This window comes from Leuresthes tenuis, unplaced genomic scaffold (assembly GCF_036924035.1).
Source record: "Leuresthes tenuis unplaced genomic scaffold, fLeuTen1.0.hap1 SCAF_21, whole genome shotgun sequence".
Taxonomy (NCBI): Eukaryota; Metazoa; Chordata; class Actinopteri; order Atheriniformes; family Atherinopsidae; genus Leuresthes; species Leuresthes tenuis.
In genome coordinates, this window is record NW_027325375.1 from 14,009,304 (window position 1) to 14,081,392 (window position 72,089).

Genomic DNA, 72,089 nt, shown 5'->3' on the forward strand with positions numbered 1-72,089 from the left:
TAGAACACTAAAAGGTGGAGCGGAAGTGTTCGGCTGCAAGAAGGTGTGAATGTCCGACTATATTTGGTGAAAAGCAGGTGAAGCAAGGTCTGAATGCCAAACCTTACATCATCAAATGCGAGATCAGAGGTGTTTGGCTGCAAGAAGGCCATAGTTTGCCAAAAGCGGGTAAGGTGCGAATGTCCGACTAAATATCAAAAAAATTTGGGGCAGAGGTCTTCGGATGCAAGTGGGTGTGAATATCCAACCATACAAGTATGGTGGAGAGGAAGCTGTGAATAGCCGACCATAGTTTGGAAAAAGCGGGTAAGAAAAGGTTTGAATACCCGAACATACACCATCAAAAGAGGGAGCGGAGGTGTTCCGCTGTACGAAGGTGTGAATGTCCGACCATAGTTGGTAAAAAGCGGGTAAGAAAAGGTTAAAATACCCGACTGTACACAATCAATAGCGGGAGCGGATGTGTTCGGCTACAAGAAGGTGTGAAAGTCCGACCATGGTTTGTAAAATGCGGGTAAGAAAAGGTGCGAATGTCCGACAATGTATGATCAAAAGAGAGAGCGGAGGTTTTCGGATAAAAGAAGGTTTGAATGTCCCACCATAGTTTGTAAAAAGCGGGTAAGAAAAGGTTCGAATGCCCGACTATACACCATCAAAAGCGGGAGAGGAGGTGTTCCGCTGTAAGACGGTGTGAATGTCCGACCATAGTTGGTAAAAAGCGGGTAAGAAAAGGTTAAAATACCCGACTGTACACAATCAATAGCGGGAGCGGAGTTGTTCGGCTACTAAAAGGTGTGAAAGTCCGACTCTGGTTTATAAAAAGCGGGTAAGAAAAGGTTCGAATGCCCGAACATACACCATCAAAAGAGGGAGCGGAGGTGTTCCGCTGTAAGACGGTGTGAATGTCCGATCATAGTTGGTAAAAAGCGGGTAAGAAAAGGTTAAAATACCCGACTGTACACAATCAAAAGAGGGAGCGGAGTTGTTCGGCTACAAGAAGGTGTGAAAGTCCGACCATGGTTTGTAAAAACCGGGAAGAAAAGGCTCGAAAGCCCGACTATACACCATCAAAAAGAAGGTTTGAATGTCCATCAATAATTGCTTTAAAACAAGAAAGTAAATTTTCGAATATCAAACCGTACATGATCATAAGCGGGAGAGGAGGTGTTCCGCTGTAAGACGGTGTGAATGTCCGACCATAGTTGGTAAAAAGCGGGTAAGAAAAGGTTAAAATACCCGACTGTACACAATCAATAGCGGGAGCGGAGTTGTTCGGCTACTAAAAGGTGTGAAAGTCCGACCATGGTTTGTAAAAAGCGGGTAAGAAAAGGTTCGTATGCCCGAATATACACTATCAAAACCGGAAGTGTAGGTGTTCGGCTGCAAGAAGGTGTGAACGTCCGACCAAAGTTTGTAAAAAAGCAGTTAAGAAAAGGTTCGAATATCTAACCAAACATAATCAAAAGCGGGAGCAGAGCTGTTCGACTGCAAGTAGGTTTGAATGTCAGAGAATAATTTGCAAAAAGCTGATGAGAAAGGGTGAGAAATCCCGACTATACACACTCAAATGCGGTAGCGAAGTTGTTCGGCTGTGAGTAGGTGTGATTCTCCAACCATAATTGCTGAAAAATGTGTTAGAAAAGGTAAGAATGCCGGTCCATACATCATCAAAAGCGGGAGAGGTGGTGTTCGGCTGCAATTAGGTGTGAATGTCCATTAATAATTGCTTTAAAACATGAAAGAAAATTTTCGAATATCAAACCTTACATGATCATTAGCGGGAGAGGAGGTGTTCAGCTGCAAGAAGATGTGAATATCCACCTATAATTACTGAAAAATGGGTAGGAAAAGATGCGAATGTCCAACCATAAATCATCAAAAGCAGGAGTGGAGTTGTTCAGCTACAAGAAGGTATGAAAGTCCAACCATGGTTTGTAAAAAGCGGGTAAGAGAAGGTTCAAATACCCGAATATATACCATCAAAAGCGGAAGCGGGGGTGTTCGGCTGCAAGAAGGTGTGAACGTCCGACCAAAGTTTTTAAAATGCAGTTAAGAAAAGGTTTGAATATCCAACCGAACATAATCAAAAGCGGGAGCAGAGCTGTTCGACTGCAAGTAGGTGTGAATGTCAGATCATAATTGCTGAAAAATGTGATAGAAAAGACTAGAATGCCGGACAATACATCATCAAAAGCGGGAGAGGTGGTTTTTCGGCTGCAAGTAGGTGTGAATGTCCAGCCATAATTACTCACAAACGGGGGAAGAAAAGGTAGTATTTCCAGACCACACATGATCAAAACAGGGAATGGAGGTGGTTCAGCTGCAAGGTGTGAATGTCTGACTAAAGTTTGTAAAAACCGTGTAAGACAAGGGGCGAATGCCCGACAATGTATGATCAAAAGAGGGAGCGGAGGTTTTCGGCTGCAAGGTCTGAATGTCCAACCATAATTTGTAAAAATCGGGGAAGAAAAGGCTCGAAAGCCCGACTATACACCATCAAAAGCGGGAGCAGAGGTGTTCAGGTGCAAGAAGGTCTGAATGTCCGACCAATAATTACTGAAAAATGGGTAAGAAAAGATGCGAATGCCAAATCATACATCATCAAAAGCAGGAGCGGATGTGTTCGGCTACAAGAAGGTTTGAATGTCCAACCATAGTAAGTAATAGGTGGGTAAGAAAAGGCTCGAATGCCCGACTATACACCATCAAAAGCGGAAGCGGAGGTGTTCGGCTGCAAGACGGTGTGAACGTCCGACCAAAGTTTGTAAAAAGCATTAAGAAAATGTTCGAATATCCAACCAAACATAATCAAAAGCGGGAGCAGAGCTGTTCGACTTCAAGTAGGTGTGAATATCAGATCATAATTTGCAAAAAGCTGATGAGAAAGGGTGAGAATGCCCGACTATACACTATCAAATGTGGGAGCGGAGGTGTTCGTCTGTGAGTAGGTGTGAATGTCCGACCATAATTGCTGAAAAATGTGTTAGAAAAGGTAAGAAGGCCGGACCATATATCATCAAAAGCGGGAGAGGTTGTGTTCGGCTGCAAGAAGGTGTGAATGACCAGCCATAATTACTCACAGACGGGTAAGAAAAGGTACTATTGCCAGACCATATATGATCAAAACAGGGAGCGGAGGTGGTTCAGCTGCAAGAAGGTTTGAATGTCCGACTAAAGTTTGTAAAAAGCGGGTAAGACAAGGTGTGAATGCCCGACAATGTATCATCAAAAGAGGAGCGGAGGTTTTCGGCTGCAAGAAGGTCTGAATGTCCACCCATAATTACTGAAAAATGGGTAAGAAAAGGTGCGAAAGCCCAACCGCACATGATCATAAGTGGATGAGAAGGTGTTCGACTGCAAGTAGGTGTGAATGTAATCAATGTCTAGATAGATTTCAACAAAAAACAACGTTGTACTTTGCAGTAAAAGAAAGTGCAAATCAAAAGTTTTAGGAATCCGAGAATAAGCTTATTTTCATGAGTTCTGCACGATTTCGGATTTTATGTATAAAATGAATTAATTCACTCAAACCAAGTTAAAACTGCTTTTTCCTTCATATTTATCAATGTCTAGATCGACTTCAACAAAGAACAACATTGTATTTTTCAGTAGAAGAAAGAGCAAAACTGAAGGATCAGGAATCCGAGAATAAGCTTCTTTTCATACGTTCTGCATGATTTGGGATTTTATGTATAAAATGAATTCCTTCACTCAAACTAAGTTAACACTGCTTTGTCCTTCATATGTACCAATTTCTACATATATTTCAAGCATAAACTTCCTCATACTACCCTGAATGAGAAAGAACCACACTTGTGATTAAGCCATACGCCCCTTTTGAGGAGTTCTGCATGATTTGGGATTTTATCTATAAAATCAATTCTTTCACTCAAACTATGTTAAAACGGCTTTTACCTTCATATTTATCAATGTCTCGATATATTTAAACAAAAAAAAAAACGTTGTACTTTGCAGTAAAAGAAAGAGCCAATCAAAAGTTTTAGGAATCCGAGAATAAGCTTATTTTCATGAGTTCTGCACGATTTCGGATTTTATGTATAAAATGAATTAATTCACTCAAACCAAGTTAAAACTGCTTTTTCCTTCATATTTATCAATGTCTAGATCGACTTCAACAAAGAACAACATTGTATTTTGCAGTACAAGAAAGAGCAACACTGAAGGATCAGGAATCCGAGAATAAGCTTATTTTCTTATGGGCAAGTGGGAACTGCTTTGTCCTTCATATTTATCAATGTGTAGATGGATTTCAACTTCTTCTACTGCAAAGTCCAATGTTTTTCTTTGTTGAAGTCGATCTAGACATTGATGAATATGGAAGGACAAAGCAGTTTTAACTTGGTTTGAGCAAAGCAATTCATTTTATAGCAAAATCCGAAATCGTGCAGAACTCATGAAAGCAGGCTTATACTCGGATTCCTGAAACTTTAGATTTGCTCTTTCTTTTACTGCAAAGTACAACGTTGTTTTTTTGTTTAAATATTTCTAGACATGGTAAATATGAAGGACAAATCAGTTTTAACATAGTTTGAGTGAAGTAATGCATTTTATAAGCAAAATCCCAAATCATGCAGAACTCACGAAATGCTTTTTCTCACTTTTCACTGCTTTTTACAAACTTTGGTCGGACGTTCACACCTTCTTGCATCCGAACACCTCCGCTTCCGCTTTTGATGATGTATATTCGGGCATTTGAACCTTTTTTTACCCGCTTTTTACAAACCATTGTCGGACTTTCACACCTTCTTGCAGCCGAACACCACCTCTCCCGCGGTCCAGTATTCTTACCTTTTCTAACACATTTTTCAGCAATTATGGTCGGACATTCACACCTACTCACAGCTGGACACCTCCGCTCTCTCTTTTGATCATACATTGTTGGGCATTCGCACCTTGTCTTACCCGCTTTTTACAAACTATAGTCAGACATTAACACCTTGCAGCTGAACCTCCGCTCCCTGTTTTGATCATGTATGGTCTGGCAATACTACCTTTTCTTCCCCCGTTTGTGAGTAATTATGGCTGGACATTCACACTTACTTGTCGAACAGCTCTGCTCCCGCTTTTGATTATGTTTGGTTGGATATTCGAACCTTTTCTTAACTGCTTTTTACAAACCATGGTCGGACTTTCACACCTTCTTGTAGCCGAACAACTCCGCTCCCGCTATTGATTGTGTACAGTCGGGTATTTTAACCTTTTCTTACCCGCTTTTTACCAACTATGGTCGGACATTCACACCGTCTTACAGCGGAACACCTCCGCTCCCGCTTTTTATGGTGTATAGTCGGGCATTCGAACCTTTTCTTACCCGCATTTTACAAACTTTGGTAGGACATTCAAACCTTCGTGTATCCGAAAACCTCCGCTCTCTCTTTTGATCATACATTGTCGGACATTCGCACCTTTTCTTACCCGCTTTTTACAAACCATGGTCGGACTGTCACACCTTCTTGTAGCCGAACACATCCGCTCCCGCTATTGATTGTGTACAGTCGGGTATTTTAACCTTTTCTTACCCGCTTTTTACCAAGTATGGTCGGACACACACCTTCGTACAGCGGAACACCTCCGCTCCCTCTTTTGATGGTGTATGTTCGGGCATTCAAACCTTTTCTTACCCGCTTTTTCCAAACTATGGTCGGCTATTCACAGCTTCCTCTCCACCATACTTGTATGGTGGGATATTCACACCCACTTGCATCCGAAAACCTCCGCCCCAAATTTTGTTGATATTTAGTCGGACATTCGCACCTCCTCTCCAGCTTATGATGATGTGCGGTTTGATATTCGAAAATTTTCTTTCATTTTTTCTAGCAATTATTGATGGACATTCAGACCTTCTTACAGCTGAACACCTCCGCTCCCGCTTTTGATGATGTATAGTTGGGCTTTCGAGCCTTTTCTTCCCCGGTTTTTACAAAATTATTGTTGGACATTCAGACCTTCTTGCAGCCGAAAACCTCCGCTCCCTCTTTTGATCATACATTGTCGGGCATTCGCACCTTCTCTTACCCGCTTTTTACAAACCAGGGTCGGACTTTCACACCTTTTAGTAGCCGAACAACTCCGCTCCCGCTATTGATTGTGTACAGTCGGGTATTTTCACCTTTTCTTACCCGCTTTTTACCAACTATGGTCAGACATTCACACCTTCTTACAGCGGAACACCTCCGCTCCCTCCTTTGATGGTGTATGTTCGGGCATTCGAACCTTTTCTTACCCGCTTTTTACAAACTATGGTCAGACATTCAAACCTTCTTGTAGCCGAACACATCCACTCCTGCTTTTGATGATGGGTATTCAAACCTACTTGTTGCCCGCTTTTCATTAATTATGAAGCCCAAACATGTAACATTCAACAGGACACTTACACAACACATTCAAATCAAACAGTCAGACAACATACAAGAACATATACCCCAGCCGGCATTGCTCCCTGCCTATTTTCCTACAGCTCACTATGTGTGCGCACACCTTTATTCACAAACTCTTCAACTTATACTCTTTTACCGAAGCTGCTACAGCTCGATTGGCCGAATACCCTTTGATCCTATTTCGGTGAATTTGACATCTGCCTTACATATAACAGATTAGCGGTTTAGCAGTTTTAATTTAGTTTGAGTGAAGGAATTCATTTTATAGCAAAATCCGAAATCGTGAAGAACTCATGAAAGTAAGCTTATTCTCGGATTCCTGAAACTTTAGATTTGCTCTTTCTTTTACTGCAAAGTACAACGTTGTTTTTTTTGTTTAAATCTTTCTAGACATGGTAAATATTAAGGACAAAGCAGTTTTCACATAGTTTGAGTGAAGGAATTCATTTTATAGATAAAATCCCAAGAGTCTGCTGAGAAAAGAGAGTGAATGCGAGGTAGACTTTAACACGGCTCTGGGAGCGAGCCGAGTGCGGGCTAACCGGGACAATTGCTTGAAAGAAACGCGACACCGAATGAGCAGTCAGAACAAAGCCTCAATACGGTGTTCCTGTGTTGTTTGTGGCTGCCTTGTCTTTTGCACAGAGTAAAAGACAAGGCAGCCATCGAATAGGGCCCGATTGTTCCTACTTGGTCAGCCGAGGAGCAAGGGGGGGAGCAAGCGTCTCAACCAAGCAAAGCTCACCATGGGGAAGGTGGCTATGCCAACTAGCCTGATGCCCTGCTCCCGCAGTGATGGATAATCGTACACTGGTTTCTCTTCATAATGTACAAGTCTTTCGCCTTTTACTAAAGACTTCCGTGGAGAGCAGCACTAATGAATTGTTTCTATTTTTGGCAGGCTTTACCTTTGCGGGTGAAGCCCTTTCTGTCTGTGCAAAAGAAATCTTGTTACTGTGCAGAGTGACTTCTCTGAGTAGAGTCGCCTTACTTGTTGCGATTGTGCCGATATTCGAAGCTGGAGTGCAAAGTTGTTGCTTGAATGGTGCTTGCTGGAGCACGCAGGAGTGCAAAGTTATACCATTTAAAAGGGCTGAAGAGTGCTCAGTGCAGCGGGTGGGCGGAGGTGCAACGTGACACTCTGGCCACCTATGGCCATAAAAAGAACACTATTACAAGTGCGCATTGTGCCAGCAAGGGCCCTCGGACCTGAAACAGTGGACAGTTATCGCTTCTCGGCCTTTTGGCTAAGATCAAGTGTAGTATCTGTTCTTATCAGTTTAATATGTCCTCTATACGAGGACTACATATTAAATGGATTTTTAAGAATAGGAGTTGAAAAAGAAGCTTGCTCCGTTCACTCCAAGCATCGACCCAGTACTGCAGTGCCGCTGGGAACGGTGCGCTCTTCTCTGCTCTTGTGAAAAAGCAAACAGCGGTGCAGGATGGAAGTTTCAGGGAGCCCAAGATGAAACTTTCTTTTAATCTGCTGAGAAAAGAGAGTGAATGCGAAGTAGACTTTAACACAGCTCTGGGAGCGAGCCGAGTGTGGGCTAACCGGGAGAATTGCTTGAAAGAAACGCGACACCGAATGAGTGGTCAGAACAAAGCCTCAATACGGTGTTCCCGTGGTGTTTGTGGCTGCCTTGTCTTTTGCACAGAGTAAAAGACAAGGCAGCCATCGAATAGGGCCCGATTGTTCCTACTTGGTCAGCCGAGGAGCAAGGGGGGGGAGCAAGCGTCTCAACCAAGCAAATCTCACCAAGTAGGAACAATCGGGCCCTATTCGATGGCTGCAACACCTGAAAGAGATATTGATGCGAGACCCGATCAAAAGCTTTTTCAAAGTCTAAATTTAAGATGACAAGCCGGGTGTTTCTGTCTCTAGCGTAATCAATGATGTCTCGAATCAGTACGAGGCTGTCGGTGAGTTGTCTCTCTGCACAAGCCTGGTCTGGGTGAATTACCTCCTCTAAAACAGAGGACATCCGTGTCGTTAAAACCTTGCTAAAAAGTTTACAGTCAAAGTTTAAAAGTGTGATGGGCCTCCAATTCTTTAGGTCAGTCTTATCATTTTTATCAGAAGTGAAGAAATAAATGAATGCCTATCAACAAATGTGGGATCTAAACTCTAGTGCTTCCTCTAAAATAATTTCCTTTCTCAATTTAGAAATGTGTGTGTGTAAGTCACAACACCCGTGACACCAAAACGGCTTTCTTTTCTCTACACTCTGCACTATGAGCACACACACCAAATCAGAAAGGCTTTTTTCTCTCTTTTCTACATTATGGACTGTGGGGACACAAAACCGCTCTCTCTTTTTTTTTTTATCGTGTGCCAGGGCGTTGTCTCACGTATTAGATTGTGCTTAAGATACGAATGGGTTTATCAGTCACATCAAAATCCATACATACTGATCCTCCCGTAATGAAATGGTCGGATCTTATCAAACACACTTTGTTTCTTGTGACAATCAAGTCAGCGAAACAGCGTATACACGTCAAGACACTGAATCAAGTTTGCCACAAGAACTCATAAGTTTGGCAGTATTGCTCTGCCGTCAGCAATCATACATCCATTTTATTTTCGTGAGACATGTGCAGGCACCTGTTCATCTACTGTTCTATCACTATGAATTAGTTTATCTATTATCAATAAGGATACTTCTACAACTACTCTATCAAAGTATGTCCGGACTTCTTACGTTGTCAGTTGCTATATATGAATAAGTGGGTAGCTACTGACAAGCATTAAGCATGTCACACAGCCCAAACATATAACATTTCAGGACACCCCACACAGTTAACAACCACAGTGAAGCGTGTCAAAGCCCAAACATGTAACATTCAACAGGACACTTACACAACACATTCAAATCAAACAGTCAGACAACATACAAGAACATATACCCCAGCCGGCATTGCTCCCTGCCTATTTTCCTACAGCTCACTATGTGTGCGCACACCTTTATTCACAAACTCTTCAACTTATACTCTTTTACCGAAGCTGCTACAGCTCGATTGGCCGAATACCGAATAATCCTAATTCGGTGAATTTGACATCTGCCTTACATGTAACAGATTAGCGGTTTAGCAGTTTTAATTTAGTTTGAGTGAAGGAATTCATTTTATAGCAAAATCCGAAATCGTGAAGAACTCATGAAAGTAAGCTTATTCTCGGATTCCTGAAACTTTAGATTTGCTCTTTCTTTTACTGCAAAGTACAACGTTGGTTTTTTTGTTTAAATCTTTCAAGACATGGTAAATATGAAGGACAAAGCAGTTTTAACATAGTTTGAGTGAAGGAATTCATTTTATTGATAAAATCCCAAGAGTCTGCTGAGAAAAGAGAGTGAATGCGAAGTAGACTTTAACACGGCTCTGGGAGCGAGCCGAGTGCGGGCTAACCGGGAGAATTGCTTGAAAGAAACGCGACACCGAATGAGCGGTCAGAACAAAGCCTCAATACGGTTTTCCCGTGGTGTTTTTGTTGCTGCCTTGTCTTTTGCACAGAGTAAAAGACAAGGCAGCCATCGAATAGGGCCCGATTGTTCCTACTTGGTTAGCCGAGGAGCAAGGGGGGGGGGGGGGGGGGGGGGGGGGGAGCAAGCGTCTCAACCAAGCAAAGCTCACCATTGGGAAGGTGGCTATGCCAACTAGCCTGATGCCCTGCTCCCGCAGTGACGGATAATCGTACTCTGGTTTCTCTTCATAACGTACAAGTCTTTCGCCTTTTACTAAAGACTTCATTACGGTGAAAAAAAATATGTGAATGCCTCATAGAACACTAAAAGTGGAAATGTTATAGTTTGAGAAAAAACAACTTAATCTTAAGCAATCAGTAGGGTAAGAAAGGGTAAGAAAAGGTGCAAATGCCAACCATACATCACTAAAAGGTGGAGCGGAAGTATTCGGCTGCAAGTAGGTGCGAATGCCTGACAATGTATGATCAAAAGAGGGAGCGGAGGTTTTCGGCTGCAAGGTCTGAATGTCCAACCATAATTTCTAAAAATCGGGGAAGAAAAGGCTCGAAAGCCCGACTATACACCATCAACAGCTGGAGCGGAGGTGTTCAGCTGCAAGGTCTGAATGTCCATCAATAATTGCTAGAAAACATGGAAGAGAATTTTCGAATATCAAACCGCACATGATCATAAGCAGGAGAGGAGGTGTTAAAATGCAAAAAGGTGTGAATGTCCACCAATTATTACTGCAAAATGGGTAAGAAAAGGTACGAATGCCCAATGGATGTGTTCGGCTACAAGAAGGTTTTAATGTCCGACCATAGTTTGTAAAAAGCGGGTAAGAAAAGGTTCGAATGCCCGAACATACACCATCAAAAGAGGGAGCGGAGGTGTTCCGCTGTAAGACGGTGTGAATGTCCAACAATAGTTGGTAAAAAGCGGGTAAGAAAAGGTTAAAATACCCGACTGTACACAATCAATAGCGGGAGCGGAGTTGTTCGGCTACAAGAAGGTGTGAAAGTCCGACCATGGTTTGTAAAAAGCGGGTAAGAAAAGGTTCGAATGCCCGAATATATACCATCAAAAGCGGAAGCGGAGGTGTTCGGCTGCAAGAAGGTGTGAACGTCCGACCAAAGTTTGTAAAAAGCAGTGAAGAAAAGTTTCGAATATCCAACCAAACATAATCAAAAGCGGGAGCAGAGCTGTTCGACTGCAAGTAGGTGTGAATGTCAGATCATAATTTGCAAAAAGCTGATGAGAAAGGGTGAGAATGCCCGACTATACACCATCAAATGCGGGAGCGGAAGTGTTCGGCTGTGAGTAGGTGTGAATGTCAAACCATAATTGCTGAAAAATGTGTTAGAAAAGACTAGAATGCCGGACCATACATCATCAAAAGCGGGAAAAGTGGTGTTCGGCTGCAAGTAGGTGTGAATGTCCAGCCATAATTACTCACAAACCGGTAAGAAAAGGTAGTATTGCCAGACCATACATTATCAAAACAGGGAGCGGAGGTGGTTCAGCTGCAAGGTGTGAATGTCTGACTAAAGTTTATAAAAAGCGGGTAAGACAAGGTGCGAATGCCTGACAATGTATGATCAAATGAGGGAGCGGAGGTTTTCGGCTGCAAGGTCTGAATGTACAACCATAATTTGTAAAAACCGGGGAAGAAAAGGCTCGAAAGCCCGACTATACACCATCAAAAGCGGGAGCGGAGGTGTTCGGCTGCAAGTAGGTGTGAATGTTCGACCATAATTTGTAAAAAGCGGGTAAGAAAAGGTTTGAATGCCCGACTATATATTGACAAAAGCAGGAGGAGAGGTCTTCGGATAAGAGTGGGTGAGAATTTCCAACCATAATCAATAAAATGCGGTGAAAAAAAAGGTGTGAATACCCCATAGAACACTAAAAGGTGGAGCAGAAGTGTTCGGCTGCAAGAAGGTGTGACTGTTCGACTATATTTGGTGAAAAGCAGGTGAAGCAAGGTCTGAATGCCCAACCTTACATCATCAAAAATGAGATCAGAGGTGTTTGGCTGCAAGAAGGCCATAGTTTGCCAAAAGCGGGTAAGCTGCGAATGACCGACTAAATATCAACAAAAGTGGGGGCGGAGGTCTTCGGATGCAAGTGGGTGTGAATATCCCACCATACAAGTATGGTGGAGAGGAAGCTGTGAATGGCCGACCATAGTAAAAAGCGGGTGAGAAAAGGTGCGAATGTCCAATCATACATGATCAAAACAGGGAGCGGAGGTGTTTGGCTGCGACAAGGTGTGTATGTCCATCCATAATTCATGAAAAGCGGGCAACAAGTAGGTTTGAATACCCATCATCAAAAGCAGGAGTGGATGTGTTCGGCTACAAGAAGGTTTGAATGTCTGACCATAGTTTGTAAAAAGCGGGTAAGAAAAGGTTCGAGTGCCCGAACATACACCATCAAAAGAGGGAGCGGAGGTGTTCCGCTGTAAGACGGTGTGAATGTCCAACAATAGTTGGTAAAAAGCGGGTAAGAAAAGGTTAAAATACCCGACTGTACACAATCAATAGCGGGAGCGGAGTTGTTCGGCTACAAGAAGGTGTGAAAGTCCGACCATGGTTTGTAAAAAGCGGGTAAGAAAAGGTGCGAATGCCCGACAATGTATGATCAAAAGAGGGAGTGGAGGTTTTCGGCTGCAAGAAGGTCTGAATGTCCAACCATAATTTGTAAAAACCGGGGAAGAAAAGGCTCGAAAGCCCGACTATACACCATCAAAAGTGGGAGCGGAGGTGTTCAGCTTCAAGACGGTCTGAATGTCCATCAATAATTGCTAGAAAACATGAAAGAAAATTTTTGAATATCAAACTGCACATGATCATAAGCAGGAGAGGAGGTGTTCAGCTGCAAGAAGGTGTGAATGTCTACCCATAATTACTGAAAAATGGGTAAGAAAAGGTGCGAATGCCTAACCATACATCATCAAAAGAGGGAGCGGAGGTGTTCCGCTGTAAGACGGTGTGAATGTCCGACCATAGATGGTAAAAAGCGGGTAAGAAAAGGTTAAATTACCCGACTGTACACAATCAAAAGAGGGAGCGGAGTTGTTCAGCTAAGAGAAGGTGTGACAGTCCGACCATGGTTTGTAAAAAGCGGGTAAGAAAAGGTGCGAATGTCCGACAATGTATGATCAAAAGAGAGAGCGGAGGTTTTCGGATACACGAAGGTTTGAATGTCCTACCATAGTTTGTAAATAGCGGGTAAGAAAAGGTTCAAATGCCCGACTATACACCATAAAAAGCGGGTGCGGAGGTGGTCCGCTGTAAGACGGTGTGAATGTCGGACCATAGTTGGTAAAAAGCGGGTAAGAAAAGGTTAAAATACCCGACTGTACACAATCAATAGCGGGAGCGGAGTTGTTCGGCTACAAGAAGGTGTGAAAGTCCGACCATGGTTTGTAAAAAGCAGTTAAGAAAAGGTTCGAATATCCAACCAAACATAATCAAAAGCGGGAGCAGAGCTGTTTGACTGCAAGTAGGTGTGAATGTCCAGCCATAATTACTCACAAACGGGGGAAGAAAAGGTAGTATTGCCAGACCATACATGATCAAAACAGGGAGCGGAGGTTCAGCTGCAAGGTGTGAATGTCTGACTATAGTTTGTAAAAAGCGGGTAAGACAAGGTGCGAATGCCCAACAATGTATGATCAAAAGAGAGAGCGGAGGTGTTCGGCTGCAAGGTCTGAATGTCCAACCATAATTTGTAAAAACCGGGTAAGAAAAGGCTATACTATACATCATCAAAAGCGGGAGCGGAGGTTTTCAGCTGCAAGAAGGTGTGAATGTTCGACTAAAGTTTGTAAAAAGCTGGTAAGACAAGGAGCGATGTCCCGACATTGTATGATCAAAAGCGGGAGCGGAGGTGTCCAGCTGTGAGTAGGTGTGAATGTCCGACCATAATTGCTGAAAAATGTGTTAGAAAAGGTAAGAATACTGGACCATACATCATCAAAAGCGGGAGAGGTGGTGTTCGGCTGCAAGAAGGTGTGAAAGTCCGACAATGGTTTGTAAAAAGCGGGTAATAAAAGGTTCGAATGCCCGAATATACATCATCAAAAGCGGAAGCGGAGGTGTTCGGATGCAAGAAGGTGTGAACGTCCGACCAAAGTTTGTAAAAAGCAGTGAAAAGCGAGAAAAAGCTTTTCGTGAGTTCTGCATGATTTGGGATTTTGCTTATAAAATGCATTACTTCACTCAAACTATGTTAAAACTGATTTGTCCTTCATATTTACCATGTGTAGAAATATTTAAACAAAAAAACAACGTTGTACTTTGCAGTAAAAGAAAGAGCAAATCTAAAGTTTCAGGAATCCGAGTATAAGCCTGCTTTCATGAGTTCTGCACGATTTCGGATTTTGCTATAAAATGAATTGCTTTGCTCAAACCAAGTTAAAACTGCTTTGTCCTTCCATATTCATCAATGTCTAGATCGACTTCAACAAAGAAAAACATTGGACTTTGCAGTAGAAGAAGTTGAAATCCATCCATTGATAAATATGAAGGACAAAGCAGTTCCCACTTGCCCATAAGAAAATAAGCTTATTCTCGGATTCCTGATCCTTCAGTGTTGCTCTTTCTTCTACTGCAAAATACAATGTTGTTCTTTGTTGAAGTCGATCTAGACATTGATAAATATGAAGGAAAAAGCAGTTTTAACTTGGTTTGAGTGAATGAATTAATTTTATACATAAAATCCGAAATCGGGCAGAACTCATGAAAATAAGCTTATTCTCGGATTCCTAAAACTTTTGATTTGCTCTTTCTTTTATTGCAAAGTACAACGTTGTTTTTTTGTTTAAATCTATCGAGACATTGATAAATATGAAGGTAAAAGCCGTTTTAACATAGTTTGAGTGAAGGAATTAATTTTATAGATAAAATCCCAAATCATGCAGAACTCCTCAAAAGGGAGGTATGGCTTAATCACAAGTGTGGCTCTTTCTCATTCAGGGTAATATGAGGAAGTTTATGCTTGAAATATATGTAGAAATGGGTACATATGAAGGACAAAGCAGTGTTAACTTATTTTGCGTGAAGAAATTAATTTTATACATAAAATCCGAAATCGTGCAGAACTCATGAAAATAAGCTTATTCTCGGATTCCTAAAACTTTTGATTTGCACTTTCTTTTACTGCAAAGTACAACGTTGTTTTTTGTTGAAATCCATCTAGACATTGATAAATACCAGCCGAAACTCTGCTGCCGCTTTTGATAATTTATGGTTGGGCATTCTTACCTTTTCTTACCCACTTTTTACAAATTATGATCTTACATTCACACCTACTTGCAGTCGAACACCTTCTCATCCACTTATGATCATGTGCGGTTGGGCTTTCGCACCTTTTCTTACCCATTTTTCAGTAATTATTGGTGGACATTCAGACCTTCTTGCAGCCGAAAACCTCCGCTCCTCTTTTGATCATACATTGTCGGGCAATAGTACCTTTTCTTACCCGTTTGTGAGTAATTATGGCTGGACATTCACACCTTCTTGCAGCCGAACACAACCTCTCCCGCTTTTGATGATATATGGTCCGGCATTCTTACCTTTTCTAACACATTTTTCAGCAATTATGGTCGGACATTCACACCTACTCACAGACGAACAACTCCGCTCCCACATTTGATAGTGTATAGTCGGGCATTCTCACCCTTTCTCATCAGCTTTTTGCAAATTATGATCTGATATTCACACCTACTTGCAGTCGAACAGCTCTGCTCCCGCTTTTGATTATGTTTGGTTGGATATTCGAACATTTTCTTAATGCTTTTTACAAACTTTGGTCGGACGTTCACACCGTCTTGCAGCCGAACACCTCCGCTTCCGCTTTTGATGGTGTATAGTCGGGCATTCGAGCCTTTTCTTACCCACCTATTACTTACTATGGTTGGACATTCAAACCTTCTTGTAGCCGAACACATCCGCTCCTGCTTTTGATGATGTATGATTTGGCATTCGCACTTTTTCTTACCCATTTTTCAGTAATTATTGGTCGGACATTCAGACCTTCTTGCACCTGAACACCTCTGCTCCCGCTTTTGATGGTGTATAGTCGGGCTTTCGAGCCTTTTCTTCCCCAATTTTTACAAATTATGGTTGGACATTCACACCTTGCAGCCGAAAACCTCCACTCCCTCTTTTGATCATACATTGTCGGGCATTCGCCCCTTGTCTTACACGGTTTTTACAAACTTTAGTCAGACATTCACACCTTGCAGCTGAACCACCTACATTCCCTGTTTTGATCATGTGTGGTCTGGAAATACTACCTTTTCTTCCCCCGTTTGTGAGTAATTATGGCTGGACATTCACACCTACTTGCAGCCGAAAAACCACCTCTCCCGCTTTTGATGATGTATTGTCCGGCATTCTAGTCTTTTCTATCACATTTTTCAGCAATTATGATCTGACATTCACACCTACTTGCAGTCGAACAGCTCTGCTCCCGCTTTTGATTATGTTCGGTTGGAGATTCAAACCTTTTCTTAACTGCTTTTTACAAACTTTGGTCGGACGTTCACACCTTCTTGTAGCCGAACACCCCCGCTTCCGCTTTTGATGGTATATATTCGGGTATTCGAACCTTCTCTTACCCGCTTTTTACAAACCATGGTTGGACTTTCATACCTTCTTGTAGCTGAACAACTCCACTCCTGCTTTTGATGATTTATGGTTGGACATTCGCATGTTTTCCTGCCCATTTTTCAGTAATTATGGGTGGATATTCACATCTTCTTGCAGCTGAACACCTCCTCTCCCGCTAATGATCATGTAAGGTTTGATATTCGAAAATTTTCTTTCATGTTTTAAAGCAATTATTAATGGACATTCACACCTACTTGCAGCCGAACACCACCTCTCCCACTTTTGATGATGTATGGACCGGCATTTTTACCTTTTCTAACACATTTTTCAGCAATTATGGTTGGAGAATCACACCTACTCACAGCCGAACAACTCCGCTACCGCATTTGATGGTGTATAGTCGGGATTTCTCACCCTTTCTCATCAGCTTTTTGCAAATTATTCTCTGACATTCACACCTACTTGCAGTCGAACAGCTCTGCTCCCGCTTTTGATTATGTATGGTTGGATATTCGAACCTTTTCTTAACTGCTTTTTACAAACTTTGGTTGGACGTTCACACCTTCTTGTAGCCGAACACATGCACTCCTGCTTTTGATGATGTATGGTTGGGCATTCGCACCTTTTTTTTACCCATTTTTCAGGTATTATGGGTGGACATTCACACCTTCTTGCAGCTGAACACCTCCTCTCCCACTTATGATCATGTGTGGTTTGATTATCGAAAATTTTCTGTCATGTTTTCTAGCAATTATTGATGGACATTTAGACCTTCTTGCAACTGAACACCACCTCTCCCGATTTTGATGATGTATGGACCGGCATTTTTACCTTTTCTAACACATTTTTCAGCAATTATGGTTGGAGATTCACACCTACTCACAGCCGAACAACTCCGCTACCGCATTTGATGGTGTATAGTCGGGCATTCTCACCCTTTCTCATCAGCTTTTTGCAAATTATGATCTGACATTCACACCTACTTCCAATCGAACAGCTCTGCTCCCGCTTTTGATTATGTTTGGTTAGATATTCGAAACTTTTCTTAACTGCTTTTTACAAACTTTGGTCGGACGTTCACAATATCTTGCAGCCGAACACCTCCGCTTCCGCTTTTGATGGTGTATATTCGGGCATACGAACCTTTTCTTACCCGCTTTTTACAAACCAAGGTCGGACTTTCACACCTTCTCTTAGCTGAACAACTCCGCTCCCTCTTTTGATTGTGTACAGTCGGGTAATTTAACCTTTTCTTACCCGCTTTTTACCATCTATGGTCGGACATTCACACCGTCTTACAGCGGAACACCTCCGCTCCCTCTTTTGATGATGTATGGTTAGGCATTCGCACCTTTTCTTACCCATTTTTCAGTAATTATGGGTAGACATTCACACCTTCTTGCAGCTGAACACCTCCTCTCCCGCTTATGATCATGTGCAGTTTGATATTCGAAAATTTTCTTTCATGTTTTCTAGCAATTATTGATGGACATTCAGACCGTCTTGCAACTGAACACCTCCGCTCCCACTTTTGATGGTGTATAGTCGGGCTTTCGAGCCTTTTCTTCCCCGGTTTTTACAAATTATGGTTGGACATTCAGACCTTCTTGCAGCCGAAAACCTCCACTCCCTCTTTTGATCATACATTGTCGGGCATTCGCACCTTTTCTTACCCGCTTTTTACAAACCATGGTCGGACTTTCACACCTTTTAGTAGCCGAACAACTCCGCTCCCGCTATTGATTGTGTACAGTCGGGTATTTTAACCTTTTCTTACCCGCTTTTTACCAACTATGGTTGGACATTCACTCCTTCTTACAGCAGAACACCTCCGCTCCCTGTTTTGATTATGTATGGTTTGACATTCGCACCTTCTCTCACCCGCCTTTTACTATGGTCGGCCATTCACAGCTTCCTCTCCACCATACTTGTATGGTGGGATATTCACACCCACTTGCATCCGAAGACCTCCGCCCCCAATTTTTTTGATATTTAGTCGGTCATTCGCACCTTACCCGCTTTTGGCAAACTATGGCCTTCTTGCAGCCAAACACCTCTGATCTCGCTTTTGATGATGTAAGGTTGGGCATTCAGACCTTGCTTCACCTGCTTTTCACCAAATATAGTCGGACATTCACACCTTCTTGCAGCCGAACACTTCCGCTTTTAGTGTTCTATGAGGCATTCACATATTTTTTTTCACCGTATTTTATAGATTATGGTTGGAAATTCTCACCCACTCTCATCCGAAGACCTCTCCTCCCGCTTTTGTTAATATATAGTCGGGCATTCGAACCTTTTCTTACCCGCTTTTTACAAATTATGGTCGAACATTCACACCTACTTGCAGCCGAACACCTCCGCTCCCGCTTTTGATGGTGTATAGTCGGGCTTTCGAGCCTTTTCTTACCCGCTTTTTACAAACCATGGTCGGACTTTCACACCTTTTAGTAGCCGAACAACTCCGCTCCCGCTATTGATTGTGTACAGTCGGGTATTTTAACCTTTTCTTACCCGCTTTTTACCAACTATGGTTGGACATTCTCTCCTTCTTACAGCAGAACACCTCCGCTCCCTGTTTTGATTATGTATGGTTTGACATTCGCACCTTCTCTCACCCGCCTTTTACTATGGTCGGCCATTCACAGCTTCTTCTCCACCATACTTGTATGGTGGGATATTCACACCCACTTGCATCCGAAGACCTCCGCCCCCAATTTTTTTGATATTTAGTCGGTCATTCGCACCTTACCCGCTTTTGGCAAACTATGGCCTTCTTGCAGCCAAACACCTCTGATCTCGCTTTTGATGATGTAAGGTTGGGCATTCAGACCTTGCTTCACCTGCTTTTCACCAAATATAGTCGGACATTCACACCTTCTTGCAGCCGAACGCTTCCGCTTTTAGTGTTCTATGAGGCATTCACATATTTTTTTTCACCGTATTTTATAGATTATGGTTGGAAATTCTCACCCACTCTCATCCGAAGACCTCTCCTCCCGCTTTTGTTAATATATAGTCGGGCATTCGAACCTTTTCTTACCCGCTTTTTACAAATTATGGTCGAACATTCACACCTACTTGCAGCTGAATACTTCCGCTCCACCTTTTAGGTATGTATGGTTGGCATTTGCACCTCTTTTTATACTGATTGCTGAAGATTAAGTTGTTCTTTCTCAAACTACAAATTTTTTTTAATTGTTCAAACTTGATTTGAAGTGGATAAATAAGGAGGACAAACAGTTTTAAGTCAGGCTGATAGAAGGAATTAATTTTATAGCAAAATCTGTATTTCGTCATATGTCGAGAGATGCTTATTGCTCAAGAAGTTCTTTCTCATTCTACAAAGTACAACGTTGTTTATCGTTGAAACTTGATTAGACATGAATAAATATGAAGGACAAAGCAGTCTTAACTTGGTTTGAGTTAATGAATTCGTTTTATAGGAGAATCCGAATTCGTGCATAACTCATAAAATAGAGCTTATTTTCGGATTCCTGAAGAATGAGTCTGGTTCTTTCTCATAATACAAAGTTTGTTGTTTATTGTTGAAACTTCATCAGAAGTGAAGAAATAAATGAATGCCTATCAACAAATGTGGGATCTAAACTCTAGTGCTTCCTCTAAAATAATTTCCTTTCTCAATTTAGAAATGTGTGTGTGTAAGTCACAAGACCCGTGACACCAAAACGGCTTTCTTTTCTCTACACTCTGCACTATGAGTACACACACCAAATCAGAAAGGCTTTTTTCTCTCTTTTCTACATTATGGACTGTGGGGACACAAAACCGCTCTCTCTTTTTTTTTTTTGATTGTGTGCCAGGGCGTTGTCTCACGTATTAGATTATGCTTAAGATACGAATGGGTTTATCAGTCACATCAGAATCCATACATACTGATCCTCCCGTAATAAAATGGTCGGATCTTATCAAACACACTTTGTTTCTTGTGACAATCAAGTCAGCGAAACAGCGTATACACGTCAAGACACTGAATCAAGTTTGCCACAAGAACTCATAAGTTTGGCAGTATTGCTCTGCCGTCAGCAATCATACACCCATTTTATTTTCGTGAGACATGTGCAAGCACCTGTTCATCTACTGTTCTATCACTATGAATTAGTGATCTATTATCAATAAGGATACTTCTACAACTACTATCAAAGTATGTCCGGACTTCTTATGTTGTCAGTTGCTATATATGAATAAGTGGGTAGCTACTGACAAGCATTAAGCATGTCACACAGCCCAAACATATAACATTTCAGGACACACCACACAGTTAACAACCACAGTGAAGCGTGTCAAAGCCCAAACATGTAACATTCAACAGGACACTTACACAACACATTCAAATCAAACAGTCAGACAACATACAAGAACATATACCCCAGCCGGCATTGCTCCCTGCCTATTTTCGTACAGCACACTATGTGTGCGCACACCTTTATTCACAAACTCTTCAACTTATACTCTTTTACCGAAGCTGCTACAGCTCGATTGGCCGAATACCCTTTGATCCTATTTCGGTGAATTTGACATCTGCCTTACATATAACAGATTAGCGGTTTAGCAGTTTTAATTTAGTTTGAGTGAAGGAATTCATTTTATAGCAAAATCCGAAATCGTGAAGAACTCATGAAAGTAAGCTTATTCTCGGATTCCTGAAACTTTAGATTTGCTCTTTCTTTTACTGCAAAGTACAACGTTGTTTTTTTTGTTTAAATCTTTCTAGACATGGTAAATATTAAGGACAAAGCAGTTTTCACATAGTTTGAGTGAAGGAATTCATTTTATAGATAAAATCCCAAGAGTCTGCTGAGAAAAGAGAGTGAATGCGAAGTAGACTTTAACACAGCTATGGGAGCGAGCCGAGTGTGGGCTAACCGGGAGAATTGCTTGAAAGAAACGCGACACCGAATGAGCGATCAGAACAAAGCCTCAATACGGGATTCTCGTGGTGTTTTTGTTGCTGCCTTGTCTTTTGCACAGAGTAAAGGACAAGGCAGCCATCGAATAGGGCCCGATTGTTCCTAGTTGGTCAGCCGAGGAGCAAGCGTCTCAACCAAGCAAAGCTCACCATGGGGAAGGTGGCTATGCCAACTAGCCTGATGCCCTGCTCCCGCAGTGACGGATAATCGTACTCTGGTTTCTCTTCATAACGTACAAGTCTTTCGCCTTTTACTAAAGATTTCTGTGGAGAGCAGCACTAATGAGTTGTTTCTATTTTTGGCAGGCTTTACCTTTGCGGGTGAAGCCCTTTCTGTCTGTGCAAAAGAAATCTTCTTACTGTGCAGAGTGACTTCTCTGAGTAGAGTCGCCTTACTTGTTGCGACTGTGCCGATGTTCGAAGCTGGAGTGCAAAGTTGTTGCTTGAATGGTGCTTGCTGGAGCGTGCGGGAGTGCAAAGTTATACCATTTAAAAGGGCTGAAGAGTGCTCAGTGCAGCGGGTGGGCGACACTCTGGCCACCTTGAAAACCGAGGTTACATCCACTACCAGGGGCAGCCCAAGTTCTGCCGCAAGTGTGGTGAGTATGGGCACCTGGTTGAGGCTTGTACCAAGGTGTTATGTGGGAAGAGCAGAGAAATTGGGCAAACTTTTGGAGAGTGTCCAAATGGCAGGAAATGTAATCTCTGTGGAGAATTAAATCACCTCTTCAGAGATTGCCCTAAATCTTTTGCCAACAACTTAAAGACGGTAAAGCCACAGTCAAGCCAACAAAGGGAAGGACCTAAGGTGGCAGTTGGTGAACAAAGTGAAGAGGTTGACCCAATAAATTCAAACTTCCCGCCAAAAGCTTGGATTGGAAGTGAGGAGCAAAAAGGGGAGGGGCCTGTAGAGGCCTCACCACTCAGTGTTGAAGTCTGTGAGAATTCACAGGCAGAGGGTGGAGCTACGCTAAATGAGGAGGAAGAGCAGACAGGTGAGTCTAGTGAAGATACTCACCTCCCCGAAGGTCAACAGCCGAAGAGGACGGCATCTGAGCCTCTGATTCCCCAGTGGTATCAGAGAAGAGGGGAAGGGTTAGGTCCCTTTCAGACAGTTCTTCAGTGGAAGAACCTAGAGTCTTCCCCTCCGACTCACCAAATGAGGTCTCCTTTTTAACTTCAGCTCTGCAATCAACCCCCAGGGACTCAAAGTTAAATGCAACATTGCGTCAGAGGCCAACACCGAGAGTCCGAAAAGGAAATATAGATCACCCTACTCACTTTTCACCTAAAGAAATGAAGGAAGAGCTAGTTTCCCAAGAAATAACCTGTGTGTAATTTGTTTTGATAACTTAGAAAAACGAAAATGACATACCTACTTTCCTTTATGCTTTTAATGGTTCTCACCTTCTCAACACTAAATGTGAGAAGTGTGAAATCAAAGACAAGAGCCCAGAGTATTTTATCCTTCTTAGACTCCATAAAATCAGATGTGTTTTTAATACAAGAATGTGGACTACCTTTTTTAAAAAACCATAGACAATGGGAGGAAATGTGGCCCCATTTATCGATATGGAGTGGCTCAAATCAAAATAAAAATGATGGTGTGGCCATTCTAATTAAAAATCCGCATGTTCTGGTGAAAGGTAGCACAGTGGTGAGAGACGGACGGGCACTTTTAGCACACTTGAATTTTATGGGGCAAGACTTTAACCTCTTAAATATTTATGGTTTCAATGGAAAAAATGAAAGGTATGACCTTTTAGAAGATATACAGCTTTACATGCTAGGGCAAGTACCTTTAGTTGTAGGAGGGGATTTTAACTGTATCTTGAGCAGGAAAGATAGAAAAAGAGCAGGGGTAGATTTTAAAGTGGATAAGACTTCGATTTTACTTCAGGGCATATGCAGGGATTTTAAGCTTACTGACTGTTTTAAAACCATGCATCCCAGAGAGGAGGGCTTCACCTGGTTTAGTCATGATGGCACCAGAGCCTCTCGCATTGATTATTTCTTTACTAGAGGTTGCCCACCCACTGATGTTAGATTAACCCCTGTTTTCTTTTCAGACCACATTATGCTCTCCTGCACCCTTTCACCCCCTTCTGGTGTGACGGTAGGAAGTGGTCTGTGGAAACTCAACTGTTCCCTGTTGGAGGATGAAATCATAGTCAGTCAGTACAGGGAATGTTATAAAGAGTGGCAGACCCTTCAAGACCTCTACGAAACACATGCACAATGGTGGGAAATGGTGAAGGAAACGACCCAGACTTTTTTTAAACAGCAAGGTAAACGTAAAAAAAGGAAAGAGAATAGATGTATGATGGGACTACATAAACGCTTACAGCGCTACTTTAAACTAAATCAGTGTGGCATAGACTTTAAAGAAGAAATCAAAGATGTCAAAAAGGAAATGTCAGTTTTAGCAGAAATAAAGAGTAAAGGAATTTTTGTAAGAAGCAGGGAGCAGGAAATTGAGGAAGGTGAAAAAGAAAGAAAGTTATAAATAAAAAGGAGTGTATTCAAAATCTAAAAAGAGAAGATGGGTTTTTAACAAAATCCACACAAGAGATGATTGAAACTGTACATACCTTTTATAGTAACATGTACAAAGAGAAACCAGTGCACTTGGAAACATCGGCAGAAATCTTAAAATTCGTTGACAAAACCGTAAAAGAGAATGCACACTTGACACAGAATTTTACTGCTTTAGAGTTAAAAAAATGCCTAACAGGTTTTAAGAGAAGTCGAGCTCCGGGTTTAGACGGGCTTCCTGCAGAATTCTATCTGACCTATTGGGACCTTTTATCATCAGACATTTTAGATGTTTTTAAAGATTTTGAAAAACTCGACCGACTGCCTGACAGTTTTAGAGTGGGAATAGTGACTCTACTTTATAGAAAAAAATGATAAGACTGACCTAAAGAATTGGAGGCCCATCACACTTTTAAACTTTGACTGTAAACTTTTTTGCAAGGTTTTAGCGACACGGATGTCCTCTGTTTTAGAGGAGGTAATTCACCCAGACCAAGCTTGTGCCATCTCAGGGAGACAACTCACCGACAGCCTCGTACTGATTCGAGACATCATTGATTACGCTAGAGACAGAAACACCCGGCTTGTCATCTTAAATTTAGACTTTGAAAAAGCATTTGATCGGGTCTCGCATCAATATCTCTTTCAGGTGTTGCAGCCATCGAAAAGGGCCCGATTGTTCCTACTTGGTGAGCTTTGCTTGGTTGAGACGCTTGCCCCCCCCCCCCCCCCGCTCCTCGGTTGACCAAGTAGAAACAATCTATTCGATGGCTGCCTTGTCTTTTACTCTGTGCAAAAGACAAGGCAGCCACAAACACCACGGGAACACCGTATTGAGGCTTTGTTCTGACCACTCATTCGGTGTCGCGTTTCTTTCAAGCAATTCTCCCGGTTAGCCCGCACTCGGCTCGCTCCCAGAGCCGTGTTAAAGTCCACTTCGCATTCACTCTCTTTTCTCAGCAGATTAAAAGAAAGTTTCATCTTGGGCTCCCTGAAACTTCCATCCTGCACCGCTGTTTGCTTTTTCACAAGAGCAGAGGAGAGCGCACCGTTCCCAGCGGCACTGCAGTACCGGGTCGAGGCTTGGAGTGAACGGAGCAAGCTTCTTTTTCAACTCCTATTCTTAAAAATCCATTTAATATGTTGTCCTCGTATAGAGGACATATTAAACTGATAAGAACAGATACTACACTTGATCTTAGCCAAAAGGCCGAGAAGCGATAACTGTCCACTGTTTCAGGTCCGAGGGCCCTTGCTGGCACAATGCGCACTTGTAGCAGTGTTCTTTTTATGGCCATAGGTGGCCAGAGTGTCACGTTGCACCTCCGCCCACCCGCTGCACTGAGCACTCTTCAGCCCTTTTAAATGGTATAACTTTGCACTCCCGCATGCTCCAGCAAGCACCATTCAAGCAACAACTTTGCACTCCAGCTTCGAACATCGGCACAGTCGCAACAAGTAAGGCGACTCTACTCAGAGAAGTCACTCTGCAAAGTAGCAAGATTTCTTTTGCACAGACAGAAAGGGCTTCACCCGCAAAGGTAAAGCCTGCCAATAATAGAAACAACTCATTAGTGCTGCTCTCCAAAGAAGTCTTTAGTAAAAGGCGAAAGACTTGTATGTTATGAAGAGAAACCAGAGTACGATTATCCGTCACTGCGGGAGCAGGGCATCAGGCTAGTTGGTATAGCCACCTTCCCCATGGTGAGCTTTGCTTGGTTGAGACGCTTGCTCCCCCCCTTGCTCCTCGGCTGACCAAGTAGGAACAATCGGGCCCTATTCAATGGCTGCCTTGTCTTTTACTCTATGCAAAAGACAAGGCAGCAACAAAAACACCACGAGAATCCCGTATTGAGGCTTTGTTCTGACCGCTCATTCGGTGTCGCGTTTCTTTCAAGCAATTCTCCCGGTTAGCAGACACTCGGCTCGCTCCCATAGCCGTGTTAAAGTCTACTTCGCATTCACTCTCTTATCTCTGCAGACTCTTGGGATTTTATCTATAAAATGAATTCCTTCCCTCAAACTATGTTAAAACTGCTTTGTCGTTCATATTTACCATGTCTAGAAAGATTTAAACAAAAAAAACAACGTTGTACTTTGCAGTAAAAGAAAGAGCAAATCTAAAGTTTCAGGAATCCGAGAATAAGCTTACTTTCATGAGTGCTTCACGATTTCGGATTTTGCTATAAAATGAATTCCTTCACTCAAACTAAATTAAAACTGATAAACCGCTAATCTGTTACATGTAAGGCAGATGTCAAATTCACCGAAATAGGATCTAAGGGTATTCGGCCAATCGAGCTGTAGCAGCTTCGGTAAAAGAGTATAAGTTGAAGAGTTTGTGAATAAAGGTGTGCGCACACATAGTGAGCTGTAGGAAAATAGGCAGGGAGCAATGCCGGCTGGGGTATATGTTCTTGTATGTTGTCTGACTGTTTGATTTGAATGTGTTGTGTAAGTGTCCTGTTGAATGTTTGGGCTTTGACACTTCACTGTGGTTGTTAACTGTGTGGTGTGTCCTGAAATGTTATATGTTTGGGCTGTGTGACATGCTTAATGCTTGTCAGTAGCTACCCACTTATTCATATATAGCAACTGACAACATAAGAAGTCTGGACATACTTTGATAGTAGTTGTAGAAGTATCCTTATTGATAATAGATAAACTAATTCATAGTGATAGAACAGTAGATGAACAGGTGCCTGCACGTCTCACGAAAATAAAATGGGTGTATGATTGCTGACGGCAGAGCAATACTGCCAAACTTATGAGTTCTTGTGGCAAACTTGATTCAGTGTCTTGACGTGTATACGCTGTTTCGCTGACTTGATTGTCACAAGAAACAAAGTGTGTTTGATAAGATCCGACCATTTTATTACGGGAGGATCAGTATGTATGGATTCTGATGTGACTGATAAACCCATTCGTATCTTAAGCATAATCTAATACGTGAGACAACGCCCTGGCACACAATCAAAAAAAAAAAGAGAGAGCGGTTTTGTGTCCCCACAGTCCATAATGTAGAAAAGAGAGAAAAAAGCCTTTCTGATTTGGTGTGTGTGCTCATAGTGCAGAGTGTAGAGAAAAGAGAGAAAAGAAAGCCGTTTTGGTGTCACGGGTGTTGTGACTTACACACACACATTTCTGAATTGAGAAAATAAATTATTTTAGAGGAAGCAGTAGAGTTTAGATCCCACATTTGTTGATAGGCATTCATTTATTTCTTCACTTCTGATGAAGTTTCAACAATAAACAACAAACTTTGTATTATGAGAAAGAACCAGACTCATTCTTCAGGAATCCGAAAATAAGCTCTATTTTATGAGTTATGCACGAATTCGGATTCTCCTATAAAACGAATTCATTAACTCAAACCAAGTTAAGACTGCTTTGTCATTCATATTTATTCATGTCTAATCAAGTTTCAACGATAAACAACGTTGTACTTTGTAGAATGAGAAAGAACTTCTTGAGCAATAAGCATCTCTCGACATATGACGAAATACAGATTTTGCTATAAAATTAATTCCTTCTATCAGCCTGACTTAAAACTGTTTGTCCTCCTTATTTATCCACTTCAAATCAAGTTTCAAAAATTAAAAAAAATTTGTAGTTTGAGAAAGAACAACTTAATCTTCAGCAATCAGTATAAAAAGAGGTGCAAATGCCAACCATACATACCTAAAAGGTGGAGCGGAAGTATTCAGCTGCAAGTAGGTGTGAATGTTCGACCATAATTTGTAAAAAGCGGGAAAGAAAAGGTTCGAATGCCCGACTATATATTAACAAAAGCGGGAGGAGAAGTCTTCGGATGAGAGTGGGTGAGAATTTCCAACCATAATCTATAAAATACGGTGAAAAAAAATATGTGAATGCCTCATAGAACACTAAAAGCGGAAGTGTTCGGCTGCAAGAAGGTGTGAATGTCCGACTATATTTGGTGAAAAGCAGGTGAAGCAAGGTCTGAATGCCCAACCTTACATCATCAAAAGCGAGATCAGAGGTGTTTGGCTGCAAGAAGGCCATAGTTTGCCAAAAGCGGGTAAGGTGCGAATGACCGACTAAATATCAACAAAAGTGGGGGCGGAGGTCTTCGGATGCAAGTGGGTGTGAATATCCCACCATACAAGTATGGTGGAGAGGAAGCTGTGAATGGCCGACCATAGTAAAAGGCGGGTGAGAGAAGGTGCGAATGTCAAACCATACATAATCAAAACAGGGAGCGGAGGTGTTCTGCTGTAAGAAGGTGTGAATGTCCAACCATAGTTGGTAAAAAGCGGGTAAGAAAAGGTTAAAATACCCGACTGTACACAATCAATAGCGGGAGCGGAGTTGTTCGGCTACTAAAAGGTGTGAAAGTCCGACCATGGTTTGTAAAAAGCAGGTAAGAAAAGGTGCGAATGCCCGACAATGTATGATCAAAAGAGGGAGTGGAGGTTTTCGGCTGCAAGAAGGTCTGAATGTCCAACCATAATTTGTAAAAAACGGGGAAGAAAAGGCTCGAAAGCCCGACTATACACCATCAAAAGTGGGAGCGGAGGTGTTCAGCTGCAAGACGGTCTGAATGTCCATCAATAATTGCTAGAAAACATGAAAGAAAATTTTCGAATATCAAACTGCACATGATCATAAGCGGGAGAGGAGGTGTTCAGCTGCAAGAAGGTGTGAATGTCTACCCATAATTACTGAGAAATGGGTAAGAAAAGGTGCGAATGCCTAACCATACATCATCAAAAGAGGGAGCGGAGGTGTTCCGCTGTAAGACGGTGTGAATGTCCGACCATAGATGGTAAAAAGCGGGTAAGAAAAGGTTAAATTACCCGACTGTACACAATCAAAAGAGGGAGCGGAGTTGTTCAGCTAAGAGAAGGTGTGAAAGTCCGACCTTGGTTTGTAAAAAGCGGGTAAGAAAAGGTTCGTAGGACCGAATATACACCATCAAAAGCGGAAGCGGAGGTGTTCGGCTGCAAGATATTGTGAACGTCCGACCAAAGTTTGTAAAAAGCAGTTAAGAAAAGGTTAGAATATCTAACCAAACATAATCAAAAGCGGGAGCAGAGCTGTTCGACTGCAAGTAGGTGTGAATGTCAGATCATAATTTGCAAAAAGCTGATGAGAAAGGGTGAGAATGCCCGACTATACACCATCAAATGCGGTAGCGGAGTTGTTCGGCTGTGAGTAGGTGTGAATCTCCAACCATAATTGCTGAAAAAAGTGTTAGAAAAGGTAAAAATGCCGGTCCATACATAATCAAAATCGGGAGAGGTGGTGTTCAGCTGCAAGAAGGTCTAAATGTCCATCAATAATTGCTAGAAAACATGAAAGAAAATTTTCGAAAATCAAACCACACATGATCATAAGTGGGAGAGGAGGTGTTCAGCTGCAAGAAGGTGTGAATGTCCACCCATAATACCTGAAAAATGGGTAAAAAAAAGGTGCGAATGCCCAACCATACATCATCAAAAGCAGGAGTGCATGTGTTCGGCTACAAGAAGGTGTGAACGTCCAACCAAAGTTTGTAAAAAGCAGTTAAGAAAAGGTTCGAATATCCAACCATACATAATCAAAAGCGGGAGCAGAGCTGTTCGACTGCAAGTAGGTGTGAATGTCAGATCATAATTTGCAAAAAGCTGATGAGAAAGGGTGAGAATGCCCAACTATACACCATCAAATGCGGGAGCGGAGTTGTTCGGCTGTGAGTAGGTGTGAATCTCCAACCATAATTGCTGAAAAATGTGTTAGAAAAGGTAAAAATGCCGGTCCATACATAATCAAAATCGGGAGAGGTGGTGTTCAGCTGCAAGAAGGTCTAAATGTCTATCAATAATTGCTAGAAAACATGAAAGAAAATTTTCGAAAATCAAACCACACATGATCATAAGTGGGAGAGGAGGTGTTCAGCTGCAAGAAGGTGTGAATGTCCACCCATAATACCTGAAAAATGGGTAAAAAAAAGGTGCGAATGCCCAACCATACATCATCAAAAGCAGGAGTGCATGTGTTCGGCTACAAGAAGGTGTGAACGTCCAACCAAAGTTTGTAAAAAGCAGTTAAGAAAAGGTTCGAATATCCAACCATACATAATCAAAAGCGGGAGCAGAGCTGTTCGACTGCAAGTAGGTGTGAATGTCAGATCATAATTTGCAAAAAGCTGATGAGAAAGGGTGAGAATGCCCGACTATACATCATCAAATGCGGTAGCGGAGTTGTTCGGCTGTGAGTAGGTGTGAATCTCCAACCATAATTGATGAAAAATGTGTTAGAAAAGGTAAAAATGCCGGTCCATACATCATCAATATCGGGAGAGGTGGTGTTCAGCTGCAAGAAGGTCTAAATGTCCATCAATAATTGCTAGAAAACATGAAAGAAAATTTTCGAAAATCAAACCACACATGATCATAAGTGGGAGAGGAGGTGTTCAGCTGCAAGAAGGTGTGAATGTCCACCCATAATACCTGAAAAATGGGTAAAAAAAAGGTGCGAATGCCCAACCATACATCATCAAAAGCAGGAGTGCATGTGTTCGGCTACAAGAAGGTGTGAACGTCCAACCAAAGTTTGTAAAAAGCAGTTAAGAAAAGGTTCGAATATCCAACCATACATAATCAAAAGCGGGAGCAGAGCTGTTCGACTGCAAGTAGGTGTGAATGTAAGATCATAATTTGCAAAAAGCTGATGAGAAAGGGTGAGAATGCCCGACTATACACCATCAAATGCGGGAGCGGAGTTGTTGGGCTGTGAGTAGGTGTGAATCTCCGACCATAATTGCTGAAAAATGTGTTAGAAAAGGTAAGAATGCCGGTCCATACATCATCAAAAGCGAGAGAGGTTGTGTTCGGCTGAAAGTAGGTGTGAATGTCCAGCCATAATTACTCACAAACAGGTAAGAAAAGGTAGTATTGCCAGACCATATATGATCAAAACAGGGAGCGGAGGTGGTTCAGCTGCAAGAAGGTTTGAATGTCCGACTAAAGTTCAAATATATTAACAAAAGCGGGAGGAGAGGTCTTCGGATGAGAGTGGTTGAAAATTTCCAACCATAATGTATAAAATGCGGTGAAAAAAAGGTGTGATAGAACACTAAAAGGTGGAGCGGAAGTGTTCGGCTGCAAGAAGGTGTGAATGTCCGACTATATTTGGTGAAAAGCAGGTGAAGCAAGGTCTGAATGCCCAACCTTACATCATCAAAAGCGAGATCAGAGGTGTTTGGCTGCAAGAAGGCCATAGTTTGCCAAAAGCGGGTAAGGTGCGAATGTCCGACTAAATATCAACAAAATTTGGGGCGGAGGTCTTCGGATGCAAGTGGGTGTGAATGTCCGACTATATTTGGTGAAAAGCAGGTGAAGCAAGGTCTGAATGCCCAACCTTACATCATCAAAAGCGAGATCAGAGGTGTTTGGCTGCAAGAAGGCCATAGTTTGCCAAAAGCGGGTAAGGTGCGAATGACCGACTAAATATCAACAAAAGTGGGGGCGGAGGTCTTCGGATGCAGGTGGGTGTGAATATCCCACCATACAAGTATGGTGGAGAGGAAGCTGTGAATGGCCGACCATAGTAAAAGGCTGGTGAGAGAAGGTGCGAATGTCAAACCATACATAATCAAAACAGGGAGCGGAGGTGTTCTGCTGTAAGAAGGTGTGAATGTCCAACCATAGTTGGTAAAAAGCGGGTAAGAAAAGGTTAAAATACCCGACTGTACACAATCAATAGCGGGAGCGGAGTTGTTCGGCTACTAAAAGGTGTGAAAGTCCGACCATGGTTTGTAAAAAGCGGGTAAAAAAAGGTGCAAATGCCCGACAATGTATGATCAAAAGAGGGAGTGGAGGTTTTCGGCTGCAAGAAGGTCTGAATGTCCAACCATAATTTGTAAAAACCGGGGAAGAAAAGGCTCGAAAGCCCGACTATACACCATCAAAAGTGGGAGCGGAGGTGTTCAGCTGCAAGACGGTCTGAATGTCCATCAATAATTGCTAGAAAACATGAAAGAAAATTTTCGAATATCAAACTGCACATGATCATAAGCGGGAGAGGAGGTGTTCAGCTGCAAGAAGGTGTGAATGTCTACCCATAATTACTGAAAAATGGGTAAGAAAAGGTGCGAATACCTAACCATACATCATCAAAAGAGGGAGCGGAGGTGTTCCGCTGTAAGACGGTGTGAATGTCCGACCATAGATGGTAAAAGCGGGTAAGAAAAGGTTAAATTACCCGACTGTACACAATCAAAAGAGGGAGCGGAGTTGTTCAGCTAAGAGAAGGTGTGAAAGTCCGACCTTGGTTTGTAAAAAGCGGGTAAGAAAAGGTTCGTATGCCCGAATATACACCATCAAAAGCGGAAGCGGAGTTGTTCGGCTGTGAGTAGGTGTGAATCTCCAACCATAATTGCTGAAAAATGTGTTAGAAAAGGTAAAAATGCCTGTCCATACATAATCAAAATCGGGAGAGGTGGTGTTCAGCTGCAAGAAGGTGTGAATGTCCACCCATAATACCTGAAAAGTGGGTAAAAAAAAAGGTGCGAATGCCCAACCATACATCATCAAAAGCAGGAGTGCATGTGTTCGGCTACAAGAAGGTGTGAACGTCCAACCAAAGTTTGTAAAAAGCAGTTAAGAAAAGGTTCGAATATCCAACCATACATAATCAAAAGCGGGAGCAGAGCTGTTCGACTGCAAGTAGGTGTGAATGTCAGATCATAATTTGCAAAAAGCTGATGAGAAAGGGTGAGAATGCCCGACTATACACCATCAAATGCGGGAGCGGAGTTGTTCGGCTGTGAGTAGGTGTGAATCTCCGACCATAATTGCTGAAAAATGTGTTAGAAAAGGTAAGAATGCCGGTCCATACATCATCAAAAGCGAGAGAGGTTGTGTTCGGCTGCAAGTAGGTGTGAATGTCCAGCCATAATTACTCACAAACGGGTAAGAAAAGGTAGTATTGCCAGACCATATATGATCAAAACAGGGAGCGGAGGTGGTTCAGCAGCAAGAAGGTTTGAATGCCCGACTAAAGTTCAAATATATTAACAAAAGCGGGAGGAGAGGTCTTCGGATGAGAGTGGTTGAAAATTTCCAACCATAATGTATAAAATGCGGTGAAAAAAAGGTGTGATAGAACACTAAAAGGTGGAGCGGAAGTGTTCGGCTGCAAGAAGGTGTGAATGTCCGACTATATTTGGTGAAAAGCAGGTGAAGCAAGGTCTGAATGCCCAACCTTACATCATCAAAAGCGAGATCAGAGGTGTTTGGCTGCAAGAAGGCCATAGTTTGCCTAAAGCGGGTAAGGTGCGAATGTCCGACTAAATATCAACAAAATTTGGGGCGGAGGTCTTCGGATGCAAGTGGGTGTGAATGTCCGACTATATTTGGTGAAAAGCAGGTGAAGCAAGGTCTGAATGCCCAACCTTACATCGTCAAAAGCGAGATCAGAGGTGTTTGGCTGCAAGAAGGCCATAGTTTGCCAAAAGCGGGTAAGGTGCGAATGACCGACTAAATATCAACAAAAGTGGGGGCGGAGGTCTTCGGATGCAGGTGGGTGTGAATATCCCACCATACAAGTATGGTGGAGAGGAAGCTGTGAATGGCCGACCATAGTAAAAGGCGGGTGAGAGAAGGTGCGAATGTCAAACCATACATAATCAAAACAGGGAGCGGAGGTGTTCTGCTGTAAGAAGGTGTGAATGTCCAACCATAGTTGGTAAAAAGCGGGTAAGAAAAGGTTAAAATACCCGACTGTACACACTCAATAGCGGGAGCGGAGTTGTTCGGCTACTAAAAGGTGTGAAAGTCCGACCATGGTTTGTAAAAAGCGGGTAAGAAAGGGTGCGAATGCCCGACAATGTATGATCAAAAGAGGGAGTGGAGGTTTTCGGCTGCAAGAAGGTCTGAATGTCCAACCATAATTTGTAAAAACCGGGGAAGAAAAGGCTCGAAAGCCCGACTATACACCCTCAAAATTGGGAGCGGAGGTGGTCAGCTGCAAGACGGTCTGAATGTCCATCAATAATTGCTAGAAAACATGAAAGAAAATTTTCGAATATCAAACTGCACATGATCATAAGCGGGAGAGGAGGTGTTCAGCTGCAAGAAGGTGTGAATGTCTACCCATAATTACTGAAAAATGGGTAAGAAAAGGTGCGAATGCCTAACCATACATCATCAAAAGAGGGAGCGGATGTGTTCCGCTGTAAGACGATGTGAATGTCCGACGATAGATGGTAAAAAGCGGGTAAGAAAAGGTTAAATTACCCGACTGTACACAATCAAAAGAGGGAGCGGAGTTGTTCAGCTAAGAGAAGGTGTGAAAGTCCGACCTTGGTTTGTAAAAAGCGGGTAAGAAAAGGTTCGTATGCCCGAATATACACCATCAAAAGCGGAAGCGGAGGTGTTCGGCTGCAAGATATTGTGAACGTCCGACCAAAGTTTGTAAAAAGCAGTTAAGAAAAGGTTTGAATATCTAACCAAACATAATCAAAAGCGGGAGCAGAGCTGTTCGACTGGAAGTAGGTGTGAATGTCAGATCATAATTTGCAAAAAGCTGATGAGAAAGGGTGAGAATGCCCGACTATACACCATCAAATGCGGTAGCGGAGTTGTTTGGCTGTGAGTAGGTGTGAATCTCCAACCATAATTGCTGAAAAATGTGTTAGAAAAGGTAAAAATGCCGGTCCATACATCATCAAAATCGGGAGAGGTGGTGTTCAGCTGCAATAAGGTCTACATGTCCATCAATAATTGCTAGAAAACATGAAAGAAACTTTTCGAAAATCAAACCGCACATGATCATAAGTGGGATAGGAGGTGTTCAGCTGCAAGGTGTGAATGTCCACCCATAATTCCTGAAAAATGGGCAAAAAAAAGGTGTGAATGCCCAACCATACATCATCAAAAGCAGGAGTGCATGTGTTCGGCTACAAGAAGGTGTGAACGTCCAACCAAAGTTTGTAAAAAGCAGTTAAGAAAAGGTTTGAATATCCAACCATACATAATCAAAAGCGGGAGCAGAGCTGTTCGACTGCAAGTAGGTGTGAATGTCAGAGAATAATTTGCAAAAAGCTGATGAGAAAGGGTGAGAATGCCCGACTATACATCATCAAATGCGGGAGCGGAGTTGTTCGGCTGTGAGTAGGTGTGAATCTCCGACCATAATTGCTGAAAAATGTGTTAGAAAAGGTAAAAATGCCGGTCCATACATCATCAAAAGCGAGAGGGGTTGTGTTCGGCTGCAAGTAGGTGTGAATGTCCAGCCATAATTACTCACAAACGGGTAAGAAAAGGTAGTATTGCCAGACCATATATGATCAAAACAGGGAGCGGAGGTGGTTCAGCTGCAAGAAGGTTTGAATGTCCGACTAAAGTTCAAATATATTAAAGAAAGCGGGAGGAGAGGTCTTCGGATGAGAGTGGTTGAAAATTTCCGACCATAATGTATAAAATGCGGTGAAAAAAAGGTGTGATAGAACACTAAAAGGTGGAGCGGAAGTGTTCGGCTGCAAGAAGGTGTGAATGTCCGACTATATTTGGTGAAAAGCAGGTGAAGCAAGGTCTGAATGCCAAACCTTACATCATCAAATGCGAGATCAGAGGTGTTTGGCTGCAAGAAGGCCATAGTGTGCCAAAAACGGGTAAGGTGCGAATGTCCGACTAAATATCAAAAAAATTTGGGGCACTTGTATGGTGGGATATTCACACCCACTTGCATCCGAAGACCTCCGCCCCCACTTTTGTTGATATTTAGCCGATCATTCGCACCTTACCCGCTTTTGGCAAACTATGGCCTTCTTGCAGCCAAAAACCTCTGATCTCGCTTTTGATGATGTAAGGTTGGGCATTCAGACCTTGCTTCACCTGCTTTTCACCAAATATAGTCGGACATTCACACCTTCTTGCAGCCGAACACTTCCGCTCCACCTTTTAGTTTTCTATGGGGCATTCACACCTTTTTTTACACCGCATTTTATAAAAACACCACAGGAACACCGTATTGAGGCTTTGTTCTGACCGCTCATTCGGTGTCGCGTTTCTTTCAAGCAATTCTCCTGGTTAGCCCGCACTCGGCTCGCTCCCAGAGCCGTGTTAAAGTCTGCTTCGCATTCACTCTCTTTTCTCAGCAGATTAAAAGAAACTTCCATCCTGCACCGCTGTTTGCTTTTTCACAAGAGCAGAGGAGAGCGCACCGTTCCCAGCGGCACTGCAGTACCGGGTCGATGCTTGGAGTGAACGGAGCAAGCTCCTTTTTCAACTCCTATTGATAAAAATCCATTTAATATGTAGTCCTCGCATAGACATACCACATATTAAACTGATAAGTACAGATACTACACTTGATCTTAGCCAAAAGGCCGAGAAGCGATATCTGTCCACTGGTTCACGTCCGAGGGCCCTTCCTGGCACAATGCGCACTTGTAGCGGTGTTCGTTTTATGGCCATAGTGTCACTTTGCACCTCCGCCCACCCGCTGCACTGAGCACTCTTCAACCCTTTTAAATGGTATAACTTTACACTACCGCACGCTCCAGCGAGCACCATTCAAGCAACATCGGCACAGTCGCAACAAGTAAGGCGACTCTACTCAGAGAAGTCACTCTGCACAGTAACAAGATTTCTTTTGCACAGACAGAAAGGGCTTCACCCGCAAAGGTAAAGCCTGCCAAAAATAGAAACAATTCATTAGTGCTGCTCTCCACGGAAGTCTTTAGTAAAAGGCGAAGGACTTGTACATTATGAAGAGAAACCAGTGTACGATTATCCATCACTGCGGGAGCAGGGCATCAGGCTAGTTGGCATAGCCACCTTCCCCATGGTGAGCTTTGCTTGGTTGAGATGCTTGCTCCCCCCCCTTGCTCCTCGGCTGACCAAGTAGGAACAATCGGGCCCTATTTGATGGCTGCCTTGTCTTTTACTCTGTGCAAAAGACAAGGCAGCCACAAACAACACGGGAACACCGTATTGAGGCTTTGTTCTGACCGCTCATTCGGTGTCGCGTTTCTTTCAAGCAATTCTCCCGGTTAGCCCGCACTCGGCTCGCTCCCAGAGCCGTGTTAAAGTCTGCTTCGCATTCACTCTCTTTTCTCAGCAGATTAAAAGAAAGTTTCATCTTAGGCTCCCTGAAACTTCCATCCTGCACCGCTGTTTGCTTTTTCACAAGAGCAGAGGAGAGCGCACCGTTCCCAGCGGCACTGCAGTACCGGGTCGATGCTTGGAGTGAACGGAGCAAGCTCCTTTTTCAACTCCTATTGATAAAAATCCATTTAATATGTAGTCCTCGCATAGAGGACATATCAGACATTAAACTGATAAGAACAGATGTTACACTTGATCTTAGCCAAAAGGCCGAGAAGCGATAACTGTCCACTGGTTCACGTCCGAGGGCCCTTCCTGGCACAATGCGCACTTGTAGCGGTGTTCTTTTTATGGCCATAGTGTCACTTTGCACCTCCGCCCACCCGCTGCACTGAGCACTCTTCAGCCCTTTTAAATGGTATAACTTTACACTACCACACGCTCCAGTGAGCACCATTCAAGCAACAACTTTGCACTCCAGCTTCGAACATCGGCACAGTCGCAACAAGTAAGGCGACTCTACTCAGAGAAGTCACTCTGCACAGTAACAAGATTTCTTTTGCACAGACAGAAAGGGCTTCATCCGCAAAGGTAAAGCCTGCCAAAAATAGAAACAACTCATTAGTGCTGCTCAACGTTGTACTTTGCAGTAAAAGAAAGAGCAAATCTAAAGTTTCAGGAATCCGAGAATAAGCTTACTTTCATGAGTTCTTCACGATTTCGGATTTTGCTATAAAATGAATTCCTTCACTCAAACTAAATTAAAACTGCTAAACCGCTAATCTGTTACATACAAGGCAGATGTCAAATTCACCGAAATAGGATCTAAGGGTATTTGGCTTATCGAGCTGTAGCAGCTTCGGTAAAAGAGTATAAGTTGAAGAGTTTGTGAATAAAGGTGTGCGCACACATAGTGAGTTGTAGGAAAATAGGCAGGGAGCAATGCCGGCTGGGGTATATGTTCTTGTATGTTGTCTGACTGTTTGATTTGAATGTGTTGTGTAAGTGTCCTGTTGAATGTTACATGTTTGGGCTTTGACACGCTTCACTGTGGTTGTTAACTGTGTGGTGTGTCCTGAAATGTTATATGTTTGGGCTGTGTGACATGCTTAATGCTTTTCAGTAGCAACCCACTTATTCATATATAGCAACTGACAACATAAGAAGTCCGGACATACTTTGATAGTAGTTGTAGAAGTATCCTTATTGATAATAGATAAACTAATTCATAGTGATAGAACAGTAGATGAACAGGTGCCTGCACATGTCTCATGAAAATAAAATGGGTGTATGATTGCTGACGGCAGAGCAATACTGCCAAACTTATGAGTTCTTGTGGCAAACTTGATTCAGTGTCTTGACGTGTATACGCTGTTTCGCTGACTTGTCACAAGAAACAAAGTGTGTTTGATAAGATCCGACCATTTTATTATTGGAGGATCAGTATGTATGGATTCTGATGTGACTGATAAACCCATTCGTATCTTAAGCATAATCTAATACGTGAGACAACGCCCTGGCACACAATCAAAAAAAAAAGAGAGAGAGCGGTTTTGTGTCCCCACAGTCCTTTCTGATTTGGTGTGTGTGCTCACAGTGCAGAGTGTAGAGAAAAGAGAGAAAAGAAAGCCGTTTTGGTGTCACGGGTGTTGTGACTTACACACACACATTTCTGAATTGAGAAAATAAATTATTTTAGAGAAAGCACTAGAGTTTAGATCCCACATTTGTTGATAGGCATTCATTTAATTTTTCTTTTAATCAGTTTTAAAGTGAATACTAACTGAGAAATGAAAAAGGTGAAGAGTTTAGAAGCTTGGTTCAAGAGCAAAACTTGGTTTATGATCAGCTGAGTCTCTAAACAGAACAGCAAAGGGCTTCATCGAACATTTAAAAAAGATTCAGATTGTTAGAATATCCAGAATTTATAGGAATGGTGGTGATTACTCTTATTTTCTAGAATGGAAATAACTGCACCATGTCTGTTTTATGAATTTAAGGGGCTAAAAAGTTTTGTTCTCATTTTTCTATGATTAACCGAATGTATGTGAGAGTCCAAACAGACAGAAGGGTTACGTCCGAGCGCTGGACCTTCCAAAAAAGATGAGACAGGCTGGACCTGTGCCATACTAGTTAAGACCTGCCTGTGGATAACAGGTTCTTTAAACTCTCACACACACAAACTCACACACGTTCACACACATACACCCATACACACACACATTCTTGAACTTGCTGCAAGATTAAACATTTGCATTAACTGACTCCAGCAACTCTGAGTCTCATTGAGAGACTTTTCTCAACAATTGGGTCCTCAAACCAGATCTCAACGTTTTTTCCGCTTTCCAGGGTCGGAGCTGAAACCGTGCACGGGGGAGTCCAGTACTCCTAATGAAAGACCCCCTGCTGAATTGCGGTAATTAGGGGCCAGTGTCCACTGAAAGGGGGAAAAAGGGACGAGATCGTACTTTTGAATCAATGGCCAGAAGCCATTGGCAGTGCAGGCATCAACAATAATGGTGTTATTTCACCCATTAACACTTAAGGTACCTCATGCAGTGGCTGTGATATGGTTACTTAACAAAATATCTTTACCAGACATCTCTCCTACATAACAGTTCTTCTTTCACAGCCACACCTTGTTGTCGAGAGATGTGCTACACTTAATCCATCCACACTGCTACCTACCCCACAGATGGAAAGCCTCATGATTGCATGTCAGAAATAACCATCAGTGTTTTACCCAGGCCAGACTTAACTGATATACGTTATGAAAATGCAGAAATAACTATATTTATTCAACAGGTCAAGCAAAAAACCCTGATGGCACAAATGCTACAGGATTTGCAGTAGTAACAGAAACTGAAGTTTTCTTAAAACAACCACTACCAAAAAATTACTCTGTTCAAGCAGTCGAATTGGTAGCTTTAACTGAATTTTGTAAATTAAATAACAAAAAGGTTGTTAACGTTTACACTGACAGTCAGTATGCCTTCTCAACTGTACATGTGTTAACACAGCATTGGAAAAACAGGTATGTTGACATCCACAGCTAAATGTATAAACTACAAATATTTTAGCATTATTAGATGTTATTCAATTGCCATCTACAATAGACTCGTATGAATGACCGGAAGGAAAACCATACTGCCAAAGAATTTGTTTAAATATGCTGCAGTATTGAGCCACGGACCATGTCATGTCTCAACAGGAGGGATGGAAGCAATAATGAACAAGGTTTTTACAGCATATGGTTTTACTAATTATTGAATTTTTTTTTTAGAATAAATAAATGAATAAAGTTTTGTCTAGCAGGTCAAATATGTGCAAAATACATTCCACAGGGCAATCTAAGACCAAAACGAAGATAATTCCCTAAGCCAGTGTATCTTTTTCAACATATTTGTTTGGATTTCATTATTTCATTATTGTGTAGATTTCATTGAACTAAATTAATGTTAAGGGAAACGATTCTGCTCAGTGACAACAGAGGTTTTTACCAAATGGTCTGAAATATTTCCATGTGCACAAGCAGATGCACTCTCAGTAGCAAAATCACGCGTAAAATAACTCATTTCTAGATTTGAAATTCCTGAAAAGATCTTCAGTGATAATTTGACACACTTTGTAAACTATGTCATCTCACTGATGGCAAAGAACTTAAAATAGATATTAGAAACCACTGTGATATAGAAGGTTTCGCTATCACATTGGAATTGTTTTACTATTTACATATGCATGTGCAGTGAAGAATTGCTTGCTGCTGATAAATGCAAAGAAGAACAGCTTACACATAGATGCTCACATATAGGCTGCTGAATGCAATGAAGACCTGCTTATCCAGTAAAGTTCAATGTCAATGTGTAATATTCAATTAGGATTTGCAAAACAGTGAAGTTAAACAATGAATGGGTCCATAGTCGGTATGAGAAGACTACAGGAATATTTACCTGGGTGTACGTTCAAACAGAGATGAGAAAATTGCGATAAATTATTGTTTGTTTGTTTGTTAGTATGTATATGAATGTTATGTGTATAAACTGTGTTGAGTTGTAGTTACTCAGTAGTGTCTCAGTGAAACAACCGACGGGGGAAGCCTTGCGGTGACAACAAAAGCAGTGTTTTACTGATCAGTCAAGTTGCTCCAGTGTACTCCATACAAACTGGTTGGCTACTGAAGGGATAGAAAATGGGGAATACTTGTTTTAAAGCAAACAAGGAATTAGATGGGAAAAATACATGTTTTAACGGGACCCAGACAATATTATATAGATGTCGCCACTGAAGTAAAGAACATTTACGTGGGATGGTGTGAGGGTCCTCGTTTGGCTGACGTTCGCCGATATGCTCGCCATGCTCAGAACCAAGTTGAGACGCGTAAGACAACCAAAAGGGACAAGTGTGAAAAGGAGCTGCATTTGGCAGCCATGACCATGTATTACGCAGTTGGTGTAAACAGAGGACGAGGCCGAAGTCGAAGACGTGGACGTGTGGGAGAGGAGATCGAAATGGGCCACGCCAGAGCTATGATCCGAATATTTGTTTTTACTGTGGCCAGACTGGACACTGGAAGAAGGACTGTCCACAGCTGAAAAGTGATGAAATTGGGCAAAAGACTGACTGAGGGTGGGAGGTAGGTTCTGGACGTCACGCGGCAGCGGAGCCTCCACTAATGGGTGATAGCACAAACACACTCACACATTTTTCCTGCTCTGTGTAGTGAAGAAACGCTTGCCGAATGTGATTCACGTAGTAAAGTTTTGCATGCTATTTCCGTCCTAGAGCAAAGATATTTCTCTCAGAATATAGGAACTTATGTTCATCAGTAGTGACGTCAGGGGAGTTTGATTGTCCTCCAAAGTTAAGTGGAAACCACGTTTACTGTATGTCTGCATCAGGCCAGGTTGTGAAGGAGAAAATGACAATGCCCATTGCGTGTTGTCACTCCGGATGAGCTCTCCTTCAAACACTCATTTTTGTTATCAGAGTTGTGTCCCATTAACCTGATGGGCTGTGATCTCATGTGTAAATTAGGCATTATTTTAACTTCTACACCAGAGGGTGTTAAGGTTATGTTACAGCCTGACAAAGTTTTCACAGCAGTGCAGTTTGATTCATCGGCACTTACATATGGTTATGAGTGGAAACTTCCCAGCTCTCCTTTTTCACAACAACTAGTGGAAGAAGCAAAAGTGTTAGTTTCACCCCTTTCTGATTTCATGCAACCTACTGATTTGCACTGCACATCACACATTTCTTTGGGGCCTGACAATGACTATGAGAAGAAGTGAAAAAATATGTGCGCCTACTTTATTGGCTGTGTCGCTCACTCCAGAGCACTTCGATTTTTTTAATGTTTGTGGTACTCGCCCTCACATTTCCTTGGCCAAACGTACACACTGGCAGTGACAAGGTGTGGGAGAGTTTGTTGCTACATGTCAGAAATAAATGGAGTGGACCGTTTCACCTGCTGATCCAAATTTGATGTTTTCTGAACGATTGTCAGCATACAAAAAAACATTTTTGAGTACAATGCATTGTCAAAGAACTGTGGACTTAATTCCTACCACAGAATCACATTTTGAAGCATGTTTTTTATCTGAAACAGATTTGTCTTCGATACCCATGTTGGCTGAAGTATCCAATGATCTTTGGGCTAAGAGCAAATATGATGTGGGGTTGATAAAAGGCTGTGAACCAGTAATTGTCACCCCTAAATCAGACTTTTGTCCATGTAAAAAACAATACCCTTTTAAACCTGAAGCAATTAAAGGGATTAAACCTGTTTTTCAATCTTTTCAGAAAACAGGCGTTATTGTTCCTTTTGAAAATTCACCTGTGCTTACTCCATTGTTTCCTGTTAAAAAGATTAAAGATGCTGGCCAGCCAGATGAATGGCGTTTTGTACAGGACCTCCAAGCGGTGAATGCTGCAGTTCAGCCACATGCTCCTACTGTGCCCAACCCACACACTATTTTGTCTCAAATTACATCAGATGCACAGTTTTTCTCAGTGGTTGACTTGTCGCCAGTGCACCCTCATAGCCCATTTTGGTTTGCTTTTTAGTTTGAAGGGAGATCTTGGACTTTTACCCGGTTATGCCAGGGGTACTGTGAAAGTCCCACTATTTACAATGCTGCCCTCAAAGCTAGTCTGGATTAACTTCAATCAACCACAGGCTCTGCTCTTTTGCAGTATGTGGATGACATCCTTTTATGTAGTCCATCTAAACAACAGTGTGAAAAAGACCAAATGACTCAAATAACTTTCTTGCTTTCAAAATCTTTCCTCTAGTGACGCTGACTTAGAGAGGGATGAAGATAATCATGTTTAATTGTTCATGTTTTGATTGTTTATCATTGGACCCTTTATTACTATGATGCCTGCATTTTAAACTCACGTTGTGTGCAAATGCAGGCTGATGTTTTACAGATAAAGTTATTATTTTCCTTGTTTCTTTTGGGTTGATTAATACAATGGTATTATTATAATCAAAAGGGAGGAATGTAATGGAAAATAATTCTTATATGCATTGTATTGAGTGTTACTGTGTATAACCTGCAAATGACCGAGCTGCAAGGTACCACCCTGCCCTGTTTTCTTAAATTCATCTTTACAATGGTGGGCTTGTTATAATGAGATAGCTGCACTTTAGGGGGGACAGGGTTAGGCTGGTATTTACGAGTGTGTCTGGGTAACCTCAACTGATGGTTGGGGAGGAAAGTTAAAAGAACAATCAATTATACCCAAAAACAGATGACGTGATGAGCGGGCAATATAACTGTGTGTTTTTGCTTCAGTGGTCAGAGCAACTCTGTATTCTGTACTGTGTTGTTCTCTCTTGCAAGATATTATTATTAAAGTCTCTTATCTCCTCACAAGAAAATAACTGACTCCCCAAATGCAAGTGTCAGGACAAATGATCAAACTTCTCCAAGCTTCAGTCTGCAGAGAAGTACAAGACAGGGTTGCTCACTTTCTCCCTCACTTTTTGCTATTTTCATCAAACCTTTAGCAGCTGCTATCAGACAAGATAGAAATATTAAAGACATCCAACCCCAAAATATTGAGCATAAAATAAGTCTTTATGCTGATGATGTATTACTTTTCCTTCAGAACTCACAGACGTCTCTCACTCACACGATCACACATAAATAAATTCTCAGCACTTTCTGACTACTCTATCAATTGGTCTAAGACCACAGTTCTGCCCATTAACTGTAGGGTCCAGAATATACCTGCGATCACTTTACAGTCAGGAAATATTAGATATTTAGGCATAAACATTTCCTCCAGGCTCTCAGAGCTAACAAAGCTAATTTATGTGCAATTATTAAAGACAGTAGAGGACAATCTCTCTCGTTGGAAGTCCTTACCTATATCACTTATGGGGAGAGTTACAACCATTAAAATGATGATACTACCAAAAGTTATCTATTTGTTCTCAATGATCCCCATAAAACCAACCTGCTACTTGGTTTAAGTCACTAGATTCATGCATCTCCAAATTTCTGTGGAAAAACAAACCACCACGTATTAGTTTAAAAACTCTACAGAAGACCAAGGACAGTGGTGGATTAGATTTACCTAATATCAAAATATCAAAATGGTTTAAACCTAGCCCAATAGATGAACATGGATAAATATAGAACAAGCATTGTGTGATAATCTGGAAATCTCTGACCTGCCACTTATTAGTCAAAACGTAAAAAATCACAAATGTTTCAAAAGCATTAACATCAGCACCTCTCTGACAGCCTGGTGGGAATTTCTTAAAATAACAAAGTCTTCACTTGTCCCGTGTAAGCTTACACCCATCTGGAACAATCCTGACATCCTGCAAAACAAAAAAATGCTAAACTTTACTCTCTGGAAGATCAAAGGAATCAAACATCTGGAACATATAATCCAAAATGGACATTTTATTTCATTTGATGAGCTCATATCACAACATGAGATAGGCAGCAATAAATTCCTAGAATATCAACAACTTAAGTCTATAATAACAAAGAAATATATCCTCCACCAACCAGACTTACAACTCCCGATTAGGGTAGCAGAATTTCTAAGCATCTGCACCCCAAAACTACTATCAAAAATATATAAATTATTGTCTAAGATAGATGACACAATGTCTCTACCGTCCTCAAAATGGGAGGCAGATTTATCCATCAGTTCTAGTCATAGCTTCTGGCCACAAATATGTTTGAACACCTTCAGAATGACTCAAAATCCTAATTTACAGCTCATACAATACAAAATTCTTCATAGAACACACTATACAGGACAAAGGATGTTCAGGATGGGTCTAACACACTCAAACATCTGCTCACATTGCACAGATAACACACCTGATGATTATGCACACGCTTTGTGGTTTTGTGCGCCTGTCCAGAAGTTCTGGCTTGAAGTCTGTGCGGACCTATCAACATGGCTAAAGTGTAGCATTCCTGCATGCCCCACACTGTGCATACTGGGTGACTTAGACAACATCAACGTGGAATTTAGCTTAGCACACATGATCCTCACAGTGTTATGTATAGCAAAGAAAACTATTCTCATGAACTGGAAAGCGAAGAACAATCTGTGTATTAACCAGTTTAGAAATTTTCTTTTAGATTATATTAGCATGGAAACAATGTCTGCCTCCTCAAAACATCAATTGGCTGAATTTAATTCTCTCTGGTCCCCTCTGATTAGCTTGATCACATAGTGTTGGTGGTGGGTTGCTGTCCCGTCGCTCTGGGCGGTTGGGTGTGTGCTGGGGGGGGCTGTGTGGCTTCGGGCGTCTGGTGGTCTCTCGGGTCGTGGGGACCGGGTTGGTCATTGCTGGGGGGGACTGTGTGTCGGGCTTGGAGGGCAGTTTTGGGGGCTTGCGGGTGGGGCTGTCTTGCGGTGTGGGGCGGGGTCCCTTAGGGGCCTTGGGGTGGTGGCTGCTGGCTCTGTACCGGGTGACCGGGCCGCTCTGGCGTGTGTGGTGGAGCTGGGCCTGGACCTGGTGGCTTGCCGCTGCCTTGCGCCCGGGGCGGGGCCCTGCCTGTGCCTGGGGGGTCTGGGTTGCCCTGGACATGCCACAATATGCGTGGGTTGGTGCAGGTCCTGGTGCCGGCCTTGTTGCTCTGGGAACTCCAAGGTGTCCGCAGGTGGTTATTTTCTTTAGGGTGTTGGGGCGTGCGGTGAGGGGGAGGGGGTATGTGTGGGGGTGTGCTTTTCCCCTGTTGGGGGGGGCCTGGGTGATGGTGGGTCTCGCTGCTGCGACTGGTGTGACCGGGTGATTTGTTTGTTTGATTTTTGTTGTTGTTTGTTTGTTTTTGTAGAGGTCCTCCGGGGTGGGGTTGGGTTGAGTGGGGTGGGGCGGGATGGGTTCCTTCTGGGGGTACAGTAGCTCCCGGAATATGGTGACTGCAGGCCCCGAGCCTGGTGGACATCAGGCCCTCCTGCCCTGTGTTGGGTCCCAGGTAGCGGGGATGCCTATTGCAGCCAGTCTCTGGCTGCCCTCTCCGGGGTGGGAGGGACCAGGAGGATGAATTAATTATTCTGCTAGTTTATATATTGTAAACATAAACAATAAACATTTATAAAACTTCCCTTGGCAAAGCAAATCTGTTTGGCATAAAGGTATTCAGATTACAATTCTGCTGACATAATGCACAATTCCGGATTTTGATATAAAATGAATTCCTTCACTCAAACCAAGTTAAAACTGCTTTTTCCTTCATATTTATCCATGTCTAAATAGCTTTAAACAAAAAAGAACGTTGTACTTTGCAGGATAGGAAAGAACAACACTAAACCTTTAGGAATCTGAGAATAAGCTTATTTTCACGAGTTCTACACAATTTCGGATTTTGATATAAAATGAATTCCTTCACTCAAACCAAGTTAAAACTGCTTTGTCCTTCATATTTATCCATGTCTAAATAGCTTTAAACAAAAACGAACGTAGTACTTTTCAGGATAGGAAACAACAACACTAAATTTTTTCAGGAATCCAAGAATAAGCTTCTTTTCACGAGTTCTACACAATTCCGGATTTTGATATAAAATGAATTCCTTCACTCAAACCAAGTTAAAACTGCTTTGTCCTTCATATTTTTGCATGTCTAAATAGGTTTCAGGCATAAAATTCTTCATATTACCCTGTATGTGAAAGAAGCATACTTGTGATGGAGCAATACACTCCTTTTGGGTAACCTAAACTGATGGTTGGGGAGGAAAGTTAGAAGAACAATCAACTATCAACCAAAGACAGATGACGTGATGAGCGGGCAATATAACTGTGTGTTTTTGCTTCAGTGGTCAGAGCAACTCTGTATTCTGTACTGTGTTGTTCTCTCTTTCAAGATATTATTATTAAAGCCTCTTATCTCCTCAGAAGAAAATAACTGACTCTGTGCGTTACTAAATTTCCACCACAATTTTGGCGTCACGAACAGGATCCCTCGACTGGTGTCTCTGGACCGGATCGCAGTGCATGGCCAGCCTGGACTGAAGTAGCTGTTCCAGCCTCATACCTCCAAGGCCTTTTCTGAGAGAGAGGACTGGCAGGTCCTTTTCTTGAATACCAGCGCTGGGATCATTTTTGAAATATGATAGTCTGAGACGATAGGACTGCTTTTTAGTTTTTATTTGAATAAAAGAGTGTTTCCCGGTTGTGTCATTAGTGAGACAGAGATTTCATGGGTAAGTGAAACTTTTGAAGCAGTCCGAAGAAGTGTGAAGTACTCCGAAGAAGTGTGAGTACAGATTAAGGTCCTCATTGGAGACGTCCTTTGAGTGAAGGAATATATTTCCCCATTCCAAGTCTGAGAATGGGAAACAGTAGGTCTCAGACTTTTGACCCTACCGGGGGACCTAAGCATGATGAAATGAAAAAGACATATGGTCCAGAGGTTTTCCACCTGAAGGTTCTTTTAGTATGTTAGAAATAAGAAAATTAGAAGAAAAGTTTTGCAAATATGAGAAAGAGATGAAGCAAAAAAGAAGAAAATTAAGTTTATATAAGAAGTAAGAAAGGTATAGAATTTTGGAAAAAATAAAGTGTATTAAGAGAAAGAAAGGAAAATGTTAAACAAATGCCATGACGGAATGATGATAATAATTTAGTATTAGCTGTGCCGGATCCAGACCTGGACTCCTGCCCTGCAACAACAACAGCCAGCCCTGCCACAAGCCTCTGGCTCTCGGGAAGAAGGGACTTCTTCCATCCTCCCTCGGGAAGAAATTCCATCATTCTCACAACATCAGTTACATAGGTCTGATGATGAGGAAAAGGAAGACGTTTGGTTCTCCAGCGTACCTGCCCAAGAACTTTTAACGCAAGTGACAAAAATCCTTTACCCACAATCTGGACTTCAGAGATCTAAACGTGAGAAAAAACAAAACCAGATTCAAACCATGCCTATGGTTAAAGTTGCAGTTCCCACTGGACCATTACTGGTTTATCGACCCTGGACTGAGACTGACATCATGGAAGCATAACAATGCTTACCAGATCCAGAGATTTCTGGACCCCATTTTGCTGACGAGTTGCGAGATTTCTGCGCGCAATCTGCCCGACTGGGGTTGAATTGCGTCGCATATTGGCAAAAAAGTTCAAACCGACCGACCTCTGCAAAATAGAGGCCAGTATGCTACAACTGGATTTGCGACCTACCAACAGTGAACGAGGACATAATGATAACGCTCAATATGAAGCAGCCATCCAAAGACTGTGTCAAACCATCACCACTCAATTTCCAACCAAAATCAATATGTCCCACATTTACACCTGCAAACAGAAACCCGGTGAAGGGACTGATGATTTTGTACACCGCATCCTTGAGGAAGTCAGCAAGCACAGCGGTCATCAGAGACCAAGGGATTTGGGTAATGAATCAGGACCATGGGAGAGTATTGCATGCAATGCAATAATTAAAGGCCTCATGCCAGATGTCGCCACTGAAGTAAAGAACATTTACGTGGGATGGTGTGAGGGTCCTCGTTTGGCTGACGTTCGCCGATATGTTTGCCATGCTCATAACCAAGTTGAGACGCGTAAGACAACCAAAAGGGACAAGTGTGAAAAGGAGCTGCATTTGGCAGCCATGACCATGTATTACGCAGTTGGTGTAAAAAGAGGACGAGGCCGAAGTTGAAAGAGAGGAGGGAGAGGAGGTCGAAAATGGGCCACGCCAGAGCTATGATCCGAATATTTGTTTTTACTGTGGCCAGACTGGACACTGGAAGAAGGACTGTCTACAGCTGAAAAGTGATGAAATTGGGCAAAAGGCTGACTGAGGGTGGGAGGCAGGTTCTGGACGTCACGCGGCAGCGGAGCCTCCACTGATGGGTGATAGCACAAACACACTCACACATTTTTCCTGCTCTGTGTAGTGAAGCAACGCTTGCCGACTGTGATTCACGTAGTAAAGTTTTGCATGCTATTTCCGTCCTAGAGCAAAGATATTTCTTTCAGAATATAGGAACTTATGTTCATCAGTAGTGACGTCAGGGGAGTTTGATTGTCCTCCAAAGTTAAGTGGAAACCACGTTTACTGTATGTCTGCATCAGGCCAGGTTGTGAAGGAGAAAATGACAATGCCCATTGCGTGTTGTCACTCCCGATGAGCTCTCCTTCAAACACTCATTTTTGTTATCAGAGTTGTGTCCCATTAACCTGATGGGCTGTGATCTCATGTGTAAATTAGGCATTATTTTAACTTCTACACCAGAGGGTGTTAAGGTTATGTTACAGCCTGACAAAGTTTTCACAGCAGTGCAGTTTGATTCATCGGCACTTACATATGCTTATGAGTGGAAACTTCCCAGCTCTCCCTTTTCACAACAACTAGTGGAAGAAGCAAAAGCGTTAGTTTCACCCCTTTCTGATTTCATGCAACCTACTGATTTGCACTGCACATCACACATTTCTTTGGGGCCTGACGATGACTATGAGAAGAAGTGAAAAAATATGTGCGCCTACTTTATTGGCTGTGTCGCTCACTCCAGAGCACTTCGATTTTTTTAATGTTTGTGGTACTCGCCCTCACATTTCCTTGGCCAAACGTACACACTGGCAGTGACAAGGTGTGGGAGAGTTTGTTGCTAAATGTCAGAAAGAAATGGAGTGGACTGTTTCACCTGCTGATCCAAATTTGATGTTTTCTGAACGATTGTCAGCATACAAAAAAACATTTTTGAGTACAATGCATTGTCAAAGAACTGTGGACTTAATTCCTACCACAGAATCACATTTTGAAGCATGTTTTTTATCTGAAACAGATTTGTCTTCGATACCCATGTTGGCTGAAGTGCCCAATGATCTTTGGGCTAAGAGCAAATATGATGTGGGGTTGATAAAAGGCTGTGAACCAGTAATTGTCACCCCTAAATCAGACTTTTGTCCATGTAAAAAACAATACCCTTTTAAGCCTGAAGCAATTAAAGGGATTAAACCTGTTTTTCAATCTTTTCAGAAAACAGGCGTTATTGTTCCTTTTGAAAATTCACCTGTGCTTACTCCATTGTTTCCTGTTAAAAAGATTAAAGATGCTGGCCAGCCAGATGAATGGCGTTTTGTACAGGACCTCCAAGCGGTGAATGCTGCAGTTCAGCCACATGCTCCTACTGTGCCCAACCCACACACTATTTTGTCTCAAATTATATCAGATGCACAGTTTTTCTCAGTGGTTGACTTGTCGCCAGTGCACCCTGATAGCCCATTTTGGTTTGCTTTTTAGTTTGAAGGGAGATCTTGGACTTTTACCCGGTTATGCCAGGGGTACTGTGAAAGTCCCACTATTTACAATGCTGCCCTCAAAGCTAGTCTGGATTAACTTCAATCAACCACAGGCTCTGCTCTTTTGCAGTATGTGGATGACATCCTTTTATGTAGTCCATCTAAACAACAGTGTGAAAAAGACCAAATGACTCAAATAACTTTCTTGCTTTCAAAATCTTTCCTCTAGTGACGCTGACTTAGAGAGGGATGAAGATAATCATGTTTAATTGTTCATGTTTTGATTGTTTATCATTGGACCCTTTATTACTATGATGCCTGCATTTTAAACTCACGTTGTGTGCAAATGCAGGCTGATGTTTTACAGATAAAGTTATTATTTTCCTTGTTTCTTTTGGGTTGATTAATACAATGGTATTATTATAATCAAAAGGGAGGAATGTAATGGAAAATAATTCTTATATGCATTGTATTGAGTGTTACTGTGTATAACCTGCAAATGACCGAGCTGCAAGGTACCACCCTGCCCTGTTTTCTTAAATTCATCTTTACAATGGTGGGCTTGTTATAATGAGATAGCTGCACTTTAGGGGGGACAGGGTTAGGCTGGTATTTACGAGTGTGTCTGGGTAACCTCAACTGATGGTTGGGGAGGAAAGTTAAAAGAACAATCAATTATACCCAAAAACAGATGACGTGATGAGCGGGCAATATAACTGTGTGTTTTTGCTTCAGTGGTCAGAGCAACTCTGTATTCTGTACTGTGTTGTTCTCTCTTGCAAGATATTATTATTAAAGTCTCTTATCTCCTCACAAGAAAATAACTGACTCCCCAAATGCAAGTGTCAGGACAAATGATCAAACTTCTCCAAGCTTCAGTCTGCAGAGAAGTACAAGACAGGGTTGCTCACTTTCTCCCTCACTTTTTGCTATTTTCATCAAACCTTTAGCAGCTGCTATCAGACAAGATAGAAATATTAAAGACATCCAACCCCAAAATATTGAGCATAAAATAAGTCTTTATGCTGATGATGTATTACTTTTCCTTCAGAACTCACAGACGTCTCTCACTCACACGATCACACATAAATAAATTCTCAGCACTTTCTGACTACTCTATCAATTGGTCTAAGACCACAGTTCTGCCCATTAACTGTAGGGTCCAGAATATACCTGCGATCACTTTACAGTCAGGAAATATTAGATATTTAGGCATAAACATTTCCTCCAGGCTCTCAGAGCTAACAAAGCTAATTTATGTGCAATTATTAAAGACAGTAGAGGACAATCTCTCTCATTGGAAGTCCTTACCTATATCACTTATGGGGAGAGTTACAACCATTAAAATGATGATACTACCAAAAGTTATCTATTTGTTCTCAATGATCCCCATAAAACCAACCTGCTACTTGGTTTAAGTCACTAGATTCATGCATCTCCAAATTTCTGTGGAAAAACAAACCACCACGTATTAGTTTAAAAACTCTACAGAAGACCAAGGACAGTGGTGGATTAGATTTACCTAATTTTCAGCACTATTCCTTAGCCAATAGGTTACGGTATATATCAAAATGGTTTAAACCTAGCCCAATAGATGAACATGGATAAATATAGAACAAGCATTGTGTGATAATCTGGAAATCTCTGACCTGCCACTTATTAGTCAAAACGTAAAAAATCACAAATGTTTCAAAAGCATTAACATCAGCACCTCTCTGACAGCCTGGTGGGAATTTCTTAAAATAACAAAGTCTTCACTTGTCCCGTGTAAGCTTACACCCATCTGGAACAATCCTGACATCCTGCAAAACAAAAAAATGCTAAACTTTACTCTCTGGAAGATCAAAGGAATCAAACATCTGGAACATATAATCCAAAATGGACATTTTATTTCATTTGATGAGCTCATATCACAACATGAGATAGGCAGCAATAAATTCCTAGAATATCAACAACTTAAGTCTATAATAACAAAGAAATATATCCTCCACCAACCAGACTTACAACTCCCGATTAGGGTAGCAGAATTTCTAAGCATCTGCACCCCAAAACTACTATCAAAAATATATAAATTATTGTCTAAGATAGATGACACAATGTCTCTACCGTCCTCAAAATGGGAGGCAGATTTATCCATCAGTTCTAGTCATAGCTTCTGGCCACAAATATGTTTGAACACCTTCAGAATGACTCAAAATCCTAATTTACAGCTCATACAATACAAAATTCTTCATAGAACACACTATACAGGACAAAGGATGTTCAGGATGGGTCTAACACACTCAAACATCTGCTCACATTGCACAGATAACACACCTGATGATTATGCACACGCTTTGTGGTTTTGTGCGCCTGTCCAGAAGTTCTGGCTTGAAGTCTGTGCGGACCTATCAACATGGCTAAAGTGTAGCATTCCTGCATGCCCCACACTGTGCATACTGGGTGACTTAGACAACATCAACGTGGAATTTAGCTTAGCACACATGATCCTCACAGTGTTATGTATAGCAAAGAAAACTATTCTCATGAACTGGAAAGCGAAGAACAATCTGTGTATTAACCAGTTTAGAAATTTTCTTTTAGATTATATTAGCATGGAAACAATGTCTGCCTCCTCAAAACATCAATTGGCTGAATTTAATTCTCTCTGGTCCCCTCTGATTAGCTTGATCACATAGTGTTGGTGGTGGGTTGCTGTCCCGTCGCTCTGGGCGGTTGGGTGTGTGCTGGGGGGGGCTGTGTGGCTTCGGGCGTCTGGTGGTCTCTCGGGTCGTGGGGACCGGGTTGGTCATTGCTGGGGGGGACTGTGTGTCGGGCTTGGAGGGCAGTTTTGGGGGCTTGCGGGTGGGGCTGTCTTGCGGTGTGGGGCGGGGTCCCTTAGGGGCCTTGGGGTGGTGGCTGCTGGCTCTGTACCGGGTGACCGGGCCGCTCTGGCGTGTGTGGTGGAGCTGGGCCTGGACCTGGTGGCTTGCCGCTGCCTTGCGCCCGGGGCGGGGCCCTGCCTGTGCCTGGGGGGTCTGGGTTGCCCTGGACATGCCACAATATGCGTGGGTTGGTGCAGGTCCTGGTGCCGGCCTTGTTGCTCTGGGAACTCCAAGGTGTCCGCAGGTGGTTATTTTCTTTAGGGTGTTGGGGCGTGCGGTGAGGGGGAGGGGGTATGTGTGGGGGTGTGCTTTTCCCCTGTTGGGGGGGGCCTGGGTGATGGTGGGTCTCGCTGCTGCGACTGGTGTGACCGGGTGATTTGTTTGTTTGTTTGTTTGATTTTTGTTGTTGTTTGTTTGTTTTTGTAGAGGTCCTCCGGGGTGGGGTTGGGTTGAGTGGGGTGGGGCGGGATGGGTTCCTTCTGGGGGTACAGTAGCTCCCGGAATATGGTGACTGCAGGCCCCGAGCCTGGTGGACATCAGGCCCTCCTGCCCTGTGTTGGGTCCCAGGTAGCGGGGATGCCTATTGCAGCCAGTCTCTGGCTGCCCTCTCCGGGGTGGGAGGGACCAGGAGGATGAATTAATTATTCTGCTAGTTTATATATTGTAAACATAAACAATAAACATTTATAAAACTTCCCTTGGCAAAGCAAATCTGTTTGGCATAAAGGTATTCAGATTACAATTCTGCTGACATAATGCACAATTCCGGATTTTGATATAAAATGAATTCCTTCACTCAAACCAAGTTAAAACTGCTTTTTCCTTCATATTTATCCATGTCTAAATAGCTTTAAACAAAAAAGAATGTTGTACTTTGCAGGATAGGAAAGAACAACACTAAACCTTTAGGAATCTGAGAATAAGCTTATTTTCACGAGTTCTACCCAATTTCGGATTTTGATATAAAATGAATTCCTTCACTCAAACCAAGTTAAAACTGCTTTGTCCTTCATATTTATCCATGTCTAAATAGCTTTAAACAAAAACGAACGTAGTACTTTTCAGGATAGGAAACAACAACACTAAATTTTTTCAGGAATCCAAGAATAAGCTTCTTTTCACGAGTTCTACACAATTCCGGATTTTGATATAAAATGAATTCCTTCACTCAAACCAAGTTAAAACTGCTTTGTCCTTCATATTTTTGCATGTCTAAATAGGTTTCAGGCATAAAATTCTTCATATTACCCTGTATGTGAAAGAAGCATACTTGTGATGGAGCAATACACTCCTTTTGGGTAACCTAAACTGATGGTTGGGGAGGAAAGTTAGAAGAACAATCAACTATCAACCAAAGACAGATGACGTGATGAGCGGGCAATATAACTGTGTGTTTTTGCTTCAGTGGTCAGAGCAACTCTGTATTCTGTACTGTGTTGTTCTCTCTTTCAAGATATTATTATTAAAGCCTCTTATCTCCTCAGAAGAAAATAACTGACTCTGTGCGTTACTAAATTTCCACCACAATTTTGGCGTCACGAACAGGATCCCTCGACTGGTGTCTCTGGACCGGATCGCAGTGCATGGCCAGCCTGGACTGAAGTAGCTGTTCCAGCCTCATACCTCCAAGGCCTTTTCTGAGAGAGAGGACTGGCAGGTCCTTTTCTTGAATACCAGCGCTGGGATCATTTTTGAAATATGATAGTCTGAGACGATAGGACTGCTTTTTAGTTTTTATTTGAATAAAAGAGTGTTTCCCGGTTGTGTCATTAGTGAGACAGAGATTTCATGGGTAAGTGAAACTTTTGAAGCAGTCCGAAGAAGTGTGAAGTACTCCGAAGAAGTGTGAGTACAGATTAAGGTCCTCATTGGAGACGTCCTTTGAGTGAAGGAATATATTTCCCCATTCCAAGTCTGAGAATGGGAAACAGTAGGTCTCAGACTTTTGACCCTACCGGGGGACCTAAGCATGATGAAATGAAAAAGACATATGGTCCAGAGGTTTTCCACCTGAAGGTTCTTTTAGTATGTTAGAAATAAGAAAATTAGAAGAAAAGTTTTGCAAATATGAGAAAGAGATGAAGCAAAAAAAAGAAAATTAAGTTTATATAAGAAGTAAGAAAGGTATAGAATTTTGGAAAAAATAAAGTGTATTAAGAGAAAGAAAGGAAAATGTTAAACAAATGCCATGACGGAATGATGATAATAATTTAGTATTAGCTGTGCCGGATCCAGACCTGGACTCCTGCCCTGCAACAACAACAGCCAGCCCTGCCACAAGCCTCTGGCTCTCGGGAAGAAGGGACTTCTTCCATCCTCCCTCGGGAAGAAATTCCATCATTCTCACAACATCAGTTACATAGGTCTGATGATGAGGAAAAGGAAGACGTTTGGTTCTCCAGCGTACCTGCCCAAGAACTTTTAACGCAAGTGACAAAAATCCTTTACCCACAATCTGGACTTCAGAGATCTAAACGTGAGAAAAAACAAAACCAGATTCAAACCATGCCTATGGTTAAAGTTGCAGTTCCCACTGGACCATTACTGGTTTATCGACCCTGGACTGAGACTGACATCATGGAAGCATAACAATGCTTACCAGATCCAGAGATTTCTGGACCCCATTTTGCTGACGAGTTGCGAGATTTCTGCGCGCAATCTGCCCGACTGGGGTTGAATTGCGTCGCATATTGGCAAAAAAGTTCAAACCGACCGACCTCTGCAAAATAGAGGCCAGTATGCTACAACTGGATTTGCGACCTACCAACAGTGAACGAGGACATAATGATAACGCTCAATATGAAGCAGCCATCCAAAGACTGTGTCAAACCATCACCACTCAATTTCCAACCAAAATCAATATGTCCCACATTTACACCTGCAAACAGAAACCCGGTGAAGGGACTGATGATTTTGTACACCGCATCCTTGAGGAAGTCAGCAAGCACAGCGGTCATCAGAGACCAAGGGATTTGGGTAATGAATCAGGACCATGGGAGAGTATTGCATGCAATGCAATAATTAAAGGCCTCATGCCAGATGTCGCCACTGAAGTAAAGAACATTTACGTGGGATGGTGTGAGGGTCCTCGTTTGGCTGACGTTCGCCGATATGTTTGCCATGCTCATAACCAAGTTGAGACGCGTAAGACAACCAAAAGGGACAAGTGTGAAAAGGAGCTGCATTTGGCAGCCATGACCATGTATTACGCAGTTGGTGTAAAAAGAGGACGAGGCCGAAGTTGAAAGAGAGGAGGGAGAGGAGGTCGAAAATGGGCCACGCCAGAGCTATGATCCGAATATTTGTTTTTACTGTGGCCAGACTGGACACTGGAAGAAGGACTGTCCACAGCTGAAAAGTGATGAAATTGGGCAAAAGGCTGACTGAGGGTGGGAGGCAGGTTCTGGACGTCACGCGGCAGCGGAGCCTCCACTGATGGGTGATAGCACAAACACACTCACACATTTTTCCTGCTCTGTGTAGTGAAGAAACGCTTGCCGACTGTGATTCACGTAGTAAAGTTTTGCATGCTATTTCCGTCCTAGAGCAAAGATATTTCTTTCAGAATATAGGAACTTATGTTCATCAGTAGTGACGTCAGGGGAGTTTGATTGTCCTCCAAAGTTAAGTGGAAACCACGTTTACTGTATGTCTGCCTCAGGCCAGGTTGTGAAGGAGAAAATGACAATGCCCATTGCGTGTTGTCACTCCCGATGAGCTCTCCTTCAAACACTCATTTTTGTTATCAGAGTTGTGTCCCATTAACCTGATGGGCTGTGATCTCATGTGTAAATTAGGCATTATTTTAACTTCTACACCAGAGGGTGTTAAGGTTATGTTACAGCCTGACAAAGTTTTCACAGCAGTGCAGTTTGATTCATCGGCACTTACATATGCTTATGAGTGGAAACTTCCCAGCTCTCCTTTTTCACAACAACTAGTGGAAGAAGCAAAAGCGTTAGTTTCACCCCTTTCTGATTTCATGCAACCTACTGATTTGCACTGCACATCACACATTTCTTCGGGGCCTGACAATGACTATGAGAAGAAGTGAAAAAATATGTGCGCCTACTTTATTGGCTGTGTCGCTCACTCCAGAGCACTTCGATTTTTTTAATGTTTGTGGTACTCGCCCTCACATTTCCTTGGCCAAACGTACACACTGGCAGTGACAAGGTGTGGGAGAGTTTGTTGCTACATGTCAAAAAGAAATGGAGTGGACTGTTTCACCTGCTGATCCAAATTTGATGTTTTCTGAACGATTGTCAGCATACAAAAAAACATTTTTGAGTACAATGCATTGTCAAAGAACTGTGGACTTAATTCCTACCACAGAATCACATTTTGAAGCATGTTTTTTATCTGAAACAGATTTGTCTTTGATACCCATGTTGGCTGAAGTGCCCAATGATCTTTGGGCTAAGAGCAAATATGATGTGGGGTTGATAAAAGGCTGTGAACCAGTAATTGTCACCCCTAAATCAGACTTTTGTCCATGTAAAAAACAATACCCTTTTAAGCCTGAAGCAATTAAAGGGATTAAACCTGTTTTTCAATCTTTTCAGAAAACAGGCGTTATTGTTCCTTTTGAAAATTCACCTGTGCTTACTCCATTGTTTCCTGTTAAAAAGATTAAAGATGCTGGCCAGCCAGATGAATGGCGTTTTGTACAGGACCTCCAAGCGGTGAATGCTGCAGTTCAGCCACATGCTCCTACTGTGCCCAACCCACACACGTATAGCAAAGAAAACTATTCTCATGAACTGGAAAGCGAAGAACAATCTGTGTATTAACCAGTTTAGAAATTTTCTTTTAGATTATATTAGCATGGAAACAATGTCTGCCTCCTCAAAACATCAATTGGCTGAATTTAATTCTCTCTGGTCCCCTCTGATTAGCTTGATCACATAGTGTTGGTGGTGGGTTGCTGTCCCGTCGCTCTGGGCGGTTGGTCATTGCTGGGGGGACTGTGTGTCGGGCTTGGAGGGCAGTTTTGGGGGCTTGCGGGTGGGGCTGTCTTGCGGTGTGGGGCGGGGTCCCTTAGGGGCCTTGGGGTGGTGGCTGCTGGCTCTGTACCGGGTGACGGGGCCGCTCTGGCGTGGGTGGTGGAGCTGGGCCTGGACCTGGTGGCTTGCCGCTGCCTTGTGCCCGGGGCGGGGCCCTGCCTGTGCCTGGGGGGTCTGGGTTGCCCTGGACATGCCACAGCATGCGTGGGTTGGTGCAGGTCCTGGTGCCGGCCTTGTTGCTCTTGGAACTCCAAGGTGTCCGCAGGTGGTTATTTTTTTTTAGGGTGTTGGGGCGTGCGGTGAGGAGGAGGGGGTCTGTATGGGGGTGTGCTTTTCCCCTGTTGGGGGGGGCCTGGGGGGGCCTGGGTGATGGTGGGTCTCAGGCCCGGGCTGCTGCGACTGGTGTAACCGGGTGATTTGTTTGTTTGTTTGTTTGATTTTTGTTGTTGTTTGTTTGTTTTTGTAGAGGTCCTCCGGGGTGGGGTTGGGTTGAGTGGGGTGGGGTGGGATGGGTTCCTTCTGGGGGTACAGTAGCTCCCGGAATATGGTGACTGCAGGCCCCGAGCCTGGTGGACATCAGGCCCTCCTGCCCTGTGTTGGGTCCCAGGTAGCGGGGATGCCTATTGCAGCCAGTCTCTGGCTGCCCTCTCCGGGGTGGGAGGGACCAGGAGGATGAATTAATTATTTTGTCTCAAATTACATCAGATGCACAGTTTTTCTCAGTGGTTGACTTGTCGCCAGTGCACCCTGATAGCCCATTTTGGTTTGCTTTTTAGTTTGAAGGGAGATCTTGGACTTTTACCCGGTTATGCCAGGGGTACTGTGAAAGTCCCACTATTTACAATGCTGCCCTCAAAGCTAGTCTGGATTAACTTCAATCAACCACAGGCTCTGCTCTTTTGCAGTATGTGGATGACATCCTTTTATGTGGTCCATCTAAACAACAGTGTGAAAAAGACAGTGAATCTGTTGAAACATCTTCCTTCTTATGGCCATAAAGCCAGCCTTTCTAAGTTACAGTTTGTACAGGACGAAGTCACCTTTTTGGGTCATGTGATTTTTAAGGATGGGCGCTCACTTTCTCCTAAACGTGTTGCTGCAGTTCAGATCATTCCTAAACCGGTTACTAAAAAACAGCTTATGTCATTCTTAGGTATAACATCTTACTGCAGGAACTTTATTCCTAACTACTCTTTTCTCGAAGCTCTCTTAGGTGCTCTTATCCATGGTAAAGGCAGCTGCAGTTCTGACATGCAGCTCCAGCCTTTAGTCAGCTTAAGCTGGCTCTTCAAACAGCACCAACACTTGGCATTCCAGATCCTCATAAACCTTTCATACAGGCAGTTGATGAGAAGCATGGTTGTATGACATCTGTTCTTATGCAGGAACATGGGGCAGGCAAAGGCCAGTGGCTCATTTCTCAGCAAAACTGGACTCTGTGACTGCAGGCCTGCCTGGTTGTCTTCGTGCTGTTGCAGCTGCAGAGAAAGCTGTCCTGGCCTCCCAAGATATTGTGGGCTACGCTAATTTGACTGTTTTGGTTCCTCATGCTGTTGCCTTTATTCTTCTCGAGCAGAAAACTTCACATCTTTCAACTGCTCGTTGGCTCAGATACACCTCTGTGATATGCCAAATGTCACTGTTAAACGTTGTACTGTTCTGAATCCTGCTACTTTGCTTCCGACTCCTGAGGATGGGGAGCCTCATGACTGTGAAGCTGTTTTGGAACAAGTTTGTACACCCCGACCTGATCTTTTAGAGACTCCTCTTCCAAACTCTGACATGATTCTTTTTGTAGATGGATCAGCTTTGCGTGATCCAGCCACAGGTACTAACTGTGTTTGGTTTGCAGTATGTTCTTCACATGACACTTTGTTGTCTGGTTCTCTTCCTAAACATTTCTCTGCTCAAACTACTGAGCTTATTGCACTTACTGAAGCTTGTAAGTTGGCAGCTGGTAAGTCTGTCACTATTTACACAGATTCCAGATATGCTTTTGGTGTTGTTCATGACTTTGGTGCGCTGTGGAAACACAGGCATTTCCTTAAATCAGATGGTAAAACTATTCTGAACTCCAAGCAGGTTTCTGATCTTCTTGATGCGATCCTTTTGCCTACAGCAATCTCGGTCTGTAAGTGTGCGGCTCACACTAACTCAGACGATCCTGTTGCTTGTGGCAATGCCAGAGCTGATGCTGCAGCTAAGCAAGCAGCTAAATCTTTTCCTGTTTTCGCTTCCCTCTCTTTGCAGGCAGAAGACTCCCTCACAGATCTCCATGCTTTGCAAACTTTTGCCTCTGCAGATGAAATTTGGTCCTCTGGACGCATTTGGTCCTCTGTGGGTGCAACTCATATGGATGGTGTTTGGATGGGACCTGATGGTAAACCCTGTCTACCTAAACATTTTTTTCCTCATTTTTCAAAATTGACACATGGGTTGGACCATGTGTCAAAAGGGGGGATGCTGAATGCACTCACTGCTCAGTGGTTCACAAAAGGGTTCAGTTCATATGCGCAAAAATACTGTCAGTCATGTATGGTTTGTGCCACACATAATGTAGGAAAGGCATTACACACATCGCAAGTTGCACACCCTCCACCAGAGAAACCTTTTGAACATTTGATGATGGATTTTGTTGAACTCACACCAGCTGAAGGAAAGAAATATGCACTAGTAATAGTGGACGTGTTTAGTAAATGGGTTGAAGTTTTCCCTGCAAAACATGCAAACAGTAATGCAGTGACTAAAGCACTGCTAAACAGAAATCATTCCTAGATGGGGCATTCCAGAGAAGATCAGCAGTGATAATGGCACACATTTTGTAAACACTGCATTGACTGAGGTTGGTAAATTCCTGGGAATAACCTTGCGCACACATTGTGCTTATCATCCACAGAGTGGAGGTGCTGTGGAAAGAGAAAATGGTACATTAAAGTCCAAGTTAGCCAAATGTTGTGAAGAAACAGGTCTGCCATGGACAAAAGTATTACCTATTGTGCTTACCTACATGAGAATGAGAATCAGAGCTCAAGTGAATCTCAGCCCATTTGAAATTTTATTTGGCAGACCTCCTAACCTGGGATTGGGACCTGTAACCAGACCCCTCCCTTCCACAACTGTTTGTGATGATGCTATGTTGTCTTACTGTCGAAACCTTTCCACTGTTCTATCTCAAGTTTCACAGACAGTAAAAGCAGCCCTTCCAGCCACAGAAAACACACCACTCCAACCAGATGACAGGTGGTGAAGGAACTTCGCAGGAAACATTGGAAGTCCAAACGTTGGCAAGGCCCGTTCCAGGTGCTACTGGTCACTCATACAGCTGTTAAAGTTGCAGAGAGAGCAACCTGGATTCATGCCAGTCACTGTAAGAAGGTACCAGAACCAGTAGATGACTTCCACCCTGACATACATCAGCCTAACCAACACGCCTGGAAGGACAAAGATAAGAGTCAGCAGTAAAAGCTGTACTCCACCGGTGTGTTAAGTGCTAGTAACCTCTGACACCGAAGATTGAAACATCCTTACTGAGACCAGCGATGAAGATGATCATACACATGCTGTGAACCATGGAAGAAACTGTTTGTTGTTTGTATTTTCTTATTTGTAACCAGCATGTGCACATTGTATCTTGATTTCACAGGAAGCAATAATACAGGGCTGCTGTATTTTTCCCTGTGTGAAAGGCCTCATTGTATGTATCTCACCAAATGATTCAAATGACTCAAAGAACTTTTTTGCTTTCAAAATTTTTCCTCTAGTGACGCTGACTTAGAGAGGGATGAAGATAATCATATTTAATTGTTCATGTTTTGATTGTTTATCATTGGACCCTTTATCACTATGATGCCTGCATTTTAAACTCACGTTGTGTGCAAATGCAGGCTGATGTTTTACAGATAAAGTTATTATTTTCCTTGTTTCTTTTGGGTTGATTAATATAATGGTATTATTATAATCAAAAGGGAGGAATATAATGGAAAATAATTCTTATATGCATTGTATTGAGTGTTACTGTGTATAACCTGCAAATGACCGAGCTGCAAGGTACCACCCTGCCCTGTTTTCTTAAATTCCTCTTTACAATGGTGGGCTTGTTATTATGAGATAGCTGCACTTTAGGGGGGACAGGGTTAGGCTGGTATTTACGAGTGTGTCTGGGTAACCTCAACTAATGGTTGGGGAGGAAAGTTAGAAGAACAATCAATTATACCCAAAAACAGATGACGTGATGAGTGGGCAATATAACTGTGTGTTTTTGCTTCAGTGGTCAGAGCAACTCTGTATTCTGTACTGTGTTGTTCTCTCTTGCAAGATATTATTATTAAAGCCTCTTATCTCCTCAAAAGAAAATAACTGACTCCCCAAGTGCAAGTGTCAGGACAAATGATCAAACTTCTCCAAGCTTCAGTCTGCAGAGAGGTACAAGACAGGGTTGCCCACTTTCGCCCTCACTTTTTGCTATTTTCATCGAACCTTTAGCAGCTGCTATCAGACAAGATAGAAATATTAAAGGCATCCAACCCCAAAATATTGAGCATAAAATAAGTCTTTATGCTGATGATGTATTACTTTTCCTTCAGAACTCACAGACGTCTCTCACTCACACGATCACACTCATAAATAAATTCTCAGCACTTTCTGACTACTCTATCAATTGGTCTAAGACCACAGTTCTGCCCATTAACTATAGGGACCAGAATATACCTTCGATCACTTTACAGTCAGGAAATATTAGATATTTAGGCATAAACATTTCCTCCAGGCTCTCAGGGCTAACAAAGCTAAATTATGTGCAATTATTAAAGACAGTAGAGGACGATCTCTCTCGTTTGAAGTCCTTACCTATATCACTTATGGGGAGAGTTACAACCATTAAAATGATGATACTACCAAAAGTTAACTATTTGTTCTCAATGATCCCCATAAAACCATCTGCTACTTGGTTTAAGTCACTAGGTTCATGCATCTCCAAATTTCTGTGGAAAAACAAACCACCACGTATTAGTTTAAAAACCCTACAGAAGACCAAGGACAGTGGTGGATTAGATTTACCTAATTTTCAGCACTATTCCTTAGCCAATAGGTTACAGTATATATCAAAATGGTTTAAACCTAGCCCAATAGATGAACCATGGATAAATATAGAACAAGCATTGTGTGATAATCTGGAAATCTCTGACCTGCCACTTATTAGTCAAAACGTAAAAAATCACAAATGTTTCAAAAGCATTAACATCAGCACCTCTCTGACAGCCTGGTAGGAATTTCTTAAAATAACAAAGTCTTCACTTGTCCCGTGTAAGCTTACACCCATCTGGAACAATCCTGACATCCTGCAAAACAAAAAAATGCTAAACTTTACTCTCTGGAAGATCAAAGGAATCAAACATCTGGAACATATAATCCAAAATGGACATTTTATTTCATTTGATGAGCTCATATCACAACATGAGATAGGCAGCAATAAATTCCTAGAATATCAACAACTTAAGTCTATAATAACAAAGAAATATATCCTCCACCAACCAGACTTACAACTCCCGATTAGGGTAGTAGAATTTCTAAGCATCTGCACCCCAAAACTACTATAAAAAATATATAAATTATTGTCTAAGATAGATGACACAATGTCTCTACCGTCCTCAAAATGGGAGGCAGATTTATCCATCAGTTCTAGTCATAGCTTCTGGCCACATATATGTTTGAACACCTTCAGAATGACTCGAAATCCTAATTTACAGCTCATACAATACAAAATTCTTCATAGAACACACTATACAGGACAAAGGATGTTCAGGATGGGTCTAACACACTCAAACATCTGCTCACATTGCACAGATAACACACCTGATGATTATGCACACGCTTTGTGGTTTTGTGCGCCTGTCCAGAGGTTCTGGCTTGAAGTCTTTGCGGACCTATCAACATGACTAAAGTGTAGCATTCCTGCATGCCCCACACTGTGCATACTGGGTGACTTAGACAACATCAATGTGGAATTTAGCTTAGCACACATGATCCTCACAGTGTTATGTATAGCAAAGAAAACTATTCTCATGAACTGGAAAGCGAAGAACAATCTGTGTATTAACCAGTTTAGAAATTTTCTTTTAGATTATATTAGCATGGAAACAATGTTTGCTTCCTCAAAACATCAATTGGCTGAATTTAATTCTCTCTGGTCCCTTCTGATTAGCTTGATCACATAGTGGTGGTGGTGGGTTGCTGTCCCGTCGCTCTGGGCGGTTGGGTGTGTGCTGGGGGGGGCTGTGTGGCTTCGGGCGTCTGGTGGTCTCTCGGGTCGTGGGGAAATACAGCAGCCCTGTATTATTGCTTCATGTGAAATCAAGATACAATGTGCACATGCTGGTTACAAATAAGAAAATACAAACAACAAACAGTTTCTTCCATGGTTCACAGCATATGTATGATCATCTTCATCGCTGGTCTCAGTAAGGATGTTTCAATCTTCGGTGTCAGAGGTTACTAGCACTTAACACACCGGTGGAGTACAGCTTTTACTGCTGACTCTTATCTTTGTCCTTCCGGGCGTGTTGGTTAGGCTGATGTATGTCAGGGTGGAAGTCATCTACTGGTTCTGGTACCTTCTTACAGTGACTGGCATGAATCCAGGTTGCTCTCTCTGCAACTTTAACAGCTGTGTGAGTGACCAGTAGCACCTGGAACGGGCCTTGCCAACGTTTGGACTTCCAATGTTTCCTGCGAAGTTCCTTCACCACCTGTCATCTGGTTGGAGTGGTGTGTTTTCTGTGGCTGGAAGGGCTGCTTTTACTGTCTGTGAAACTTGAGATAGAACAGTGGAAAGGTTTCGACAGTAAGACAACATAGCATCATCACAAACAGTTGTGGAAGGGAGGGGTCTGGTTACAGGTCCCAATCCCAGGTTAGGAGGTCTGCCAAATAAAATTTCAAATGGGCTGAGATTCACTTGAGCTCTGATTCTCATTCTCATGTAGATAAGGACAATAGGTAATGCTTTTGTCCATGGCAGACCTGTTTCTTCACAACATTTGGCTAACTTGGACTTTAATGTACCATTTTCTCTTTCCACAGCACCTCCACTCTGTGGATGATAAGCACAATGTGTGCGCAAGGTTATTCCCAGGAATTTACCAACCTCAGTCAATGCAGTGTTTACAAAATGTGTGCCATTATCACTGCTGATCTTCTCTGGAATGCCCCATCTAGGAATGATTTCTGTTTAGCAGTGCTTTAGTCACTGCATTACTGTTTGCATGTTTTGCAGGGAAAACTTCAACCCATTTACTAAACACGTCCACTATTACTAGTGCATATTTCTTTCCTTCAGCTGGTGTGAGTTCAACAAAATCCATCATCAAATGTTCAAAAGGTTTCTCTGGTGGAGGGTGTGCAACTTGCGATGTGTGTAATGCCTTTCCTACATTATGTGTGGCACAAACCATACATGACTGACAGTATTTTTGCGCATATGAACTGAACCCTTTTGTGAACCACTGAGCAGTGAGTGCATTCAGCATCCCCCCTTTTGACACATGGTTCAACCCATGTGTCAATTTTGAAAAATGAGGAAAAAATGTTTAGGTAGACAGGGTTTACCATCAGGTCCCATCCAAACACCATCCGTATGAGTTGCACCCACAGAGGACCAAATGCGTCCAGAGGACCAAATTTCATCTGCAGAGGCAAAAGTTTGCAAAGCATGGAGATCTGTGAGGGAGTCTTCTGCCTGCAAAGAGAGGGAAGCGAAAACAGGAAAAAAATTAGCTGCTTGCTTAGCTGCAGCATCAGCTCTGGCATTGCCACAAGCAACAGGATCGTCTGAGTTAGTGTGAGCCGCACACTTACAGACCGAGATTGCTGTAGGCAAAAGGATCGCATCAAGAAGATCAGAAACCTGCTTGGAGTTCAGAATAGTTTTACCATCTGATTTAAGGAAATGCCTGTGTTTCCACAGCGCACCAAAGTCATGAACAACACCAAAAGCATATCTGGAATCTGTGTAAATAGTGACAGACTTACCAGCTGCCAACTTACAAGCTTCAGTAAGTGCAATAAGCTCAGTAGTTTGAGCAGAGAAATGTTTAGGAAGAGAACCAGACAACAAAGTGTCATGTGAAGAACATACTGCAAACCAAACACAGTTAGTACCTGTGGCTGGATCACGCAAAGCTGATCCATCTACAAAAAGAATCATGTCAGAGTTTGGAAGAGGAGTCTCTAAAAGATCAGGTCGGGGTGTACAAACTTGTTCCAAAACAGCTTCACAGTCATGAGGCTCCCCATCCTCAGGAGTCGGAAGCAAAGTAGCAGGATTCAGAACAGTACAACGTTTAACAGTGACATTTGGCATATCACGGAGCACAGAGGTGTATCTGAGCCAACAAGCAGTTGAAAGATGTGAAGTTTTCTGCTCGAGAAGAATAATGGCAACAGCATGAGGAACCAAAACAGTCAAATTAGCGTAGCCCACAATATCTTGGGAGGCCAGGACAGCTTTCTCTGCAGCTGCAACAGCACGAAGACAACCAGGCAGGCCTGCAGCCACAGAGTCCAGTTTTGCTGAGAAATGAGCCACTGGCCTTTGCCTGCCCCATGTTCCTGCATAAGAACAGATGTCATACAACCATGCTTCTCTTCAACTGCCTGTATGAAAGGTTTATGAGGATCTGGAATGCCAAGTGTTGGTGCTGTTTGAAGAGCCAGCTTAAGCTGACTAAAGGCTGATTCAGCCTCAGGAGTCCATGGAACACGATCAGCTGACTGGAGCTGCATGTCAGAACTGCAGCTGCCTTTACCATGGATAAGAGCACCTAAGAGAGCTTCGAGAAAAGAGTAGTTAGGAATAAAGTTCCTGCAGTAAGATGTTATACCTAAGAATGACATAAGCTGTTTTTTAGTAACCGGTTTAGGAATGATCTGAACTGCAGCAACATGTTTAGGAGAAAGTGAGCGCCCATCCTTAGAAATCACATGACCCAAAAAGGTGACTTCGTCCTGTACAAACTGTAACTTAGAAAGGCTGGCTTTATGGCCATAAGAAGGAAGATGTTTCAACAGATTCACTGTCTTTTTCACACTGTTGTTTAGATGGACCACATAAAAGGATGTCATCCACATACTGCAAAAGAGCAGAGCCTGTGGTTGATTGAAGTTAATCCAGACTAGCTTTGAGGGCAGCATTGTAAATAGTGGGACTTTCACAGTACCCCTGGCATAACCGGGTAAAAGTCCAAGATCTCCCTTCAAACTAAAAAGCAAACCAAAATGGGCTATCAGGGTGCACTGGCGACAAGTCAACCACTGAGAAAAACTGTGCATCTGATGTAATTTGAGACAAAATAGTGTGTGGGTCTGGCACAGTAGGAGCATGTGGCTGAACTGCAGCATTCACCGCTTGGAGGTCCTGTACAAAACGCCATTCATCTGGCTGGCCAGCATCTTTAATCTTTTTAACAGGAAACAATGGAGTAAGCACAGGTGAATTTTCAAAAGGAACAATAACGCCTGTTTTCTGAAAAGATTGAAAAACAGGTTTAATCCCTTTAATTGCTTCAGGCTTAAAAGGGTATTGTTTTTTACATGGACAAAAGTCTGATTTAGGGGTGACAATTACTGGTTCACAGCCTTTTATCAACCCCACATCATATTTGCTCTTAGCCCAAAGATCATTGGGCACTTCAGCCAACATGGGTATCGAAGACAAATCTGTTTCAGATAAAAAACATGCTTCAAAATGTGATTCTGTGGTAGGAATTAAGTCCACAGTTCTTTGACAATGCATTGTACTCAAAAATGTTTTTTTGTATGCTGACAATCGTTCAGAAAACATCAAATTTGGATCAGCAGGTGAAACAGTCCACTCCATTTCTTTTTGACATGTAGCAACAAACTCTCCCACACCTTGTCACTGCCAGTGTGTACGTTTGGCCAAGGAAATGTGAGGGCGAGTACCACAAACATTAAAAAAATCAAAGTGCTCTGGAGTCAATAAAGTAGGCGCACATATTTTTTCACTTCTTCTCATAGTCATTGTCAGGCCCCAAAGAAATGTGTGATGTGCAGTGCAAATCAGTAGGTTGCATGAAATCAGAAAGGGGTGAAACTAACGCTTTTGCTTCTTCCACTAGTTGTTGTGAAAAAGGAGAGCTGGGAAGTTTCCACTCATAAGCATATGTAAGTGCCGATGAATCAAACTGCACTGCTGTGAAAAAAGGCTGTAACATAACCTTAACACCCTCTGGTGTAGAAGTTAAAATAATGCCTAATTTACACATGAGATCACAGCCCATCAGGTTAATGGGACACAACTCTGATAACAAAAATGAGTGTTTGAAGGAGAGCTCATCGGGAGTGACAACACGCAATGGGCATTGTCATTTTCTCCTTCACAACCTGGCCTGATGCAGACATACAGTAAACGTGGTTTCCACTTAACTTTGGAGGACAATCAAAATCCCCTGACGTCACTACTGATGAACATAAGTTCCTATATTCTGAGAGAAATATCTTTGCTCTAGGACGGAAATAGCATGCAAAACTTTACTACGTGAATCACAGTCGGCAAGCGTTGCTTCACTACACAGAGCAGGAAGAATGTGTGAGTGTGTTTGTGCTATCACCCATTAGTGGAGGCTCCGCTGCCGCGTGACGTCCGGAACCTGCCTCCCACCCTCAGTCAGCCTTTAGCCCAATTTCATCACTGTTTAGCTGTGGACAGTCCTTCTTCCAGTGTCCAGTCTGGCCACAGTAAAAACAAATATTCGGATCATAGCTCTGGCGTGGCCCATTTCGACCTCCTCTCCCACACGTCCACGTCTTCGACTTCGGCCTCGTCCTCTGTTTACACCAACTGCGTAATACATGGTCATGGTTGCCAAATGCAGCTCCTTTTCACACTTGTCCCTTTTGGTTGTCTTACGCGTCTCAACTTGGTTCTGAGCATGGCGAGCATATCGGCGAACGTCAGCCAAACGAGGACCCTCACACCATCCCACGTAAATGTTCTTTACTTCAGTGGCGACATCTATATAATATTGTCTGGGTCCCGTTAAAACATGTATTTTTCCCATCTAATTCCTTGTTTGCTTTAAAAAGAGTATTCCCCATTTTCTATCCCTTCAGTTGCCAACCAGTTTGTATGGAGTACACTGGAGCAACTTGACTGATCAGTAAAACACTGCTTTTGTTGTCACCGCAAGGCTTCCCCCGTCGGTTGTTTCACTGAGACACTACTGAGTAACTACAACTCAACACAGTTTATACACATAACATTCATATACATACTAACAAACAAACAAACAATAATTTATCGCAATTTTCTCATCTCTGTTTGAACGTACACCCAGGTAAATATTCCTGTAGTCTTCTCATACCGACTATGGACCCATTCATTGTTTAACTTCACTGTTTTGCAAATCCTAATTGAATATTACACATTGACATTGAACTTTACTGGATAAGCAGGTCTTCATTGCATTCAGCAGCCTATATGTGAGCATCTATGTGTAAGCTGTTCTTCTTTGCATTTATCAGCAGCAAGCAATTCTTCACTGCACATGCATATGTAAATAGTAAAACAATTCCAATGTGTTAGCGAAACCTTCTATATCACAGTGGTTTCTAAGATCTATTTTAAGTTCTTTGCCATCAGTGAGATGACATAGTTTACAAAGTGTGTCAAATTATCACTGAAGATCTTTTCAGGAATTTCAAATCTAGAAATGAGTTATTTTACGCGTGATTTTGCTACTGAGAGTGCATCTGCTTGTGCACATGGAAATATTTCAGACCATTTGGTAAAAACCTCTGTTGTCACTGAGCAGAATCGTTTCCCTTAACATTAATTTAGTTCAATGAAATCTACACAATAATGAAATAATGAAATACAAACAAATATGTTGAAAAAGATACACTGGCTTAGGGAATTATCTTCGTTTTGGTCTTAGATTGCCCTGTGGAATGTATTTTGCACATATTTGACCTGCTAGACAAAACTTTATTCATTTATTTATTCTAAAAAAAAAAATTCAATAATTAGTAAAACCATATGCTGTAAAAACCTTGTTCATTATTGCTTCCATCCCTCCTGTTGAGACATGACATGGTCCGTGGCTCAATACTGCAGCATATTTAAACAAATTCTTTGGCAGTATGGTTTTCCTTCCGGTCATTCATACGAGTCTATTGTAGATGGCAATTGAATAACATCTAATAATGCTAAAATATTTGTAGTTTATACATTTAGCTGTGGATGTCAACATACCTGTTTTTCCAATGCTGTGTTAACACATGTACAGTTGAGAAGGCATACTGACTGTCAGTGTAAACGTTAACAACCTTTTTGTTATTTAATTTACAAGCTTCAGTTAAAGCTACCAATTCGACTGCTTGAACAGAGTAATTTTTTGGTAGTGGTTGTTTTAAGAAAACTTCAGTTTCTGTTACTACTGCAAATCCTGTAGCATTTGTGCCATCAGGGTTTTTTGCTTGACCTGTTGAATAAATATAGTTATTTCTGCATTTTCATAACGTATATCAGTTAAGTCTGGCCTGGGTAAAACACTGATGGTTATTTCTGACATGCAATCATGAGGCTTTCCATCTGTGGGGTAGGTAGCAGTGTGGATGGATTAAGTGTAGCACATCTCTCGACAACAAGGTGTGGCTGTGAAAGAAGAACTGTTATGTAGGAGAGATGTCTGGTAAAGATATTTTGTTAAGTAACCATATCACAGCCACTGCATGAGGTACCTTAAGTGTTAATGGGTGAAATAACACCATTATTGTTGATGCCTGCACTGCCAATGGCTTCTGGCCATTGATTCAAAAGTACGATCTCGTCCCTTTTTCCCCCTTTCAGTGGACACTGGCCCCTAATTACCGCAATTCAGCAGGGGGTCTTTCATTAGGAGTACTGGACTCCCCCGTGCACGGTTTCAGCTCCGACCCTGGACAGCGGAAAAAACGTTGAGATCTGGTTTGAGGACCCAATTGTTGAGAAAAGTCTCTCAATGAGACTCAGAGTTGCTGGAGTCAGTTAATGCAAATGTTTAATCTTGCAGCAAGTTCAAGAATGTGTGTGTGTATGGGTGTATGTGTGTGAACGTGTGTGAGTTTGTGTGTGTGAGAGTTTAAAGAACCTGTTATCCACAGGCAGGTCTTAACTAGTATGGCACAGGTCCAGCCTGTCTCATCTTTTTTGGAAGGTCCAGCGCTCGGCCGTAACCCTTCTGTCTGTTTGGACTCTCACATACATTTGGTTAATCATAGAAAAATGAGAACAAAACTTTTTAGCCCCTTAAATTCATAAAACAGACATGGTGCAGTTATTTCCATTCTAGAAAATAAGAGTAATCACCACCATTCCTATAAATTCTGGATATTCTAACAATCTGAATCTTTTTTAAATGTTCGATGAAGCCCTTTGCTGTTCTGTTTAGAGACTCAGCTGATCATAAACCAAGTTTTGCTCTTGAACCAAGCTTCTAA

The 72,089-nt window shown here is 42.4% G+C and overlaps 8 non-coding genes and 1 pseudogene across 8 annotated transcripts; 4 read left to right on the forward strand and 5 right to left on the reverse strand.

The window, feature by feature from the left end:
* Positions 1 to 7,203: 7,203 nt before the first annotated feature.
* On the forward strand, positions 7,204 to 7,317 carry LOC140280734 (U5 spliceosomal RNA). The gene has a single exon (XR_011909664.1). It is a non-coding gene; the product is annotated as a U5 spliceosomal RNA (small nuclear RNA).
* A 308-nt stretch (positions 7,318 to 7,625) lies between these two features.
* LOC140280455 (U2 spliceosomal RNA) lies at positions 7,626 to 7,809 on the forward strand. The gene has a single exon (XR_011909422.1). It is a non-coding gene; the product is annotated as a U2 spliceosomal RNA (small nuclear RNA).
* A 2,282-nt stretch (positions 7,810 to 10,091) lies between these two features.
* LOC140280785 (U5 spliceosomal RNA) lies at positions 10,092 to 10,180 on the forward strand (annotated as a pseudogene).
* Positions 10,181 to 21,622: 11,442 nt separating this feature from the next.
* LOC140280648 (U5 spliceosomal RNA) lies at positions 21,623 to 21,736 on the forward strand. Its single transcript, XR_011909585.1, has one exon. It is a non-coding gene; the product is annotated as a U5 spliceosomal RNA (small nuclear RNA).
* Positions 21,737 to 24,985: 3,249 nt separating this feature from the next.
* LOC140280511 (U2 spliceosomal RNA) lies at positions 24,986 to 25,169 on the reverse strand. Its single transcript, XR_011909472.1, has one exon. It is a non-coding gene; the product is annotated as a U2 spliceosomal RNA (small nuclear RNA).
* A 308-nt stretch (positions 25,170 to 25,477) lies between these two features.
* Positions 25,478 to 25,591, reverse strand: LOC140280756 (U5 spliceosomal RNA). The gene has a single exon (XR_011909684.1). It is a non-coding gene; the product is annotated as a U5 spliceosomal RNA (small nuclear RNA).
* Positions 25,592 to 36,108: 10,517 nt separating this feature from the next.
* LOC140280442 (U2 spliceosomal RNA) lies at positions 36,109 to 36,296 on the reverse strand. Its single transcript, XR_011909410.1, has one exon. It is a non-coding gene; the product is annotated as a U2 spliceosomal RNA (small nuclear RNA).
* A 275-nt stretch (positions 36,297 to 36,571) lies between these two features.
* On the reverse strand, positions 36,572 to 36,685 carry LOC140280770 (U5 spliceosomal RNA). Its single transcript, XR_011909697.1, has one exon. It is a non-coding gene; the product is annotated as a U5 spliceosomal RNA (small nuclear RNA).
* A 411-nt stretch (positions 36,686 to 37,096) lies between these two features.
* On the reverse strand, positions 37,097 to 37,287 carry LOC140280543 (U2 spliceosomal RNA). Its single transcript, XR_011909500.1, has one exon. It is a non-coding gene; the product is annotated as a U2 spliceosomal RNA (small nuclear RNA).
* Between the last annotated feature and the right edge of the window lie 34,802 nt (positions 37,288 to 72,089).